The sequence below is a fragment of the Giraffa tippelskirchi genome, chromosome 6 (genome assembly GCF_054371585.1).
Source record: "Giraffa tippelskirchi isolate mGirTip1 chromosome 6, T2T-mGirTip1v1.2.pri, whole genome shotgun sequence".
Classification (NCBI taxonomy): domain Eukaryota; kingdom Metazoa; phylum Chordata; class Mammalia; order Artiodactyla; family Giraffidae; genus Giraffa; species Giraffa tippelskirchi.
Genome location: NC_137280.1, coordinates 87940289 through 88012377, shown reverse-complemented (window position 1 = coordinate 88012377; position 72089 = coordinate 87940289). Strand labels below are relative to the sequence as shown.

The 72089-nt window shown below is 42.3% G+C and overlaps 2 protein-coding genes across 5 annotated transcripts in view; one reads left to right on the top strand and one right to left on the bottom strand.

Moving 5' to 3' along the window:
- The window catches only part of CLEC17A (C-type lectin domain containing 17A), a 22833-nt gene extending 18571 nt beyond the window's left edge, over positions 1 to 4262 (top strand). For all 3 annotated transcript variants that reach the window (XM_081498884.1, XM_081498885.1, XM_081498883.1), the window contains one exon: positions 1912 to 4262. In XM_081498884.1, coding sequence (XP_081355010.1) covers positions 1912 to 2047 — 136 coding nt within the window. In that variant the 3' untranslated portion in view covers positions 2048 to 4262. The remainder of the gene's footprint in view (positions 1 to 1911) is intronic.
- Positions 4263 to 15162: 10900 nt separating this feature from the next.
- On the bottom strand, positions 15163 to 71578 carry ADGRE3 (adhesion G protein-coupled receptor E3). Of its 2 annotated transcripts, none has more exons than XM_081501297.1 (16): positions 71483 to 71578; positions 62658 to 62708; positions 60487 to 60594; positions 58004 to 58159; positions 54231 to 54268; positions 45949 to 46126; positions 40979 to 41095; positions 29012 to 29196; positions 26749 to 26916; positions 25151 to 25348; positions 24647 to 24882; positions 23854 to 23920; positions 23339 to 23430; positions 20624 to 20792; positions 18496 to 18591; positions 15163 to 15362 (listed from the first exon to the last, which is right to left on the bottom strand). In XM_081501297.1, the coding sequence occupies exons 1-16, from the start codon at positions 71505 to 71507 to the stop codon at positions 15354 to 15356; spliced, it is 1893 nt and encodes a 630-aa protein (XP_081357423.1). In that variant the 5' UTR covers positions 71508 to 71578; the 3' UTR covers positions 15163 to 15353. The 2 variants fall into 2 exon arrangements, with proteins under 2 accessions (XP_081357423.1, XP_081357421.1); XM_081501295.1 differs by lacking the exon at positions 71483 to 71578 and adding an exon at positions 71083 to 71225.
- Between the last annotated feature and the right edge of the window lie 511 nt (positions 71579 to 72089).

Below are 72089 nucleotides of genomic sequence, written 5' to 3'. Positions count from 1 at the left end.
TGCTCTGTGCTCTATGATGACCTGAATGAGTGGGATGGGGGATGGGGTGAGAGGAAGGTCCAAGAGGGAGGGGATGTATGTATACATATAACTGATTGACTTCATTGTACAGTAGAAACAACACAACACTGTAAAGCAATTATACTCCAATTAAAAAAAAAAAAAAGGAACAGGACCTAAAACACTAAATTACTTGGAAGGTTGAGAGGGATGTGGTTTAACAAAAATGTTCTTTGGAAGAGAACAGAAACTGACCAGATGCAGGAAACTGATTCAGGAACCTGGAGAATTCCTGGTGAACAGGGAGATGGGGCTGAGTCAGCACAGACAAGCTGCTGGGTGACAGGGACAACACAACATTTTTGTGTAATTCTGAAAGGCTGAAGAAATGATTCGGGTGGAAGAAAGACCCCTGAACCATGAAGGCTTTTCTTGTTCTTTTTTCTGGTATTCTTTTTTTTTTTTTTTTTTAAATAAATAGACTTTATTTTTCCTTTTATCATTATTTTTAAGTTGAAATATAGTTGGTAGACAGTATTATATATCACAGGTGTACAACATAGTGATTTGCAATTATTAAAGCTATACTCCATTTAAAGTTATAAAATATTGGCTATATTCCCTATGTTTTACAATATATCCTTATAGCTTATTTTTAAATTTTATTACTTTAAAAATTGTTTACTTTTAAAAAGTAATTTTTATTTAATTTTAAAGATTTTTTTGATGTGGACCATTTTTAAAGTCTTCATTGAATTTGTTACAATATTGCTTCTGTTTTATGTTTTGGCCACTGAGACACGTGGCATCTTAGCTTCCCGATCAGGGATCAAACCCACACTCCCTGAATTGGAAGATGAAGTCTTAACCACTGGAATGCCAGGGAAGTCCCCAATAACTTTTATTTTATATTGGAGTATAGCTGCTTTACATTTGCTTTCCAGGTGTATCACAAAGTGATTCAGTTATACATATACATATACCTATTCTTTTTCAAATTCTTTTCTCATTTAGATTATTACAGAATATTGAGTAGAAGTCCCTGTGCTACCAACAAGGACCTTGTACCTTATTTTATACCTAACACTTTGCACCGCTTTCTCCCCTAATCCTATATTGCCCCTCTCTCCTTTCCTCTCCCCACTGGTAACCACTAGTTTGTTCTCTACATCTGTGAGTCTGCTTTTTTGTTGTTGTATTCACTATTTTGTTGTATTTTTCAGATTCTACATGTAAGTGATATTGTATAGTATTTGTCTTTCTCTGTCTGACTTACTTTACTTAGCATAATATCCTCCAAGTCCATCCATGTTGTTGCAAATGGCAAAATTGCATTCTTTTTATGGCTCAGTAGTACGTTATTTTTTTAGAAAAATTGAGCAGAAGGTACAGAGCACTGTTTCCCACATCCCTTCTCTCCTGCACACATTTTTTCCCCATTATTAACATCTTGCATTAGTATAGGCATTTGTTACAATTGATGAGCCAATATAGGCACATTATTATCAACTAAGTCCATAGGTCAGATTAAGGTTCACTCTTAGTGCTGTGAAATTCTATGCTTGCTTAGTAGTGTCTGACTCTTTGGAACCCTTGGACTGTAGCCCACCAGTCTCCTCTGTCCATGGCATTTTTCAGGCAAGAATACTGGAGTGGGTTGCCCATACCTCCTCCAAGGGATTTTCCTGACCCAGGGATCGAACCCATGTCTCCTGCAGTTCCTGCACTGCAGGTGGATTCTTTACCTGCTGAGCCATTGGACTGTCCCAAAATTCTACAGGTTTTGACAAACTCATGATGTCATGTATCTACCATCACAGTATTGTATAGAATTGCAGTTTCACTGTCTTGAAAAATCCGCTGTGCTCCATTTATTCACCTCACTCTATATCCACTTTCTCCTTTATCCAGCTATTGGGACCCACAGGAACCCAACAACCTCTATAATAATGAGAACTGTGCCAGCATGAACAAAGGTGGCACCTGGAATGACCTCTCCTGCGACAAAACTACGTATTGGATTTGTGAGCGGAAATGTTCCTGTTGAACCCCAGAGTTGAGGCTGGGTGGAGGTCCATCCATACCCCATGCCCCTTGGGTCTTGGAGGTGAGAACCTCTTGCCCTTCTGGAACTGACGTGAACAGTGGGAACTGACAGCACCCAAGATTCAACCAGCAGCTCGGATGTAGCAAGTTCCCTGGGGTGCAAGTCAGATCATTTCTGGGGTGAGGACTTGGTTCAGTTGCATGATATGTTAGTCTGTTCAGGCTGCTATTACAAAATATTGTACACTGGATGGTTTATACATAACAGACATTTTTTTTTCTCAAAATTTTGGAAGCTGACAAACCCAGGATCAAGGCTCAGGGAGATATAGTGTTTAGTGATAACTTACTTCCTGGTTCACAGATGTCATCTTCTCACTGTGTCCTCACATGCTGGGAGGGGTGAGAACTCTCAGGGGTCCATTTTTATTTTTTAAGAACTTTTTATTTTGTATTGGAGTATAGCCCATTAACAATGTTGTGATAGTTTCAGGTGAACTGCAAAGGGACTCAGCCGTACATATACATGTATCCATTCTCCCCCAAACTCCCCTTCCCATTCAGGCTGCCATATAACATTGAGCAGAGTTCCCTGTGCTGTACAGTAGGTCCTTGTTGGTTATCCATTTTAAATAGGGCAGAGTGTACATGTCCATCCCAAACTCCCTAACTATCCCTTTCCTGCATCCTTCCCCCGGGCAGCCTTATGTTCATTCTCTAAGTCAGTGAGTCTCTTCCTGTTCTGTAAGTAAGTTCATTTGCATCATTTCTTCTTAGATTCCACATACAAGGGCTGTCATATGATATTGGGGTCCCTTTTATAAAGACACTAATCCCTTTCATGAAGGCTCCCACCCAAGACCTAATCACCCCTAAGGCCCTACCTCCTAATAGCATCGCATTGGGGTTTGAGATTTAACATAGAAGTTTTTTAGGGGGATGGGGTTGGTGGGACACAACTCAGTTCAGAGTAGATGAGCAGGAGGGACAACCAGGTCTTAGTAATGGTCTCGCAGTTCTGGGGTCTGGAGGGAACTCACCAGGTCCCTGATCATGGCTCTTAGGAAACCATATGGACTCCAGGAGCTCCAGGTCTGACATTATTTGAGCTGGAACTGAAAACACTATGGCTTCTTTGGACCATGATCATGACATGATGGGACTCGGACCCTTTACTGCCTACCTGATGTGAACCAACTTCTGGGAAACCATGCCATGCTCAGTGATCAGTCGTGTCTGACTCTGTGACCCCATGGACTGTAGCCCCCCAGAATCCCCTGTCCATGGGATTCTCCAGGCAAGAGTACTGGACTGGTTTACCATTTCCTTCTGGGAAGCAGGTGGGGCAATAATTCCTGACATGCAGCTGTTTCCATGTCCTGAGTGAGGTTTGTCCAACCTAGGTGGTGGAATCAGACCTCTGCCAAGACTTGAGCTGTGGAACTTCTAGAAAGGCAGACCAGCTAAAAGTCAAAATTCCTCACCCAGGCCAGGCCATGACTTTGTGAGATCCTCAGGATAATAATGGAGACATCTTCCTACCCATTTGTGCCTTTAGGTGGTTTGTGAAACTCTTTGATGAAGTAATTCATTTTACTATGGATGGATCTTCTTGGACTATTAGCTCTTTTTTTAATAAAAATATTTATTTTTAATTGAAGGATGATTGCTTTACAATATTGTGTTGGTTTCTGCCATATATCAGCATGTATCAGCCATAGGTATATATATGTCCCATCCCTCTTGGCCCTCCCTCCCACCTCCTACCTCATCCCATCCTTCTGTTGTCACAGAGCACCAGGTTTGAGTTTCCTGCATTATACAGCAAATTCCCACTGGCATATTTCATGTATGGTAATATGTATGTTTCCATGCTCCACTCTCCATTAGCTCTTGCAATGTTGTTGTTTAGTTGCTAAGTCATCTCTGACTCTTTGTGACCCCATGGACTGTGGCCTGCCAGGCTCCTCTGTCCATGGGATTTCCCAGGCAAGAATATTGGAGTGGGTTGCCATTTCCTTCTCCAGGGGGTCTTCCCAATCCAGGGATTGAACCTGAGTCTTCTGCATTGGCAGGTGGATTCTTTCCCACTGAGTCACCAGGGAAGTTCTCTTGCAATGTTAGATCTTTTCAAAATATCCGTTCATTGCGTGGTCCTTGCCTACTGTGTCAGTTTGCTGGGACTGTCATAATAAAGTGTCATAGACTGACTTAAACAACAGAAACATATTTTTATTTTTAAAAATCTTTGGCTGCACTGAGTCTTCGTTGCTGAATGTGGGCATCTCTCCTATTGCAATGTACCAGCTCTAGAATGTGCAGGCTCAGTGGTTGCAGTGAGACTTAGTAGCCCAGAGGCATGTGGGATCTTAGTTCCCTGACCAGGGATTGAACCTGAGTCTCTTGCATTGGAAGATGGATTCTTAACCACTGGACCACCAGGGAAGTTCCACAGTTCTGGAGGCTGGAAGTCTGAGATCAGGATGTTGGCATGGTTGATTTCTGGTGAGCCCTCTCTCCGTGGCTGGTTTGTGGCTGTCTCCAGGAGGTCTTCCCTTTATAAGTTCTGTGTCATAATCTCTCCTTCCTTTAAAGACCACAGTCATACTGGATTAGAACACACCCTGATGACTTCTTTTAATTTGATTATCTCTTTGAACGCTATCTCCAATGTCTTAACATTCTGAGATGTCGGGGGTTGGGACTTTAACAAGTGAATTTGGGGTGACCCAGTTCAGCCTGTGACACCCATTAAATTCCAGAGGTGCCCCTCATAGTCACTGTGCTAATCAACCCCCCTCTCCCAGAGAGCTGGTACTGCCCCCAGCTGAGCACAGCTCAATACATCAATCTCTTTAGATAGTCCCTGCATCAGGATGGGTATAAACCAATCAATGTATTGATCAACAAGTGCCCTGAGTTATTAGCACAATCATTCCTGTTATGACTCAGAGCAAGTGATTAAGGCAAGCATATTCTGAGCAGGGGAAGTAGTGGGAGTAGGGGACTGGCATTTACTTCACTTCCTGTTCCCTCTGTACTTGTCTCCTCCCATTTCCACACCTGCCCCTAGCTCATCAGTATCGAAATTAACCCTCTACACAGCCCTTAGAGTTGGACCATTAAAAAGGCTGAGCGCCAAAGAATTGATACTTTCAAACTGTGGTGCTGGAGAAGACTCTTGAGAGTCCCTTGGACAGCAAGGAGATCAAACCAGTCCATACTAAAGGAAATAAACCCTGAATATTCATTGGAAGGACTGTTGCTGAAGCTGAAGCTCCAATACTTTGGCCATCTGATATGAAAAGTGACTAATTGGAAAAGACCCTGATGTGGGGAAAGACTGAATACAAAAGGAAAAGAGGGCGGCAGAGGATGAGATGGTTAGATAGCATCACCGACTCAGTGGATGTGAAATGGAACTCCAGGAGACAGTGGAGGACAGGGAAGCCTGGCGTGCTGCAGTCCATGGGGTTGTAAAGAGTCGGACACACCTTAGCGACTGAACAACAACAGCAACAGCCCATAGACTTCAGGGTGGGTGGGCATCCTGTTCTAAGCTCTCCACTCAGGGGACCATTGGCCCAAGCAACTGTTTATCTGGGGTCAGGGGAAGTTCGCCCATCTCAGAAGAGGAAGCTCCAGTTTCTTCCAATATGTGGGTTGAGAAATGGGGAAGCAAGGGGGCTGTGGTCACTTTTCTGAGTCACACTGTGTGGGAGTGGTCCACAGTGGAACTATCTCCCTTCTGCATCTCTCACCATTGTTCAATTTCAGGTAGTGAGGAAAACGTGAAGGAGGTCTTCTTTAACACTTTGGGTCCAGGAGACTAAAGGTTGGGCATTCTTCGCGGTTAAAAAAAAGCCACAATGATAAACCTATATGCGAGGGTTATTCCCAGAATAAGAGACACAGATGCATAGAACAGTCTTATGGACTCTGAGGGAGAAGGTGAGGGTGGGACGTTCTGAGAGAATAGCATTGAAACATGTATATTATCATATGGGAAATAGAACACCATTCCAGTTTTGATGCATGAGGCAAATGCTCAGAGCTGGGGCAATGGGATGACCCAGAGGGATGGGATGGGGAGGGAGGGGGGAGGGGGGAGGATGGGGAACACATGTAAACCCATGGCTGATTCCTGTCAATGTGTGGCAAAAACCACTACAATATTGTAAAGTAATTAGCCCCCAACTAAAATAAATAAATTTATTTTAAAAAAAGCCACAATTAAAAAAAATTTTTTTATTTATTTTTTAATTGAAGGATAATTGCTTTACAGAATTTTGTTGTTTTCTGTCAAACATCAACATGAATAAGCCAGAGGTTTTAATTGTTGGAAAATTGCTTTATAGTGTTGTGTTGGTTTCTGCCACACACAAATGCAAACCAGCCATAAAAAAGCAATGATTTATCAAGCATATATTGTGCACTAGATAGATGGAGTAGCTTTCATTTAATCTTCATGATGACCCTTTGAGTTTGGAATAATTACCAACCCTATTTTATAGCTGGGAAAACTGAGGCTCAGAGGGGGCTCATGGCTTGTCAATTGTCATTTAGTGGATAAGTAGCAGAGCTGGTATTTGGGCTCTGTGTTTCTTGCTGTGGTTCAGTCACTCAGTCATGTCCAACTCTTTACAACCCCATATACTGCAGCATGCCAGGCTTCCTGTCCTTCAACTATCTCCCAGAGTTTGATCAAATTCATGTTCATTGAGTCTGCGATGCCATCTAACCATCTCATTCTCTATCACCCCCTTCTCCTCCTGCCCTCAATCTTTCCCAGCATCAGGGTCTTTTCCAACGAGTCAGAGCTTTGAATCAGGTGGCCAAAGTATTGGAGCTTCAGCTTCAGCATCAGTCCTTCCAATGAATATTCAGGATTGATTTCTTTTAGGATTGGCTGGTTTGATCTCCTTGCATTCCAAGGGACTCTCAAGAGTCTTCTCCAGAACCATAGTTCGAAAGCATCAGTTTTTCAGCGCTCAGCTTTCTTTATGGTCCAACTCTCACATCCATACATGACTACTGGAAAACCCATAGCTTTGACTATACAGACCTTTGTTGGCAAAGCGATGTGCCTTGCATGGTTGATTTTTTTCTATAGCATCTGCTGCCTTTCAAGGGGCTATCTACAAACCTGAATTTTCCCTGGAAACTCTAACCTTGTAGCTCTTGCTTCAGACTGCAGTTCTAGGAAAGGAGCAATGTGATGTGGTAGAACAGACATCCTGGGTTGAGGTAGGAGAGCAGGATCTGGGCTCTGGCTCTGCTGATGGTCCTCTATGGCTCTCCTGGGGCTGTTACAATAATGCGGGTGAGGGATGATGGGGAAGATACAGCTAGTGGGATTGGCTGATGAACTGGCTGCTCAGTGTGAGAGAAAGAGCAGGCTGAAGAATGACTCCAAGGTTTTCCGCTCAAATCATGGAAAAGAAGGAGTTATTGTTACTAGAGATGGGGGAAAAAATGCTCATGCAAACAACACATTTACATTGAGGTGGTTTGTGAACTCCTGCCAGATTCTAAGAACTTCTTTTGGGTCAAGGGTAGAATCTTAAAAAAATTTTTTATTTAGATATTTATTTATTTGGCTGTGCTGGATCTTTGTTGCTGTGAGGGCTCTCCTCTAGTTGCAGAGAGCGGGGGTTACTCTCTAACTGTTGTGTGCTTTTTTTCTCATGGTGGTTTTTCTTGCTGTGGAGCATGGACTTTAGGGGGCTCAGCCTTCAGTAGCTGTGCCACAAGGGCTCAGTAGTTTCAGCTCCCTGGATCTAGAGCACAGGCTTAGCTGCTCCAGGGCTTGTGGGATCTTTGAGGACCAGGGATGGAACCTGCATCTCCTGGATCAGTGGGGGATTCTTTACCACTGAGCCACCAGGGAAACCCCAAGGATGGAATCCTGTGTGTAGCAGATATGGTCACTCCCAGCTTACATCCTTGGTCCTCACATTTTCAGTGACTTCCGATGGTCAGCAGCTGCCACTGGAGTGCTTATTTGGCAGATGACAGGTGAGAAGTGTCAGGGGGAAAACGCTTCCTGGAACAACCCTCAACCAAAACCTTGAACTTGGTGTACACGTGTCCCAGCTCCCTCACCTCTCAGGTGAGATGACTCTGAGATGCTTGTCCCAGTTATTTCCCAGTGGCCCCTGCTGGGATTAAGCTCCCACCTTGTACCAGCTGTCTTTTTTCCCCCTGATTCACTTCTTTGCACCCCTGCTGGCATCTCCCAGGATCACCTCCAAAATAAACTACTTGCTCTCAAATCCTTGTCTCAGAGTTTTCTCTTGGGGGAGCCCAAACTAAGACACCATGGGAAAGGAGAAAGATGAGTTTGCAACATGATTCTGGTTTTCCTGGAACTGAGTGCTTCCTGGGATGCAGGACTTTCTGTGCCAGGTGTGGCAAAGTCCTGGGCAAGCTGGGGTAGTTTGACCACCGTTATAGGAAGATAGTGTCATGTTCAGGAAGCCAAGAGAAGAGAGTGCTTCCGGAAGGAAAGGGGGGACTTCCCTGGTGGTCCAGTGGTTGGGAATCTGCCTGCCAATGAAGGAGACATGGGTTTGATCCCTGGTCTGGGAACTAGGATCCCACAAGCTGTGGGGCAACTAAATCAGTGTCTCACAACTACTGAGTCCAAGATCTAGAGCCCAAGAGGCACAATTACCTAGAGCTTGTGCTCTGCAACAAGAGAAGCCACTGCAATGAGAAGCCCATGCACCACAACGACAGAGTAGCCCACACCTGTCGCAACTAGAGAAAGCCTGTGGGCAGCAACGATGATCCAGCACAGCCAAAAAGAAAAGAAAAACAAAAACAAAAACAAAAAAGAAGGAAAGGGGATAATGCATATATAGATAAATTATCATATTGTACGTCTTAAATATATACAAATTTTATTTGTTAGTTAAATCTCAATAAAGCTGGAAAAAAAAAACCCTAAAAATATTTGATTGTCAAAAAAAAAAGAAGAAATGAGGGTCAACAGAGTGAAATGTGACCCAAAAGTCAAGTTAGAAAAAATTCAGAAGCAGTCAGTGGACTTGGTACGGAGGGAGAATCTGGGACACTGAGTCATTCTTGGATGTATTGGAAACAGAAATCTGACTACAGTGGGCTGAGCAATGAGGAGGTAGGAGGAAGGGGGGACAGCAGTGTGTAAACAGTTTTTCTAGAATTTTGGCTATGAAGAGAAACAGAATGGTTATTGTAGCAGGGAAAACTTCTGGGGTAGAAGAGACTGAACCTGGGTGCTCCATACTCTTCCAGCTCCTACCCCCAATTATTCCCATAGCGGATCCCCTGGGTCTTCAAGGCTGATTTTTTTCCCTTCATGATTTTCATCTTTTGGCATTTTGCTCGGTTTTTTTTTTTTGAGATGCTTTTTCCACATTGTCTTTTAACTCATTAATTTGTGTCTTAACAGTGATCATCTTCTTTAATTCATCCAGTAAAGTTACTCTTTTTATTTAGTTCCATAGAACATGTGGTGCTGAACTTGAATCTCCTTGCATTCTTCTTTTTTTTTTAAATTAATTAATTAATTAATTTTTAAATAAATTTATTTATTTTAGTTGGGGGCTAATTACTTTACAATATTATAATAGTTTTTGCCATACATTGACATGAATCAGCCATGGGTTTACATGTGTTCCCCTTCCTGGACCCCCCACCAACCTCCCTCCCCATCCCATCCCTCTGGGTCATCCCATTGCCCCGGCCCTGAGCCCTTGTCTCATGCATTCTTCTTTTGTATTATTCTTTTTTTTTAAAAAAATTTATTCATTTATATATTTTATTTTTCACCTGTGCTGGGTCTTTGTTGCTGCTCAGACTTTTCTCTAGCTGTGGGGAGCGGGGGCTACTCTTTAGTTGTGGTGCATGGGCTTCTCATTGCAGAGGCTTCTCCCGTTGTGGAGTATGGGCCTAGGCTCCAGGGCACAGGCTCAGTACTTGTGGTGCATGGGCTTAGTTGCTCTGCAGCACGTGGGCCTCCTGGGTCAGGGATCAAACCTGTGTCTCCCTAATTGGCAGGTGGGTTCTTAACCAGTGAACTACCAGGGAAGCCCTATTATTCTTTTTTAAAGTTGTTGTCGGTCTACTCCAGTAGCTCAGTTTTGCTGGGTGACAATTATGTTGACCATACTCTTTTCACCTGTTGAGTCTTTTCAAGGGCTGTCATTTTCCTTAGGGACTCAGATTTGGGAATTGAGAACTCTGAGTGGTGACAGTTTCCCAAGTGATGAAAGAAGATGGATTCTTCACCCAAGGGGGTCCATGTGTGTACTAGGCAGGTGTGCAGAGGTGCCTCCATGCTCCCCAATCTCCTTGCTTTCTTCTAGATTCAGGAGTGGAGCTCCTCTTGAAGTTCTTGGGATCCAGATGGATCAGAGATGCACACACATGGAATGATCAGACACACACATATGCACACACACATACACGAATGATGCTGACCTTATCCAGGAGGTTCATGGACCCTGAGGAGTCAAACTCTTCATAGGATGAGCTATGTCTAATTTTCACCCAGAGCTGTCTTCAGTTTATCTTGAAACTTTCCACCTGGTGCATGGGGGAGACATTTCAACCCCCAGATTTCCCTTTGGGGCTTCCCCCGGAGATATCTCTCTCATGCCCACCCATCTGCTATGGGTGCCAGCAGATTTTGGGTTCAAAGAGGCAGATATATTAGGATAGAGAGTGAAGGGGAACTGAGACAAGTGCAGGTGGCCATTTTCCTACAATCTGCCATCTTTCTCTCTTTATCATGGGGTCCAGCAAGCCATAGCCTGGCAAAGTGTGAAAGTGAAAACATCAGTCACTCAGTCATGTCTGATTCTTTGTGACCGCATGGACTGTAGCCTCTGTCCATGGGATTCTCCAGGCAAGAATACTGGAATTGGTTGCCATTCCCTTCTCCAGGGATCTTTATGACTCAGGGATTGAACCCAGGTCTCCTGCATTTCAGGCAGATTCTTTACCGTCTGAGCCACCAGGGAAGCCCATAGCTTGGGATGCAGGTGTCAAATCCTTCCTGCAACCTGTTTTTATACGGCCAGTGAGCTAGAGAAAGTTTTTGCATTTCTAAAGTGATATACACATATAACCCTTTATACATATATCACACAGATGTGTTTATGTATTTCTATTCTATCATCTGGGCTCCCTCAGTGGCTCAGTGGTAAAGAATCCACCTGCAATGCAGGAGACACAAGAGACACAGGTCTCTTCCCTGGGTCGAGAAGATCCCTTGGAGGAGGGCATGGCAACCCACTCCAGTATTCATGCCTAGAAAATCCCATGGGCAGAGGAGCCTGGCGGGCTACAGTCCATGGGGATGCAAAGAGTCAGACACGACTGAAACAACAGAGCACAAGCACGTTTCTATCGTCTATCTATCACTGTATCCAGCCCGAAAAATCTAGAAAAAGCTTGCTCATCCATCTTTAGCATGAGCAAAGAGCATCTTTCCTCACCCGAGGGTGGTGAGGATGTGAGGAAGGTGAAAGACTCAGGAGAGAGGGGAGATTATTGGTGGAGAAAGGTCCCCAAAGAGGCATGAGGGGGACAAGGTCCAAAGCACAGAGCGGGAGGTTAGCTTTAAACAAGAGGAGGGACCCCTCTGCCATTGTGGAAGAAGAGAGGAGACGATGAGCATCAATGGGGGAAGGAATCAAAGATGAGTATGGATGTAGGTATATCTGTAAGAGATGTCAGGAGGCTGAGGGAGTTTCCATCAGCTGGTGTTTATTTTCTCTGAGAAGTAGGAAACGAGATCTTCTACCTTATATAGAGAAAGGGGATGCAGATTGAAGAAAGAACTGAAAAACTGGAACTCCCCACATGGGGAAGTTGACTAGGGATAGGAAGAGTGAGTTCCAGGTAGCCTGGGAGGTCTTGTTTAGGCCAGAAAGCACACATTTGTTATGGCTCCTAGATGAATGATTTTGGGATCTCACTGCTTTGATGGAGAGTGGAGAAGAAACATGGTTGGTTCATAAGGAAAAATGCTTTAGGCTACAAGTAACAGATTACCTGACCCAAAGTGACTTAACAAAAGAAGTTCATTTGTCTTACATCTGGAAAATTTCAAGGGTTGGTTACAGTCATAACCTAACAATATCATAAAGCCCAGCTTAATTCTGACTTTTCACTCTTCCATCCTTAGTATTTCCATGCTATCTCCTTTGTAAGCATCATATTATTATATGATAGCAGCTAAAACTAGGGAGTAATTGGCAAGCTCTCCTTGAATTTGTCTTTGTTTTTTTATCAAGGAGAAAAAGTATGTTCCAATAGGTGTCTCTTACATTTCAGTGGCTAGAACTGGTCCAAATGTCTATCCTAAACCAATTTCTAGCAAATGGGAAGAATATCACTATGGCTAGTTTATACCAGGGTTTCTCAACCTCATCACTACTGATATTTAGGGATGGATAACTCTGCTCTGTATGTGGGAGCTGTCTAGCAGCTGTTTAGCAGCATCCCTGACATCTATTGCTTAGACGCTGGTAGCATCCCCCCTTGCCCAAGTTACTGCAATCAAAATTGTCTCCAGACATTGCCATATGTCGCTAATGGTGGGGATAAATCACCTCCAGTTGAGAATCACTGGGCTGAGATCAATTTCTACTGACCCCTGGGACCAGGTATGTTGCTGTCCTAAATATTAAAACAGTTAAGGTTCTATTAAAAAGGAACATGCAATGGTGACAACGACTGCTGAGTAGACAATCCACAGTGCCTCCTATGATTGGATCAGTCCTGGATGCAGATGATACCACCCTTATGGCAGAAAGTGAAGAGAAAATAGTCTCTTGATGAGGGTGAAAGAGGAGAGTGAAAAAGCTGTCTTGAAACTCAACATTAAAAAAACTAAGATCATAGCATCTGGTCCCATTACTTCATGGCAAATAGAAGGGGAAAAAGTGGCAGTAGTGACAGATTTTATTTTCTTGGACTCCAAAATCACTGCAGATGGTGACTGCACCCATGAAATTAAAAGATGCTTGCTCCTTGGAAGGAAAGCTATGACAAAACTAGTTGCTGTTTAGTTGCCAAGCCGTATCCAACTCTTTGTGACCCCATGGACTGCAGCACAGGCCTCCTTGTCCCTCACTATCTCCCAGAGTTTGCCCAAGTTCACGTCCATTGAATCGGTGATACCATCCAACCATCTCATCCTCTGTTGCTCTCTTCTCCTTCTGCCTTCAATCTTTCCCAGCACCAGGGTCTTTTATAATGAGTTGACTGTTCACATCAGGTGGCCAAAGTATTGGAACTTCAGCTTCAGCAACAGTCCTTCCAATTCAGGGTTGACTTCCTTTTAGATTGACAGGTTTGATCTTGCTGTCCAAGGAGCTCTCAATAGTTTTCTCCAGCACCACAGTTTGAAAACATCAATTCTTCAGTACTCTGCCTTCTTTATGGTCCAAGTCTCATATCCATACATGACTACTGGAAAGACCATAGCCTTGACTAGGTGGACCTTTGTCAGTAAAATGAAGTCTTTGCTTTTTAGCACAGACTGGATTTGTCATAGCTTTCCTTCCGAGAAGCAATTGTCTTCTAATTTCATGGCTGCAGTCACTATCTGCAGTGATTTTAGAGCTCAAAAGAGGAAATCTGTCACTGCTTCTACCTTTTCCCCTTCTGTTTGCCAAGAAGCGATGGGACAGGATGCCATGATCTAAGGTGTTAATATTGAGTTTTAAGTCGGCTTTCTCACTCTCCTTTTTCATCCTCATCAAGAGGCTCTTTAGTTCCTCTTTGCTTTCTGCCATTAGTGTGGTATCATCTGCCTATCTAAGGTTGTTGATATTTCTCCTGGCAATCTTGATTCCAGTTTGTAGCTCATCCAGCCCAGCATTTTGCATGATGTGTTCCTTGTATAAGTTTAAATAAACAAGATGACAGCATACAGCCTTGTCATATTCCTTTCTCAATTTTGAACCAGTTAGTTGTCCCATATAGGATTCTAACTGTTGCTTCTTGACCAGCATACAGGTTTCTCAGGAGACAGGTAAGATGGTCTGGTGTTCCCATCTCTTTAAGAGTTTTCCACAGTTTGTTATGATCCACACAGTCAAAGGCTTTTGTGTAGTCAATGACACAGAGGTAGATGTTTTTCTGGAATTTCCTTGCTTTTTCTATGATCCAGCAAATGTTGGTAATTTGGTTACTCTGCCTTTTCTAAACCAAGCTTGTACATCTGGAAGTTCTTGGTTCATCTACTGCTGAGGCCTAGCTTGAAGGATTTTGACCATAACTTTACTATCATGGGAAGTGAGTGCAATTGTCTGGTAGTTTGAACATTCTTTAGACAGTGTATTAAAAAGCAGAGACATCACTTTACCGACAAAGGTCCATATAGTCAAAGCTATGGTTTTTTCAGTGGTCATGTATGGATGTGAGAGTTGGACCATGAAGAAGGCTGAGCACTGAAGAACTGATGCTTTTGAATTGTGAGGCTGGACAAGTTTCTTGATAGTCCCTTGGGCAGCAAGGAGATCAAACCAGTCAAGCCTAAAGGAAATTAACCCTGAATATTCATTGGAAGGACTGATGCTGAAGCTCCAATATTTTGGCCACTTGATGTGAAGAGCTGACTCATTGGAAAAGACCCTGGTGCTGGGAAAGGTTGAAGCCAGATGGAGAAGGGGGTGACAGAGAATGAGATGGTTCATTAGCATCACCAACTCAATGGACATGAATTTGAGCAAACTCCAGGAGACAGTGAAGGACAGAGGAGCCTGGAGTGCTACAGTCATGGGGTTGCAAAGAGTCAGACACGGCTTGGGGAACTGAACAACAACACTAAGTATGGAATCAGAATGAGGAAGCAAAGGTGTTGAAAGTATGAGGGAGAATCATTTGACTTGGGTGATCACGAGATTTAGCCTGGATAAGAAAGGAGGTAAAGGTGATGGTTCGGAAGAAGCTGATGGTTTGAGTTTAAAAAGCACATTTAGGATGAGAGAAAGAACTTGAGAAAAAGGCCTTGACAAGGGCTCCCTCATTCACAAAAAGTCCATGGAGTATTTGCAATGGTCATTATTTGGGTATCCAGGAATAAGCATTGATTGAAAACATAATAGTGAAGAGAAATCCAGTTGAATGCACATTTATTGAGATCCCATTATGCAGAACAAACACTTCAGGAAGTAAAGGTTAAACTTTTCCTCTCCAGGAATGACATGTATAATGATTCTCCTGTCTGCACCTTCGTTCTTCATGATGCCACCAGATCCACGTGCATGACATGTAGAGCTGAATGTTCTAGTTTTAGTATTTTCTTTTCACTTGACCTAGAAAACATCCCACCCCAAAGATGTTTAGATTAAAGCTAGATGTCAGGATAAAAAAACAAAGAAATGAACAACAAAACAGACAGGAACAGTTGGAGTTGGTTAAAGCCAGAAAGCCCCATTCAGCAGGCAAGGATGGCTTGAAATACTAGCATTTTGGGCTTCTTTAGATTATAGTGGGAGGACTTCTCAAAAATCCAGGATGAAGAATTCTTTTTTAAAATCTTTTACCCAAATTCACTTACTGCTTTTTTTTTTTTAATTTAAACTTTTCATTTTGTATTGGGGTATAGCCGATGAACAATGTTGTGATAGTTTCCAGAGAACAGTGAAGAGACTTAGTATATACATGGATATACATGTATCCATTCTCCCCCAAACTCCCCTTCTACAGGATGAAGAATTCTTTTTTTGGAAAAAAGTGTGGATATAGTATCCCACTCTAGAATTTCAGCCCCTAGGATGCTGGGTTTTGTCCATAAAGAAAGGCTAGACTCTTAAGTTCCTTGAAGGCAGCTACTGTGTTGGTATTGTTGCATTTTGTATGTTCCCTGCTTACCATAATGTTGGACATATTATAGAACTCAATAAATATTCTCTTTGCCCCCTACAAGCTGTAGCTTGGTTTAGAAGTTTCAGGCTCCACAGAGGAACAAATATCTCCCTACAGCTGCCCATGAGGATAGGAGTTCCTGACTCAGTTTTTATAGGAAGTCCAAAGCTATGCCTTCCCTCCTGGTATTTATTGTTCATTTGCAGAATTTCTTGTCCTCAAGCAAGACTTTTCCCATAAGCAGTATTCCCTGGTTATACAACCGACCTTTCAATGTTACCAAGTTTGTGGGGAGCAGAGCTAGAAAGTTAACCCAAGATCAAGTTTCTCCATAAAGGACAAAGTGTTTTGTTAGCTTTTTACTCATACTCTGTGCATAAAAAAAGGAAAAACTTCAGAAATTCTTCTAATTAAAGCAATTGTATTTCTTAGATGTAGCTACATATAAAATATATCATAAATATACAATATATATCATGTATTCTTTCCTTTTTTTTTTTTGTATTCTTTCCTTTTTAAAGTAACACTCGTTCAATTTCCATAGTGTTAAGCAATAATAATAATAACGTTTCCTTATTCATCATGGGAAACTAGTAGTTGGAGTGCTGGCAGCTTTGGGAATTCTTTTGGGTTATCTGGGAAACGTTTCAAAGGTCACAGCCAGTGGTTAGCACCTATAACAATTTTACTCTTATTGAGAATATTAAGCTTAATATTTTTTCTTATGACTTGATTAGCTCTATTCTCTATAAGCTTAATATTTATAAAAATTTTTCCAAAAAGAAATTTTCCAATCAGTTGACATGCCTGCCCTAACACTTTTTCCTGGTTCCATTTTCTTCTTGGTCCTTTTGGAGAGATTTAGAATGAATTCTCCTTCCCTTCCTCCAAGAAGGAATTTGGAGGTCACTGTTTCTTCAGTGACCTCGATATTTCCACTGCTGAAGAAAATTCCATATTTTCTCAAGAAATGTAGAAACAGTGTTTCAGAAATTTCTCAATTTTGTTTAGCTTAAAAGTAACATATTCTAAGGCTTTTTAGCTAGCAGATGTGGTAGGCATGTACATGGAAGACATAAAGCCAAATGAGATTGGGAGAATTTTTATGGATTAGAATCTTTGGAGCCTGTCTAGTGACATACCTTCTTACAAGTATGTGCTCTCATTTCTATAAAAGATCAATTAGGGGTCAACTGTGGAGAGAAGTCTCAGGTAGTACTGGGAGCGCATTCCTTGGTGCTGTCAATCCTGAGTTAACTCAATGGAAGAACAGAAAAAACCAACAAGCAAGTTCTAGAGAGGTTCTGTTTCTAACAAGACCGTTTCCTCTCCCAGGAAGGTCCCATTGTTACATGCACTCCTCCTCTATAATTATGTAGAACATCTGGGGTGGGCTTCCTCTTCTGGATCCCTTTCGGTAGTATCCACTACCTCCACGGGGCTCAAGTCCACCTCTTTTTGAAACAGCCATATTTTGGGGGACGATGACCACTCTGCTATGTCTGTGATTGTAAGTCTCCCCCTAAAGGATTCTCCTTTAGATGGTAGTGGTGCTGGTGATATGTTTTACCCATACTTTAAAAAAAATTAATTTTTATTGGACTATAGTTCATGTACAATGTTGTGTTTATTTCTCCTGTTCAGCAAAATGCATCAGTTATACATGTATCCACTTAAAAAAAAATTTGGCTATGCCACGCGGCATTCATATCTTAGTTCTCTGACCAGGGATCGAATCTGTGGCCCCTGCATTGGAAACACGGAGTCTTAACCACTGGACCGCCAGGGAAGTCCCTGTATCCATGTTTTAGATTCTATTCCCATAAATCATTACAGTATTGAGTAGAGTTCCTTGTGCTATACAGCAGGTTCTTATTAGTTTTCTATTTTATTTTTTAAAAAGCTTTGAATTTTATATTGGGGCTTCCCAGGTAGCTCAGTGGTAAAGAATTCACCTGCCAAGCAGGAGATGTGGGTTCAGTCCTTGGATTGGGAACATCACCTGGAGAAGGAAATGGCAACCCACTCCAGTATTCTTGCCTGGGAAATCCCATGGACTGGGGAGCCTGGCAGGCTAGAGTTCAAGGGGTCACAAAGAGTTGGACATGACTTAGCCCCTAAACCACCATTACTACCATAGTTGATTGGCAATGCTGTGTTAGTTTCAGGTGTACAGCAAAGTGATTCAGTTATATATATATGAATGTATCTATTCTTTTTCAAATCATTTTCCCATTTAGCTTATTACATAACATCAATCAGAGTTCCCTGTGGTATAATAAGTAGATCCTTATTAGTTATCCATTTTAAATATAGCAGTGTGTACATGTCAATCTCAAATTCCCTAACTATTCCATACTTCAAATGATGAGAATATATATTAATACAATAGCCAGATTAGGCACTATTAGTGAGCAAGAAAGACACAGTGAGAAACAACATGATGGGAATGAGGAATGCAAAGTCATCAGGAAAAGAACTCTTCCCCACACTCGGCATGAAAGGGAGCTTGTTCTAAGACAAGGAGAGGAAGTTTGGGGTGTCAAGGGGTGACACAGTAGAATAAGTCACAAGTCTTACCTCACTGGGTTTTGAGTCAGGACCAAACCTGCTGGAAAGTGTGTAAGTCTCAGACTCAGATTTAGATTTGATGATCTCGCCAAACCACTTTTGGACCTGGAACATCAAAGAAAATATCAGGATTATTTTTGTTAATGTTGGAGAAGAGAAATGTCAGTGAGTTAGGAAGAGGATGGGAACATTATGAAAAAACCTTTTCCTACAAAATGTGGTATATGCATACAATGGAATGTAATTTAGCCTTAAAAAGGAATAAAATTCTGAAACAGGCTATAACATGGATAAACCTTGGAGACATTACACTGAGTGAAATATATGTGTTAAAAAAAACTGTTAGTCACTCAGTTGTGTCTGACTCTTTGAGACCCCACGGACTGTAGCTCGCCAGCCTCCTCTGTCCACGGGATTTTCCAGGCAAGAATACTGGAGTAGGTAGCCATTTCCTTCTCCAGGGGATCTTCCCAACTCACAGGTTGAACCCGGGTCTTCTGCACTGAAGGCAGATTCTTTACCATTTGAGCCACCAGGAAATATATAAGCAAGACACCAAAGGACAACTATTGTATGATTCAACATGTTGAGAACCTGTAATAGTCAAATTAACTGGGACAGAAAGTAGAGTAGTGATTACCAGGAGCTTGGCAGGGCAGAATACAACATTATTGTTTAAGGGATACGGGGTTTCAGTTTGGGATGATCAAAAAGTTCTAGAATGGTTGGTGGTGATGGTTGCATGACAATGTGAATGTACCTAATGCTACCGATCTGTACAATTAACAAGGTTAAAATGATAAATTTTGTTATGTATAATTTACCACAATAATTTTTTTCATATTACAGAATATACATTTGTCATAGAAAATTGACAAAATATGCATATACAAAGGAATAGGATAGAAGAAAATTGAGGAAGAAAATTCCTCAATCTAGCTCTCAGGGCTTCCCAGATGGCTCTAGTGGTAAAGGATCTACCTGCCGATGCAGGAGACACAAGAGTCACGGGTTTGATTCCTGGATTGGGAAGATCCCCTGGAGTAGGAAATGGCAACCTGGTCTAGTATTCTTGCCTGGAAAATTCTATGGACAGAAGAGCCTGGTAGGCTACAGTCCATAGGGTCCCAAAGAGTCAGACACAACTGAATGACTGAACATGAACACAAACACGAACACTCAGAGGAGCTTCCCAGGTGGCTAAGTGGTAAAGAATCCGCTTGTCAATGCAGGTTTGATACCTGGGTTGGGAGATCTGCTGGAGGATTAAGTAGCAACCCACTCCAGTATTCTTGCTGGGATAATCCCATGGACAGAGGAACTTGGTGGGCTACTGTCCATGGGGTTGCAAAGAGTCAGACACAACTGAACAACTGAGCAACAGGTACGCCCAAGAAACACCAGTAGATCCGTGCAAAAGTGAGACAGGGAAAGAAAGACAGCTAATAAAAGATGTATGATCCTTCATTCTGTGTTTCCACTGTAGACAGCTAGGGTTCAGTGTCACTGAGGGGTTCTGGAGAGAGCATAGGACATACTTCAGGGTTATTCACCTCAGAGACAAGGGAGCTGGGGCATCTGTCTACTAGCACCCATCAGGCATTGGTTGAGGCTGCTTTCAAGGGTCACTATTCTCTGGAAATACTAGCTTGCCCTGTGCATGAACCAGGCATGTCTTGTGGGCAGTAAGAAGCCCAGGGGCACAGAGTCACAGGTGTTTATAATAAACAACCATGGGCTTGTAGAATAGAATGCCAAAGGGATATGAGCGGGCCATCAACAGCATCTGCTGGACTTCCCTGGTGGTACAGTGGATGGGAATCCACCTGCCAATACAGGGGACATCAGTTCAATCCCTGGTCTGGGAAGATTCCACATGCCATGGAGCAACTGAGCCTGCGTGCTGCAACTACTGAAGCCCGAGCATCCTAGAGCCTGTGCTTCACAATGAGAGAAGCCACGGTGATGAGAAACTCCTCCAGTGTAGAGTAGGCCCAGCTCTCTGCAACTAGAGAAAGCCCGCACACACACACACACAAAGCGGTGAAGACCCAGTGCAGCCAAAAATAAATAAACTTAAAAAAATGAATAGACAGAACTAATTTGTATATATAAAAAGAAAGAGGTCACTGTTTACCTGCTGGCTGAGGAGGCAGTACACCAGGAAGATGAAGACACCCTGCAGGCTGTTGATGATGGTGAAGAGGTAGGCCATGACGTGGGCCCCCGGTCCCACCTGCAGGATTCCCAGACACCACGTGCATCCCAAGATGAAGAGCTGAGCTGTGGCTTTGAGTGTCAGCATCCTGGGTAGTAATAATTGATAATGTAAAGAAACCTGATAATGATCGTGACCATCCCTACAGCATAGTTGTTAATGGTGAGCACTCTGGAGCTAGAATGCCTACGTTTTAAAACCAAGCCAGCACTAACTAACTTTGTGATCTTGGGCAAGTTACTTAATGGCTTTCTTTCCACCACCACCCCACCTTTTTTTTGGCCATATCATGCAGCTTGGGAGATCTTAGTTTCCTGACCAGGGGTCAAAGCTGGGCCATAGCAGTGAGAGCGATGAGTCCTAACCCCTGCACTGTCAGGGAATTTTCCTACTTTCCTATAACTCAGTTCCCTAATATTTGTAATAGTCCTATTTCATAGAGTTGCTGCAAATATTGAGACAACATATGGGAAATATTTAGGATAGTATGTAGAACAAAATTGTGCGTGCAAAGTTGCTTGAGTCATGTCTGACTCTTTGTAACCCCATGGACTGTAGCCCATCAGGCTCCTCTGTCCATGGGATTCTCTAGGCAAGAATATTGGAGTGGGTTACCATTTCCTATTCCAGGGGATCTTCCTAACACAGGGATTGAATCTGCATCACCTGTGTTTCCTGCATTAGCAGGTGGGTTCTTTAACCACTAGCACCACCTGGGAAGCCCAAAATTAGTACCATACATATGTAGAACATTCTAAAACTATAAAGTTCTTTGTCTCATTCTGTCTTATCACTTACAGATGGGGGAGGTCTTATAATTTGTTATTCAAGCAGGAAGGCTTTTGAGATCAAAAGAGGTGCAATTCAGGGGAACTATATTCATTATCTTGTAATAATCTATAATAGAAAAGAATCTGAAAAAGAATATACATATATGTGTGGGTAACCAAATCACTTTGTGGTATACATGAAAGTAACAGAACATTTTAAATTAACTATGCTTCAATAAAAAAGCGATGCTATTAATAAACCTAATGCATCAGCAAACATAAACTGGGACCATCCCAGGAAAACTGAGATGTAAGGTCACCTTATTTATATATCTATATATCTTTAATTTTAAAATATAATATGTAACTGAGAAAAGCTAGTTGAGGAACAATTTGTGTAGTGTGATACTATTGTATGTATGCTTGTCTGTTCTATACAAAATGCACAGAAAAAGGCCTGGGAAAATATCAGACACATCATATCATACAGTTTCTTACCTCTGGATTTCCTGGTTGGTAAAGTAGTAGGAAAATTGGGAGCAAGCAGCTGTCATTTTTAACTATATATTTTGAAAACTTTTGACAAATAATAAAAAAGTAACAAATGTGCTACTTTTGTGATTATAGTGAAAACCTCAGCAAACTACATGTTCAAATTAAGATGGATGGTGCACACTATTTACAATATCCAGGACATGGAAGCGACCTAGATGTCCGTTGACAGATGAATAGATAACAAATTTGTGGAACATACAAAACAAAGGTACAATGAAATATTACTCAGCAAGAAAAAGGAACAAATGAGAGTCAGCTGAACTGAAGTGGATGAACCTAGAGCCTGTTATACAGAGTGAAGTAAGTCAGAAAGAGAAAAACAAATATCATATATTAACGCATATATATGGAATCTAGAAAAGTGGTGCTGATGAACTTATTTGCTGGGCAGGAATAGAGACACAGATGTAGAGAACAGATTTGTGGACACAGCAGGGAGGAAGGAGAGGGTGGGACAAATGAGAGAGTAGCATTGAAACATATACATTACCATGTGTAAGATAGTTAATGGGAAGTTGTTGTATAGCACAGGGAGATCAGCTCAATGTGATGACCTAGAGGAGTAGGATGAAGGGGATTGAGGGAGGTTCAAGAGAGAGGGGATATATGTATACTCATGGCTGATTCACATTGTTGTGCAGCAGAAAGCAACACAACACTGTAGAGCAATTGTCTCCACTTAAAAATAAATTTTAAAAAAGATGGATGCTGCAAAATAAAAAAAAATATTCATAGTCCCCGATTTTTTGAAACAGTATTACACAAAATACATTTTAACCTAAATCCTTCCTGAACTATTTCCTCTTGTGTTTTGCAGCGGGGAAGTCCCTCCTCTTCTTCCTTTTAGTGTTAGATCTCTTTCCTTTCTGAGATTCATCAAGGACACATGCCTGCCCAGTTGGAAACTGCATTTCCCAGCCTCCTTTGCAGCTAGGTGTCACCACATGACCAAAGTCTAACCAATGGGATATGATTAAATATGGAACTTGCAAATTCCATGTCACTTCCTTCCCATGGATGGGATACAACATCCTAGGGGCTGGTGGGGCAACAAAATAGAAAGAGCTTGAGTCCTGGATCACTCAGTGGAGCTCTGTTCTGTGGCATGAGAATGAAATAAACTTCTATCCCACTTTCTTTTTTTTGAGTCCCAGCCATTGAATATAGCTTCTCATTGTGGCAGTGGAAGATGGCAGTGACCTTGCTAGTTCCTAGAGGCTGACTGTGCATATATGTCTCTGTGGATATGTAGGAGGGACCAGTAAGAAGTGAGTAGAAGAAAACGAGGTTAGAAAATACCATAACTTACTTTATGTTCCGGATGGTTGATACTTCACTGTTGAGAGAGGAAAGTTTTCTTTTCAAAATCCAAAGAACCATGAGAAAAAATACAGAATTCACCTGCAAGAGTGACACAGACCATGGAGAATGCAAGTTAAAATGTACTGTGTCTGCTTAATTTATGGTAACATACTGTAGAGTGCAATGTGGTCTTCTAAATGGGAGGGAAACCCAAAATGGAAGGGATATATATATATATATATATATATAGCTGATTCATTTTGCTGTGCAGGAGAAGCTAAGAAAACATTGTAAAGCAACTATACTGAAAAAAAGAAATTGAAAAGCCATTAAACAAAATGTACCATGCCTTCTGTAAATTGCACACAACCCCTACCTCCCTGCACATGGGTTTGAATCGGTAGCAAGTGGAAAAATCAAACCGTATAACTGAGAAAATGTGTGTCCCGTGTGCTATCCTGCACCCAGCATGTCTGGCGCTTCTCCTTAGGTCAGGAACACTGGAGCCACATATTCACTCACACAGATAATGGCACAGACAGGTCCAAGGAAAGCCCAGATGAATTTCTGGTCCAGGTGGAGCCAGCATCTGGAAACAATGGGAAAAGGGACATGAAAGGAGATCAGAGAAAGCACATGAAATGGACATGAAATGACATCTTTTTCTAACAGAGACCTTTTCCAATGTTTCTTGAAAATGTCAGCTGATGACAATGCAGGCCTTGATTGTTCGCTTCCATGTGTTGCTGCTACATGAAACAGTTTACAAGCACAGACCTGCTGAATTTTCATACCAGTATTTCGAGGTTGGGAACCATGGAGATGACTATTATCCCCATTTCACTAATGAGGGCACTGAGATTTGAGGGGGCTTTCCAGGTGGCCCAGTGGTAAAGAATCCACCTGTAATGCAGGATACACGGCAGAAGCCATGGGTTTGATCCCTGGGTCGGGAAGATACCCTCAAGGAGGAAATGCCAACCCACTCCAGTATTGTTGCTTGGGAAATCCCATGGACAGAGGAGCCTGGCAGACTACAGTTCATGGGATCACAGAGTTGGACATGACTTAGCAACTGAGCATGAGACTTGAGGACTTAAGGTCACAAATTATGGGAAGGATAAAGCTGGGACCTAACTGCAAAATTTCCTCCTTCCAGAACTTTCCACATCATCTTTCCCTGTCTCACTGGGAAAGAAGTTAGATCCCTTACACTCAAAGGGAAAGTAGAGTGCATTTGTTGTGTTTATGTGAATCACTGCCAATAGCACTGCCCTCACATCTGTCCATGGCACAGGGTGAGAATCAATCTTACCGATCAGGTGTTCCATAAAGATGAGGCCTGGAGGCTGCAGAAATGGCCACGATCACAGCCGGGACTCCGTAGCCCACAGGGAACATAAGCCACTTCATGAGCCTGTTGACACTGGAGTAGTTGACCACCGTCAGGTTGCGTGCAGTGAGGAAGAGGTGCAGGCCCTCCAGCAGCATCCAGGTGAAGGAGGCCAGGTAGAGATAGTGTAAGGCACCTGCGATGATGGCGCACAGCACCTGTGGGTGGATGAAGGTGTCACCAGGAGGGTCTGTTAGGGTGGAGCATGACCCCAGGACCTCTCCTTTATACTGGCATTGAGTTCAGAAGCACTGCTATTAGATCACGGTCATTGAAAGTAAAGGTGGTTGATAATGCCAGCCTGCTCACCTCGCCACGCATCCTCCCTCTAGGACACAAGGCTATTTCATTGAGGGGTCCAAGGCAGCATAGCCCCATGAATTCAGCATCCCCTGAGGCAAGCACATTCTGGAATAGAATAAGTACCTTGTTCTCAGTTCTGTCGATGGCTGTCAGGAAGAGCAGGTGGGCCAGGAAGAGGCAGAGCGAGAGCTGCAGGTGGAGCGAGGTGCTGGTGTTCTGGATGGCTTTGCACAGCAGGAAGGTGAGGGCCGCCAGGAGGAGGCAGAGCAGAGAGAGGCTCAGCCCCACGTAGGTGATCACAGTCAGTGCGGGATCCTCCTCCTGGGACCCAGCAGAGAGGAGACCACAGTCACACTTTCCTGCCCTGGGATTATATTCTCCCACCCCTTGGAATGTGGCATCCCAAAATAGGCAGACCACCTGTATCTCTGCAATGAGGGGAGGGATGCAGACTTCCTGTGTGCTGTCACCCAGCCTATGTCATCCATAAGTCCTCTGAACCCACCTTTAGGATATGTGTCAAGTCTGACCTTTCCCCACCAACTCTGCAGCTGCCATCCAAATCCTGACCACCATCATCTCTCTGCTGGGCTACTTCTGCTGCACCACTGACCATTCTTGACTCAGGGGCCAGAGATACTTTCTAATAACATAAATATGTAGAATCCCTGATGCACATCCTCTATTGTCTCTCCATTGCAATTTGAATGAAATCTTAACTCCTGACTTTGGCATTTGTGGTCTGACACATTTCCCCTGCTCCCTTCTCTCCAAACCTGACTTTTCCCACTTCCCTCTCATTCATTCTATTCTTTCTAGAACACACTGGGTTTGTTTGCTCTGTCTCACGGATTTGCCTATTGTAAATATTTATTGTTTAATTTTATTTTATATTTGGCTGTGCTGGGTCTTCATTGCTGCTTGTGGGCTTTCTCTAGTTGTGGCGGGTGGGGGAGACTCTCTCGTTGCTGTGTGAGGGCTTCTTATAGGGGTGGCTTCCCTTGTTGCAGAGCACAGGATCTAGGGTGAGTCAGCTTTAGTACTTGTGGTGTGTGGGCTCAGTAGTTGCGGCTTGTAGGCTCCAGAGCACAGGCTCATTTGGTGTGGTGCACAAGCTCAGTTGCTCCTCAGCGTGTGGGATCCTCCCAGGCCAGGGATCAAACCCGTGTCCCTTGTATAAGGCAGATTCTTAACCACTGACCACCAGGGAAGGCCAGATTTGCCTATCCTAGACATTTCACATAAGTGGAATCCTACAGTATATGGTCCTTTGTGTCTAACACCCAGTGTGATATTTTTGAGATTCATCCACATTGTGACACTGCTGACTTAATACTCAGATTTCAGCTTGAATAGCTCATTCTCCTCTGATCACTGTATCTAAAGCTGTACACTTCTCCTATCACCCCAGACTTGGTCTGTTAAACTTTTCTTTCTAGCACTTATGCCCATCTAGTAGTGTAGTAGTGTTAGTCGCTCAGTTGTGTCTGACTCTTTGCGATCCTATGGACTGTAGCCCGCCAGGCTCCTCGGTCCATAGGATTTTCCAGGCAAGAATTGGGGTGAGTTGCCACTTCCTCCTCTAGGGGATTTTCCCAACCCAGGGGTCGAACCCACGTCTGTTACATCTCCTGCATTGGCAGGCAGGTTCTTTACCACTAGGGCCACCTAGCAGAGTCTCAAAAGGGGTTATCTGGAGGAATTCAATAGTTACATCCTACCTGGCCATGGAAGGCCATGAGAACAGCGAAACTGGACAGGTGAGTGGAACTGCATATCGTGTGAGTCTTGTTTGCTTGTATCAGAGCACAGCCATCCTTGGACCAGCGGCCGCCCTCCTTTGTGCCTTTCCAGTAGACGCAGAAGATCTTCTTGACCCTGGGCTTCACCTGAAAATAGAACAGGCTCATCATGTTGTTCCTTGGCAGGGACAACTCTGAGCGTCAGCCTTGGCTGGTGACACCATGGCTTAAGAAGGATCAGGTGATTTCTATCTTAAGTGAAGAGCATGACCACCAGTATACCTGCCCCTAGAGTCACATAACAGAAAACAAGCTCATCTCTCTCTGGGAGTCAGAATTTTACAAGATGTTACTGGTTTCAGGACTTTGTCCTCCACCATGGGAGTCAAATAGAAAAAGAGTATAAGACCAACTTAAAGTTTTCTTCCAAGTACTCTCTAAGTCAAATTTCCCTGATTTCTACATCAATTCTGCCCTGACCTCTTACAGCACAATAATTGCTCATGTGATGACAGGGCTAGTGTAGGGAAGGAACATCACCAGGAGAGAGAAGAAAGTCAGCCTTCAGTCTCTCTCTCTGTTTTTTTTGGTCTCAAGGATGTCCAGAGCATCATTTGATTGGGCCAAAGAGATGAGTTGGATGCTCTCCTGTTTGGGGGCTCTATCTCCTTTGATAATCCACTGGACCATCCCTAGATATCTCACTCCATTCCTGCTGTCCCATGCCCTACATCAAAAATTTCATTCCTAGATTTCATGCATCAGATGGAGAAAATCTATGTTTCTTCATCTTCCCTGACTTCATTCTTGTTTTCTTAAAATTTAAAAAATATTAATTTTTCTAGTTTTATTGAGATTTGGTATATAGCATTGTGTAAGTTTAAGGTATACAATGTAATGATTGATATATGTATCTATTACAAAATGATTACTGCAACAAGGTTAGTTAATATCCATCACTTCACATAATTACAATTTGCATTTTGTGGTGAGAACTTTTAAAAGCTACTCTCTCAGCAACTTTCAAATATACAATACAGTATTGTTAAACTAGAGTCATCATTCTCTCCATTACATCCCCAGAGCTCATTCATCCTATAACTGGAAGCTTGTAACCTTTGATCATGATTACCTGTTTCCCTGACCTTCCGTCCCTGGCAACCAGCAATCTGTCCTTCGTTTCTGTGAGCTTGGTTTTCTCAGAGTCCACGTATAGATGAGATCATTCGGTATTTGTCTTTCTCTGTCTGACTTACTTCACTTAGCCATAATGCCCTCAAGGTTCATCTATGTTGTGAAACAATGGCAGGATTTCTTTCAACTCTTACTTTCTAAACAGAGTTGGCTATGTCTGGCTATTAACCCTCCTGCCTTTAAGAGTTTGGGCAGAGAATGAGAGAAGGCAATGGATTATATACAAATTTTCCTTCTAATTGAATTATGTAGTCTTAGTAATTAATTCCACGTGTCTATGCAAGAATAAATACTTTGTCTCAATTCAGATTTCACAGATGTGGGAGGTACCTGCAACTAAAATAATTCCATGTACTAGAATGACACTGCCCAAGAGAATTATCATGTAAATCACTTATGTATTAATAATTTGAAATTTTCTACTACCACATTAAAAAAAGGAAAAGAAACAGATCAAATCAATTTTAGGAACCTATTTTATTTAGCTCTCTATATTCAAAATAGGGCTTCCCAGGTGTCACTGGTGGTAAAGAACCTGCCTGCCAACGCAGGAGACAAAAGAGACGCAGGTTCGATCCTTGGTCGGGAAGATCCCCTGGAGGAGGGCATGGCAACCCACTCCAGTATTCTTGCCTGGAGAATCCCATGGACAGAGGAGCCTGGCGGGCTATAGCCCAGAGTGTCACAAACAGTCAGAAATGACTGAAGTGACTTAGCATGCATGCATGCATATTCAAAATAATATCATTTAATGTGTCAATATAAATCAATATATGTAATTACTATAAAATTATTGAGATGCTTAACACATTGTTTTTTTTTACAAAGTCTTCAAAGTCTGGAAATACTAATTCTAAATCTGGAAACGCTAACCCTTCAAAAATCTCAATTCAGACTCACATACTTCAAATGCTCAATAACTCCAGTTGGCTCCTGGTTATGACACTGGACAGTGCAGGTCCAGAACCACTGACAGGGAGTATTATGCAAATTGTTTGGTCTAACATCCATGAAACTCAAGCAAGTACAAACTGCAGCTTTGACCCACCTTCATGTGCTGAAAATTTAGAATCACAGGCTGGGAGAGAGGTGTGTTCTTTTTGGGTCCAATAGCAGCACTTACTACCTGTGAGTTCAGGTAGACTTGATCTTTCTCATTCATCTCTTCAAAAAAAGTTGCATTTATGATGTTTCCAAGGGAAGAGTATGAAACAAAGGCAACTGCACTAGGACCTGAGGAAACAGAATAATGGAGATTGGGATTGACATATATACACTCGTGGTGCAGGCTCAGTCACTCATTTGTGTCTGACTCTTTGCGACCCATGGACTGTAGCCCACCAGGCTCCTCTGTCCATGGGATTCCCCAGGCAAGAATATTGGAGTGGGCTGCCATTCCCTTCTCCAGGGGATCTTCCTGACCCAGGGATTGAACCTGTGTCTCCTGCATTATAGGCGGGTTCTTTACCACTGAGCCACCAGGGAAGCCCTTAGTCATATTAATACATATATATTTAGTTTGTTGAATTCAATTAATGTGATGTAGAGCATCACATTATATGTTATGCTGAAGAGGAAAAGTTAAATTTTTACGCAACTTCCTTCTCCTTGTGCCTCTGTAACTCAGCTTGCCCCTTGCAAAGTCTCGGTCACGTGGGTCACGTAGTCTCAGAAAGTGGGGACTGGTAATACTAGGAACTGGAGTCAATCTCACTCACCCTTGTCCTGCTCTTTGCAATCGCCCAGCCCCTGCAAACCTGCTTAATCATGCCTGTCCGGGTCAGGCATCCCCCTCCCCATCGTGACCACTTTTCCTGAGCACACGAAACCCCTTAGTTTAAACCAGCCTATTAAGAGCTAGTGTTGCCCACTACAGTCTGTCTATAAAAACTCTGTAATCTCTTTGTTCCGGGCTCAGAGCTTGGAGTGTTAACTCCTCTGGGCCCACCGGTGTAATAAACCTGAGTTCTCCAACTCTGCGAGTGCGGTGCTTGGTTTCTTGAGTACTGGTTTCTGCAACAATGCCACAATTTATTTCTTGTAAACATAAGTGATGCAATTTTGAGAAGAAAAGGACAAAAAAGAAAGTGAAATTTTTATAAAAATACACACCTAGAGATAACTGCTGTTTAAGTTCTGGGGTTTTTTTCTAGGTATATATATATCTGTATCCAAATACACCTCATGTCCAAGATTTGTTAATGGACAAAAGATATTGTTGCAAGAAGAGACAATTCTGACTCCAGATTGGATCTGTTACTTTAACCTTTGCTTCCTGTTGCTTTTGTTCACTGCTTGTACATAATGGCCTGCCTCATGGAACCCTGCCCTACTGCCTGAGTATTAAACTAAAGTGGTTTTGTTCAAGACCCTGTCCACCTGCTGATGACTACAGGAAGGAAGAAATTAACACATCCTCCATGAGATATTTGCAAGGTTAATGGACTTTTTAGGGCTTCCCTGATGGCTCAGTGGTAAAAGACTGCGCCTGCAACGCAGGAGGCAGGAGTCGTTGCTTCCATCCCTGGGCTGGGAAGATCCCCTGAAGGAGGAAATGGCAACCAGCTCCGGTATTCTTGCCTGGGAAATCCCATGGATAGAGGAGCCTGGCTGGTTATAGTTACTCGACTGAGCGCACACACACACAATGGGCTTTTTACTTTGCTTCCTTACCACCCCCTCCACCTCTCTATTCTATAAAGGAATCTGGCATCTAGACCCCAATAAGATTGTTATTTTGAGACATTAGTGGGCCATTTTTTCAATAAACCAGCTTTCAAATAAAGTCATTCTCCTTGCCTCAATGCCTCATCTCTCAAATTTATTGGCTGGTTGTGTGGTAAGCAGAGCGAGCCTGGACTCAGTAACAATGTGACCAAGTTTCCTTCTATGGAGAGCTGAGTATCAAGGATTATCTGATTCTATGGGGCGTTGGATTCACCTTTTATGGACTTTCTATTGCCAAGCAATTTCACAACTCAGTAGGCATAGAAGATAACATGTAGAAACTTGATAGTAGTGGAAATGGTTCCTTCCCTAGACAAAGATGCATTTTGTCTGGTAGATACGTAGTTTTCTGTTATAGAAAATATAATTCTGAACATTGCACTGTAGTATTGCCCTATAGAATATTAACCAGCTTTTGCATCAGTTAGCATATCATTTCAGAATTTGTGACTGATTTATATAGAAATATGTTTGTGTACAGATGTAACTGCTCTTTGAATTGCCTCTGAGCATGTCTTAACATTTCATAGATTACCTCATCAATTAACGAGCTGATGTAATCTTTTTCATGACTTTGAAAAAGTCTTTATTGAGTTTGTTACAATATTGCTTCTGTTTTTTATGTTTTGGTCTTTTGGCCATCCCAAGGCATGTGGGATCTCAGCTCCCAGACCAGAGATCCAATCTGCACCCCCTGCACTGGAAGGCGAAGTCTTAACTACTGGACCACCAGGGACGTCCCATGAGTTCATATGGTCTTTGATGTACTTTCATTTATGTTTGAAAATGGTATTTACCTTTTCATTATTTATCTCTTTGAAAATGGTATATAGGTGTAAATACACACACAAAAACACATACGTAGATACACGCACATATGCACACTTACTCACATATATGAGGGTAAAAATAAAAGATTTTCACAGTGTCTCTTCTCACGTTCTGAGGCATACTTTGTATTTCTGGCCCTGAATCCTTTGTTGTATTGAATAGGGTAAAACTGGAGGGACAAGAGAAACTGGAAAAACTAAGAGAGGCTAAGCTGATTTACATAACAAAGGACATGAATCTACCCTTAGGAGAAAAAGATATAAAAGTTGGGTTGTTTATGGCTGATTTCTGTTGATATTTGGTAGAAACCAATGCAATACTGTAAAGCAATTATACTTCAATTAAAAGAAAAAGTTGTGTTGTTGTCCGACTCTTTGCGACCCCATGGACTGCAGCATGCCAGGCTCCTCTGTCCTCCACTATCTCCACTATCTGGAAGAGGAAATGGCAATCCACTCCAGTATTCTTGCCTGTAGAACTCCATGAACAGTCTAAAAATTGGGAGGGGGGGCAGAGAAGAGGCAGGTGGAATTTTGAAGGAGAAAGAGAGGAAAGAGACTGGGTGAGCCATAAAGAGGAAAAGGAAAGGAAAGTTAACCCTCTGTATCTACAGGTTCTGTATCCACAGATTCTATGAACCTTGGATTGAAAATATTTTTAAAAATCTCAGGGACTTCCTTGGTGATTTAGTAGCTAAGACTCTGTGCTCCTAAAGCAGGGGGCCCAGGTTCAATCCCTGGTCAGGGAACTAGATCCCACATGCCACAACTAAGACCCGGTGCAGCCAAATAAATAAATAAACATTAAAAAATTCAAGAAAGTCTCAGAAAGCAAAACTTGAATTTGTTTTGCATCTGCAACTATTGTCTTAGCTTTTGCATTGTATTATGTATTATAAGTAATCTAGAGATGATTTAAAGTATAAAGGAGCATGTGCATAAGGTTATATGCACATCTATATTAAATACTATTGATACACCATTTTATATAGGGACTTGAGCTTTCGTGGATTTTCATGTCTGAAGGGTCCAGGAACCAATCCCTCTTGGAGACTAAAGGACAGCTATAAAAGGAAATTGGGTAAGTCATGTGTGATATCATTCCACTTCCTCTGCTGTCTCTTGAAGACTTCAGCAATGACTAACTTGTTTTGCAAGACCTTTAGAACTGGTTTTGTGTTTCTTTTGCATGAAACAAAATGTTGAAGCTGGACCCAAGGAAATCCATTTGTAGTTGGTACAAGTATTTCTGTTTCTTTAGATAGAGATCTAATTATTTCTTTTCCATATATATTATATATATATGTAATAAAGATATAGGAGGAAAAGGGGATGACAGAGGATGAGATGGTTGGATGGCATCGCTGACTCAATGAACATGAATTTGAGCAAGCTCTGGGAGTTGGTGATGGACAGGGAAGCCTGGCGTGCTGTGTAGTCCACGGGGTCGCAAAGAATTGGACACAACTGAGCGACTGAACTGAACTGGTATATATTATATAGTATAAACCAGATATAGATAACATATGGAAATCATTATCTATGTGCTTAGTCGCTCTGTTGTTCTCGGCTCTTTGCGACCCTATGAACTGTAACCTGCCAGGCTCCTCTGTCCATGGGATTTCCCAGGCAAGAATACTGGAGTGGGTTGCCATTTCCTCCTCCAGGGGCTCTTCCCCACCCTGGGATTGAACCTGCCTCTCCTGCATTGCAGGCAGATTCTTTACCTGCTGAGCCATCAGGGAAGGCCTCTATTTATCTATCTATTTATCTACCTATCCATTTTTTTTTTTTTAGTGCCTACTGTGTCCAGACATTATTCTGGGGATACAGTGGGGGACAAAATAGCCTGAATTTCTCCTCTTATGCATCTTACTTTCTGGTGCAGGAAACAGACATAAACAAGCAAATAAACGTGTTAGATAATCGTTGACTGAAGCCGCCCACCTTGGCCAGGCATGATGATAACCACTTGCGTGAGTTGTCTTACAACAGGAGGTCCCAGTGAGGAACTTGGTACTGCCACCCGAAAACTCACCGGGAGAATTTGGGAGGGTCCAAAAGAGGGAGGAGACAACCATCCTCCCAGAATCCTTTGCACTGGAATCCGTCTTGGCTGAGAGATGCTCGGGCCACCAGGAAGGACCCTGACTCAGATTATGGGCCAAGGATGATGACTGACCAGAGATAACCTAGAAACTAATTGCATTACCATAAAACCTGAGACTGTGAGCCATTTGGCAAAGCAGTTTTCCTGCTGCTCTTGCCTGGGGACCACTTTCCAATAAAGTCTCTTGCTGTCCAAGCACAGGTCTCCTTGGACAATTCATTTCCAAGTGTTAGGAGCCCACTCAACAAAGGTATATATCAGATACACCTTGCTCTGTTATAGGGTTGGTGCTCCTTCTATGGAGAAAATTAAGTGAAGTAGGGGCCAGTGGGGCTTCCCAGGTGGCCCTAGTGGTAAAGAAGCTGCCTGCCAGTGCAGGAGATGTGGGTTTGATCCCTGGGTCAGAAAGATCCCCTGGAGGAGGACATGGCAATCCACTCAGGTATTCTTGCCTGGAAAATCCTATGGACAGAGGAGCCTGGTGGGCTACAGTCTATGGGGTTGCAAAGAGTCAGACATGATTGAAGTGACTTAGCACTCACACCAGGGGACAGAGAGAGGTGGAGGATGCTATTTTAGACAGTTTTCAGACAGCACGGTGAAAGCAGGGAGGATATTTGAGAGGAGAGCGCTCTAGGAGGAGAAAATAGCGGAGGAAAACCCCCCAGAGACATGACTGTGCCCACCTGTTCAGGAAACAGCAAGGAGGCAAGTGAGGGCATGGTGGGGGCTGATCTTGTAGGGCCTTGGGGAGAATTTTGCTTATATTTTAAGCCAGTGCAAAAACTACTGGAGGGTTTTCAGCAAGGGAATGGCATAATTTAACACACTTTGATAGGCTAAAAATATACATGCACATGATATGCTTATATTATAGATTTATAATTTTATTATATATTAAGGCATGCACGTGACTTACAGTAAGTCCTTCTGTTCTGAGAGCATGTTTGCAAGTCCGATTTGTTCCTGAGTCCAACAAGATTAGCCTAGGTACCCAACTAACACGATCAGCTGCATCATACTGTAATAAGTTTCTAATACTTTTCACATGAGTAATACATAAAAAACAAACACAGAGAATAAAGGAAACATTTGAAATCTTACAGTACCTTGAAAAGAAGAGCAGCACAGTACAGTAGCTGACATGCAGGGGCTGGCATCGAGTGAGCAGGCAAGAAGAGTTACTGGCTGGAGAAGGGAGAGGAAGTTGAGATGATGGAGCTGAAGGATTGTCAGGAATAGGAGTCGGAAGGCAAGCTGCACTTTCACTCATGCCTGATGTTGATGGACTGCAGGTTCCCACCTTGAAGATTTGTATGTAGTGGACATATTGTATGTCAATAGTGTTATGGGCTGAATTGTGTTCCTCCCCAAAATTCATATGTTGAAGTTGTAATGGTACTTCCCAGTGTGACTGTATTCGAAGATAGGGCTTTCAAAGAGGTGATGAAGTTAAAATGTTAGGTTAAAATGTTAGAGACTGTTAGGGTGGGCCTTATCCAGTCAGCCTGGTGTCCTTATAAGAGGAAATTTGGACACATGAAGAGAGACTAGGGACACATGCACACACAGGAAAGACCGTATGAGGACACAGTGTGAAGATGGCCGTGTTCAAGCCAAGGAGAGAGGCCTCCGGAGAAACCAATCTTGCCAACATCTTCATCTTGTATCTCCAGTCTCTAGAACTGTGGGAAAGTAAATTTCTCTTGTTTAAGCCACCAGTCTGATATTTTATGACAGCCTAGCGTATAACATGGGCTTCTCTGGTAGCTTAGCTGGTAAAGAATCCACCTGTAATGCAGGAGACCTGGGTTCGATCCCTGGGTTGGGAAGATACCCTGGAGGAGGGCATGGCAACCTATTCCAGTATTCTTGCCTGGAGAATTCCCGTGGACAGAAGAATCTGGAGGGCTACAGCTCATGGGGTCTCAGAGTCAGACATGACTGAGCAACTAAGCACACAGCACAGCATATAATGTATATTCACACACATAAAATATATAATGTATACACACACATATACTATATATCAATTGTATGTATGTATATGTATACACACATATGTGATAAGATGTTAACAAACTTGTCAATATTCCCATGTCAATAAGAATTCACTATTGTAGCTGCTGAGAAGTCCACATGACAAACAGGTCATATATAATGAGTAGTTAAGAACCTAGAGATAAGAACCATGTTTCTGGATTCAAACTCCATCTTTGCCACATACTAGCTGTGTGGTTCCCAGGTGGCTCAGAGGCAAAGAATTCACCTGCCAATGCAGAGACGCGGGTTCGATCCCTGGCCCAGGAAGATCTTTTGGAGGAGGAGATGACAACCCACTCCAGTATACTTGCCTGGGAAATCCCACGGACAGAGGAGCCTGGCGGGCTACAGTCCATGGGGTCCCAAAGAGCACAACTTAGCGACTGAACAACAATAAGAAACAAGCTGGGTGGTTCATCCTACTGGAATAAATCCCTTAGCAGGTGTCTCTAACCAGGTTTTTCTGGCTTCTCTTGAGGGATGAGAAGTAGGAGATTCACTTCTGCTTCTCTGAGTTGATGGCAGTTTCTGTTCATCAGAAAGAAACAGCTGTGGGTGGTTGGAAGGCATCAGCAGGTGATCAGTCTACCTGATCTGATGCTCGGAAATTGCTTACTTTTGAGCTGAAATATTCTGGTGTAAGAGCAAATCACAAGTAGAAAAGAAAAGAACAGCTATTGAGGTTTCCAAGGTTGACCTCTGTGGCTAGGGTTTGTTCTCTGAGATAGTTTATAGGGAGAGGAATCATGTGATTGTACATCTTGGGTTACCTGTGATAGTCCCAATTCACACCTGGTGTCATGGTGTAATTTGATAGGATCCCTTCTGGTATTAAAATTATCCACCTTTTGGAGATAAATTACAAGGTTGCTTTAGACCGGAGGTTCTCAGCTGCAGGCTATCCTGCCCTCTCACCTCAGCAGACACTGGGTGGTGTCTGGAGGAATTTTTGGTTGTCACAACTGGGGAACTGCTATAGGCGTCTAGTGGATAAAGGCCAGGGATGTTATTCAACATCATACAGGGCACAGGATGACTCCCTACAATGAAGAATAATCCAGTCTATGACAGAACCTGAGGGGCAGAAAAATGTCCGTTTATGAGTTCGTCATGAACCCATCAATGTGTTCTTTTCTCTCTTTAGGAATGTTCAGTCCTCAACCTAGATGTGGATTTAATTCGATGAACATTTCTGTTCTCCGATTCTCTGCTGGTAAAGGACTGCACAGAGAAAGAATTCATTGTTTTCACCCTGAAGGTATAGTGGCAGGGAGGGGTGTGGGTGGGGGGCGAGGGGGGTGGGGAGTGGCGGGAGGCAGGTGGGGCAGGGGAGGGGACATGTCGATGAACAGATGTTAGCACATTAGATGCCGGGATAAGGTAGGTTCAAAGTGCTGGAGGAGCACAGGAGAGGGAAAGCCTGACTCTAGTGCTGTGATGGAAATAGGCAGTCCCGGGAGGCTTCATGGAGGAGGAAAAAGTTGAGCTGTGTTGAAAGAATAAAAGTCCACCCAGTGGAGTGTTGGAGTGTTGGTTAACATTACTGGCAGAGGGACAGCCAGTGCAATGCTCTGAGATGAGACCACAAGGGTCATTAGGGAAAGATAAATAGTCTGCTGCTGGGCATGTCTATGGTGCTTCCCTGGTGGCTCAGTGGTAAAGAATCTGCCTGCCAATGCAGGAGACGCAGATTTTAACCCTGGGCCGGGAAGATCCCCTGGAAGAGGAAATGGAAACCCACTCCAGTATTCTTGCCTAGGAAATTCCATGGACAGAGGAGACTTGTGGGCTACAGTCTAAAGGGTCACAGAGTCAGACACCACTGAACATGCACGAATGCATGGGCATGTCTATGCCAGGTGCTCCCTGAGGCACATGCATTCACATTATGAGGTCTGCAGCTCATGTAAACAATTCAGCCTAGACAGTTGTTATGGACTGAGTTCTGTTCTCCTCAAATTCATATGTTCAGTTATGGTTTTCTCAGTGTATATGTCCAGTCATGGAATTGCTGGGACATATGGCAGTTCTATGTTTAGTTTTTTAAGGAACCTCCGTACTGTTCTCCAGAGTGTCTGTACCAATTTACATTCCCACCAACAGTGTAAGAGGGTTCCCTTTTCTCCACACCCTCTCCAGCATCTGTTGTTTGTAGATTTTTTGATCATGGCCATTCTGGCCCGTGTGAGGTGATACCCCTTTGTAGATGAAACTTAAGCCTGTCATACAGAGGGAGGTAAGTCAGAAAGAGAAAAACAAATATTGCATATTAAAGCATATATATGAAGTCTAGAAAAATGGTACAGATGAACCGTTTTGCAGGGCAGGAATAGAGGCACGGACATAGAGAATGGACATGTGAACACAGAGAGTGAAGGTGAGGATGGGATAAATTGAGAGAATAGCAATGAAACGTATATGTCACCATATGTATAACTAGTGGGAAGCTGCTGTGTAGCACAGGGAGCTCAGCTCAGTGCTCTGTGATGACTGAGAGGGGTGAGATGAGGGGTGGTGGGAGGGAGGCTCCAGAGGAAGGGGATACATGTGTACAGCTGGTTCATGATGTTGTACAGCAGAGACTAATACAACATTGTAAAGCAATCATATTATGATAAAAGAAATTGTTGACATCCTAACCCCTAGTACCTCAGAATGTGACCAAGGAGCAAACTGGATTGCACATAGGTTTGGTTTGACCTGCACCGTGAGGCTTTCATGCTCCCTCTCCACACTGTGAGTAATGGGGGAACCTGGTGAGCACGCAAGCATGAAATCACGTGGTTGGAATTTGGCTTCCATCCTCCTCCTGGCCCATCCTCCAATAAAGGCAGATTCAAGTTCTTATCTTCTTGGGGAGGAGAGGAAGTGAGAAACTAATTGCCACGTGAGACTTTCTCAGTTCGGCATGTGCTTAGTTGTCTACGTTTTATCATCTTTACTTTGGAACTTTGGGTGATAGCACAGACCAGCTGTCTATACAGACCCCACATTCATGTAATTGGATTTTAAGACCCTCATTTATTGTGCTACAGCAATTGTAACATATGGCAGTTATAACAGAAGTCTTCCTGCCAAATTAAAAAAATATTGGAGGTGTTCATGCAGACAACCCAAATTTTGGTTTCTCTTGAAAAGTCAGACAGTCTGGCAATGCTGAAACAGTTAATAGTAACAATTTCTCTTTCTACACAGGCTGTAGCAGATGCTGCAGGCACCCTGGCTTTATTCCTTTGGCACTCCTGTTTTTTTTTTTTCTTTTTTTTTTAACATACTGATGGATTCTACTGCAAGCAGCTGCGACTCTGTCTGGGAGCTTTCCCTGGAGTGTACATGTTTGATCTGTACACAGGGAAGGCTGGAAGAGCCTAGAAGTTCACTTCTGCCTGCAACCCCCAGAAGGGCTCTTAACCAGTGATGGATCAGAGCAGGTGGATAAAGAGCTCAGCTCAGCTCCCTCTCCCTAACTGTTATTGTTATTTTAGTTTTGGAATTCAGGATCTTCACTGAAGCATGTGAGATCTAGTTCCCTGACTAGGTATCGAACCCAGGTTCCCTGCATTAGGAGTGCAGAGTCTTAGCCACTGGGCCACAAGGGAAGTCCCCTTTATTATTAAAAAAAAAATTTTTGTTTGACCATGTCGAGTGGCATGTGGGATCTTAGTTCCCTGACTAGGGACTGAACCCCTGCCCCCTCCATTGAAAGGGCAGAATCTTAACCACTGGACCACCAGGGAAGTCCTCTAGCTATTTCTCTTTGAATGGGGTAACTCAGTGGGATTGAACCGCAGTCACCACCAGCTGTAACCTGCTCGCTAACATAATAATCCCTGTATGGGCTGCCCTCTCTTCCTTGTCTCACTTCCTGTTTTCCCTGTTGGGATGATTAATTTTAAGTGTCAGCTTGGATAGGCCTTAGGACCCAGATATTTGGTCAAAGACCAGTCTGGATATTGCTGTGAGGGTATTTTTAGATGAGATTAACATTTAAATCAGTAGATTTTGAATAAAGCAGATTACAGTTCCTAATGTTGGTGGGCCTCATCTAATCACTGGAAGGTGTTAAGAAAAAGACTGACCTCCCCCTGAGGAAGAGACTGCCTTTGGACTCAGGCAGCAACAACTTTTCCCTGGGTCTTTCAGCCTGCTGGCTAGATTTTAGATTTGCTGCCCTCTGAAATCACATGAGCTAAATTCTTCTTAAATCTCTCTCTGTCCCTGCCCATCTCTCTCTATCTCTGTTTCTCTTTCTCTACATATCCACAGCCTATTGGTTCTGTTTCTCTGGAGAATCCTGACTAATACACTTACTGATTCTTTCTGGGATCATCTTCCATATAAAATCACCACATTTGTTCCCCTTACACTTGTCCATGCACTGCTTCTAAGGGAACCCAAACTGAGAACCAGATAGAACAGCCCCTAAATTGCAAAGAAGTCTCTTTCATGCTGAAGAACAAAAAGCCTCCATTTTAGGTAGGAAGATGCCTTTTTTGTAATTTAAAAATATTTTTTTTTAAGGAAAAGACTCAAATGGCACAGACTGAGTGAAATGAAGCAGAACCTTATAGTCCTTATTCCCTAAGTCCTCAGCCCACCTTTTGTCTGTGGAAAAACTTTAGCCAAAAAATTAGTTTAATCAGAGAACTGAGAACAATAAAGAAACAAAGGAAAACAGTCAAAGGAGATCAAATGAGAATAGTTTAGCCAGTAAGCAAAGTCAGGGACCTCTAGTTCTTTCTCAAGGGCTAATAGGTGATATTCTGAGCCATATCCTTTGAGGTGTCTTATAGATAGAGACCCCCACCAGATGGAGAAATTAGATACATGATGACCAGACTGTAGCCATGACATAAGCTGCCGCAGTTCCAAGACTTGGCCTCAAAGAAATGGGAACAAACCAACCCTGGAACCAAGACTAACTGTGCTTAGAACTGACCACCAGTGACCAATTTCAAGATGACTGTCTGAGCTACTGCGCTGTTTCTGCACGTAGCCCTGTCTCTCTGTCTATAAAAGTGCTAACCTCCTGGTTATTGAGGTGGGGGCTGTTGGCATGTGGACAGGTTTGGGTGCTAGTGACCCTCCTCCCTTGTCACTGGCATCCAAAATAAAGGAAACTTTCCTTGCCACTCACCTAGTGTCTTTAATGACTTTTGAGCAGCAAGTAGCCAGACCTGGGTTCAGTAACATCAGGGTAACAGACCCATTAGAGAGGAGCCTATTGGGGACATTTTCCTCACTACTCACACAGTGATGTTGCTCTGCATGTCTTAGGGATTCTGAAAGCAGCCACCCCACGTACCTTGTATGTTTCCCTGGATGACATCATTGCAGTTGATTTTCATGGAGTTCACTTGGGCGTTCAAGTTGAAGATGACTTCATTGGAGCAGTTGTCTGTAACGACTCGAGTTTCAACAGCTGGTAAGAAAAACAAAGGGAAAACTTACCATTATTATAAGTTTTAAAAATGTGCGTAGTTACACTAATAGCTTAACTTTACTGAGTGTCTAGAATGTGCCAGGTACTGGGCTAAGCGCCTTACATTGATACATTGCCATCTTATAGCAGCCTCATGTAATACAATGAAAGACCTTTCAGAAGAGCAAACTGAAATTCAGAATTTAAGTAGGACTCTAACTCCTGTATACTCGCTGAGAAAAATCTCATGACAGAGGAGCCTGGCAGGCTCCGTGGGGTGGCAGAGTAGGAACTGACTGAGCCCTGTGTTCCTTTTTTAAAGATTGCTTTTTTACTGTGGACCATTTCTAAAGTCTTTATTGAGTTTGTTACAATATTGATTCTGTTTTATATGTTTTTCTTTTTTGACTGAGAGGCATGTGGTATCTTAGTTTCCTGACCAGGGATTGAACCCTGCATTGGAAGGTGAAGTCTTAACCACTGGACTGCCAGGAAAGTCCCCTGAAACCTTATTCTTAACTAACATTCTTCAGCACATTGTCTTTGAAGCAACGATTCTATTTCTAGGAATTTATTTTCAGAAAACAGTAATGACTAAGAGGGCAGAATTAGCTACGAGAAAGTCCATAGCAGTAAAGATGACAAAGGTGAAAATGAGAAATGACCTAAAGTTTAAGAAGGAATTGGTTAAATAACTGTGGCTTATCTGTATAATGGGGACCACGCTTCCAGTAAAAATGAAGTCACAGAATAACAAACAATAAGTTCATGAAAATATTTATCTTGAAAATCAGAAGGTATGAGACTGGTCATGAGTTGGAAATTATTGAAGCTAGGTGAGGGGTGCAGTAGTCTTATTATATCTCCTTTTGAGTGTGTTAAAAAAGTTAAAAAAAACAATTATAAAGAGCAGAAAGTTATGGCAATTACCAGCCTTGGTTCTAAGTGCATTGAAGGCAGCATTACTATCTCATTTTACAGGTGAGGTGATGAAAGCTCACTGAGGTAAGGGTATTTTACATCATCGATTAAACAATGAGGGGGACTGGTAGTCCAGTGGTTAAGACTGTGCCCTTCCAATCCAGGGGCTGCAGATTTGATCCCTGGTCAGGGAACTAACATCCCACATAACTCATGGCTTGGCCAAAAACAAAACAAAACCAAAAAATCAATTAGGAATTGGCAAAATCAGAAAATATAAGAATTGCTTGTAATGTGGTTTAATTTTAAATAAAAGTGTCCAGATTCTGGTTTCCTCAGAAGTTTAGGCACTGGATTTTATTTTGTTAAAAACTATAAATAATGATTATTTTTATGAAATATTTTATCATGAAAGTTGGTAAAACAAAATGAGTAGTTAGGCATACACAAATACATTAGCATCTCTGAGCTGAATATTAATAAAAAGCACAATAAACAGCATTTCTGGAGGCCAATGTAGTGATATGTATCAAAAGTTCATAGAATGCTTTCTTCCTTTTGATCTAACAATTCCTCTTCTATGAATTTATCCTAAGAAAACATTTAACGAATAGATACAGATAAAACTTTAATGGTCTTTGTCACAGGGTTGTTTTGTAACAACCCACATTTCTCAGAATAGGGAAATAAATTATAGTGTAAATAAATTATATGTACAATGCAACTATATAAACCATTGAAGACAATAACATAGGTAATGATATATATGACATACATGGAAAGATGTTAGTCATGTAATGAGTGAGAAAGCAAGTTTGGCAAGCGTATGTAAGTGTAACATATACAACAAATATGTGTCTCTTCATCAGACATGTACCTACATGGGTATTGGATTGGAGCACTGAACTGTGGGCAGACTTGGCTGGTCTCAGTTTAGTTTTGTGTCTGTGTTTTTTCCTGATTAAAAATTTAATACTTGGCTTTGCTATGGTATTTTATTTTTTATTTTCAAAAACAAAAATTATATATATTTAAGGTGCACAATATGAAGACTTGACACATGTGTGCATCTGTGTGTGTGCTCATAGTTAAATGATTATTGCAGTCAAGCTAACTGACATATCTCCATCACATGGATATATAATGAATATGTATGATAGGTATAATAAAATTTTTTCTGGGGGGTGGCTATGCCACGTGGATTGTGGGATCTTAGTTCCCCAACCAGGAATTGAACCCAGGCCCAAGGCAGTGAAAGTGCTGAGCATTAACCACTGGACAGCCAGGGGATTCCTTAATAAAAGAATTTCTATATTAGAAAGAATTCAGCACGTTTGTTTCACTGTTGCCAGAGCTCTGCTAGCAAAAGTGAAAGCCACTCGGTCGTGTCCAACTTTTTGTGACCCCATGACCTATAGTTCTCCAGGGTCCTCTGTCCATGGAATTCTCCAGGCAAGAATGTTGAAGTGGGTTGCCATTCCCTTCTCCATGGGGTCTTCTCGACCTAGGAATTGAACCTGAGTCTTGGGCAGACAGATTCTGTACTATCTGAGTCACCAGATAGTTGAGCAGCAAATTGAGGCCATGAGTCCAAATGACCATGACCCGAAGAGGTCTTTAAATAAGTTTGCTTTCAGTTCCTTAAAAAAAGTATTTCTATTTAAAAAATATGAGGTAAGATGTTCCTTCTGGGGGTGGTTTAAGTCACATCACTGTGACATGTGCTATTAGGTTCTGTGAGCACTGAATCATTAAAAAAAAAAACAACAAAGTTACCTTTAAGCCAGAATCCCAGACTCAAGATTAGAAACCATTGACAATTTTTGTTTATTCATGTATTTATTTGGGCTTCCCAGGTGGCACTAGCAGTAAAGAACTTGCCTGCCATGAGAGATGTGGATTCGATCCCTGGGTTGGGAAATTCCCCTGGAGGAGGGCATGGCAACCCACCCCAGTATTCTTGCCTGGAGACTCCCATGGACAGAGAAGCCTGGAGGGCTATAGTCCACAGGGTGACAAAGAGTCGGACATGACTGAAGTGACTTAGCATGCAGGTATTTATTTAATTCTAAATATTATCACAACAAACTGTGGAAAATTCTTAAAGAGTTTGGAATACCAGACCACCTTACCTGCCTCCTGAGAAACCTGTATGCAGGTCAAGGACCTGTATTCCAGGTCCAGTTAGAACTGGACATGGAACAACTGACTGGTTCCAAATAGAAAAAGGAGTACATCAAGGCTGTATATTGTCACCCTGCTTATTTAACTTACATGCAGAGTACATCGTGAGAAACGCTGGGCTGGAGGAAGCACAAGCTGGAATCAAGATTGCCAGGAGAAATATCAATAACCTCAGATATGCAGATGACACCACCCTTATGGCGGAAAGTGAAGAGGAGCTAAAGAGCCTCTTGATGAAAGTGAAAGAGGAGAGTGAAAAAAATTGGCTTTTAAACTCAATATTCAAAGATCAAAGATTATGGCATCTGGTCCCATCACTTTAGTTCAGTTCAGTCACTCAGTTGTGTCCGACTCTTTGCGACCCCATGAACTGCAGCATGCCAGTTCCATCACTTCATGGCAAATAGATGGGGAAAACAATAGAAACAGTGACAGACTTAATTTTCTTGGGCTCCAAAATCACTGCAGATGGTGACTGCACCCATGAAATTAGAAGACGCTTGCTCCTTGGAAGAAAAACTACGACAAATCTAGACAGCATATTAAAAAGCAGAGACATTATTTTGCCAACAAAGGTCCATCTAGTCAAAACTATGGCTTTTCCAGTAGTCATGTATAGATGTGAGCGTGGACCTTAAAGAAAGTTGAGCGCTGAAGAATTGATGCTTTTGAACTGTGGTGTTGGAGAAGACTCTTGAGAGTCCCTTGGACTGCAAGGAGATCAAACCAATCAGTCCTAAAGGAAATCAATCCTGAATATTCATTGGAAGGACTAATGCTGAAGCTCCAATATTTTGGTCACCTGATGCAAAGAGCTGACTCATAAGAAAAGACCCAGAGGCTGGGAAAGATTTGAAGGCAGGAGGAGAAGGGGACGGCAGAGGATGAGATGGTTCAATGGATTTCATTACTGAGTCAATGGACATGAGTTTGAGCAAGCTCTGGTAGATGGTGAAGGACAGGGAAGCCTGGCATGCTACTGTCCATGGGGTTTCAAAGAGTGGGACATGACTGAGTGACTGAACAACAACAAAACATTATTTTTATTAAAATAATTTTTGGTTACACCACGAGGCTTATGGAATATTAGTTCCTGGACCTGCTCAGATCTCAGCAGTGAAAGTGCCAAGTCCTAACCACTGGACCACCAAGGGATTCCCCCATTGGCAATTTTTAAAAACAGCTCTATGCAGGTGTAATTGATGTACAGCAAATCTCACATATTAAGGTGTACAACTGGATGGGTTTTATTGAGTGTGTACCTCTATAAAACCACCATCACAATCAAGGTAGACAACATTTCTGTTACCGCCAACAGTTTCTCCAAATTTTCTCACATCCCTTCTTCATCCCTTCACTGACTGCCCTCTGTCACTAGAGATTAGTTTGCATTTTCTTGAATTTTATATAAATAGATGTGTTCATGTGTGTTCAGTCATTTCAGTCATGTCCAACTCTTGGTGACCCTAAGGACTGTAGCCCCCAGGCTCCTCTATCCATGGGGATTCTCCAGGCAAGAATATTGGAGTGGGTTGCCATACCCCCCTCCAGGGGATCTTCTTGACCCAGGGATTGAACCCATGTCTCTTTTGTCTCAGGCATTGGCAGGCGGGTTCTTTACCACTAGTGCCACCTGGGATGCCCCATAAATGGATGAACGCAGTCCTTATTTACTTCTCTCATCGCTTAATGCGGACCCCAGTTAGTAATCACGCCCCTGTGTGTCTCAGGTCATACTGTCTTCTTACCCACAGTGCTGTCTTGGACTTTCTGGGTTTTCTGGTCTGGGGCTTTCAAGGCAGTTTCTAGAACTTCTGATTCCATTCTCCGGAGAATGGCTGTGACCGTGGATGTGATGTTTCTCCTCTCTTCCAATACAGTCTTATTGGTGAGAAGAGACTCGATATTCTCAACAACCCGTTGCAGCTTTGAAGAGAGAAAGAATTAAAAAAAAATCCAACTGATAGGTCCCACATCCCAAGGGACAGAAGAAAACACAAGAAAGAAGGCGGTGGGGTCAGACAACTGGTTCAAATACTGACTCCACCTCTCGGTGGCTGTGCAATCTTGGGAAAGTCACTCAGTCACTCTGTGCTTCAGGTTTTCCATTTAGGAGGAGGATGGTACTAAGACCCTATAAAGTTTGGGGGAAGATTAAACGAGTGAAGAGACATTTTATTTTTAGAACAGTGTTAGCCTGGTAAACACCATAGAAGCGTTAGTCGCTCAGTTGTGTCTGACTCTTTGTGACCCATGAACTGTAGCCCACCAGGCTCCTCTGTCCATGGGATTCTCCAAGCAAGAATACTGGAGTGGGTTGCCATTTCCTTCTCCAGGGGATCTTCCTGACCCAGGGGTTGAACCCGGGTCTCTTGCATTGCAGGCAGATTCTTTACTGCTGAGCCACCAGGGAAGCTCAAACATCATATAAATGTTAGTTATTATGAGCATCTTTTACCAACAAGGAAGTGGTAAGATTTCTATAAATAGGCCAGTGGTTCTCAACTGGGGGCGATTTTGATTCCCCGGATGGGAAGACATTTGTATTGCCACTGCTTCGGAGTGCTAGTTCTACTGATAATTAGGCCAGAGACGATACTCAACATCCTATAATGCATGTGACAGCCCCCACAGCAAAGAATGACCCAGTCTCAAATGTCAATAGGGCCAAAGTTGAGAAATCATTTAGTAGTATCATAGCTTAGAAGGAACTCTAACTGGCCTTTTTATATAAAAAAATATATTGTTTTTTAAAAGCTATATTAAACTCATTTTATCTATCTATCATACTGATTTACTGAAGTATAGTTGATTTACAACATTACATTAGTTTCAGCCATACATTATAGTGGTTCTATGAAGAATAGCAAAAAAGATGGGCCAGTGGCTGAAGAAGACTGAAGGGTCAATGTGAAGTTTTAAAACTGTTGTTATAGAAAACAAATTTATGGTTACCATAGAGAAAAAGGGCAGGGAGGGATTAATTAGGAATTTGGGACTAACAGATACACAGTACTAGATATAAAATAGATAAACAACAAAGACCTACTGTATAGCACAGGACTCTATATTCCCATATCTTGTAATAAGTTATAATGGAAAAAATCTTAACTTATAAAATAACTTAAAATAACTTCTAATGGTAAAAGATTATACGTAACTGAATCACTTTGCTGTACACCTGAAACAGTAAAACAACTGTACGTCAAATTGAGAGTAGCATGGACATATATAGACTACCCTGTATAAAATAGATGGCTAGTAGGAAGTTGCCATGTAGCACAGGGAGCTCAGCTTGGTGCCCTGTGATGACCTAGAGTGGTTGGATGGGGGCGGTGTGAGGGAAGCTCAAGAGGGAGGGGATATATGTATACTTATAGCTGATTCACACTGTTGTACAGCAGAAACTAACACAGCATTGTAAAGCTGCTGCTGCTGCTGCTAAGTCACTTCAATCGTGTCCGACTCTGTGTGACCCCAGAGATGGCCGCCCACCAGGGTCCCCCGTCCCTGGGATTCTCCAGGCAAGAGTACTGGAGTGGGTTGCCATTTCCTTCTCCAAGGCATGAAAGTGAAAAGTGAAAGTGAAGTCGCTCAGTCGTGTCCGACTCCTAGCGACCCCATGGACTGCAGCCTACCAGGCTCCTCCGTCCATGGGATTTTCTAGGCAAGAGGACTGGAGTGGGTTGCCATTACACTCTAATTAAAAAAAAAATCTACTTCAATAAAAATTGTAGCATATGTGATTTGAAAAATTATTTTTATGTTGATCTCTACATGTTTTTACTCAAAGTATAGTCCTCAGACAAGCAGTATCAGCATGACATGGGAGCTTATTAGGAATTCAGACTGTTAGGTCCCAGTCCGCATATTCTGAACCCAAACCTGCACTTTAACAAGCTTCTAAGGGATTTGTGGTATGTTAAAGTACTAGAGGGCTTTCTTGGTAGCTTGTCTGGTAAAGAATCTGCCTGCAATGCAGGAGACCCCAATTTGATTCCTGGGTGGGGAAGATCCCCTTGAGAAGGGATTGACTACCCTCTCCTGTATTCATAGGCTTCCCTAGTGGTTCAGATGGTAAAGAATCCGCCTGGAATGTGGGAGACCTGGGTTTGATCCCTGGGTTGGGAAGATCCCCTGGAGGAGGGCGTGGCAACCCATTCCAGTATTCTTGCCTGGAGGATCCCCATGGACTGAGGAGCCTGGCAGGTTACACAGTCCATGGGGTTGCAAAGAGTCAGACACGACTGAACGACTAAGCACAGCACACAAAGTACTAGACAGTAAGTCCCATTGGGATGGAAATTTTGTCTTCACGGCTATTTCCTAGTACCTAGAACAGTCCTTGATGGATAGTGCTATGTGGCTTCAGTCGTTCTGACTCTCTGCTACCCTGTGGACTATAGCCCACCAGGCTCCTCTGTCCGTGGGATTCTCCAGGCAAGAATATTACAATGGGTTGCCGTGCCCTCCTCCAGGGGATTTTCCTGACCCAGGGATTGAACCAGCATCTCCTGTCTCTCCTGCATTGCAGGCAGATTCTTTACCACTGTGCCACCTGGGAAGCCCCTTTGGTAAATAGCAGGGGCTCAGTAAGTGTTCACGGGTTAAAAGGATGTTTTTAATAGGAAAATATCATGCCGAAGAGTTATAAGCAGAGTAATATGTAAAGAAGGATTGGAGGGACTTTCAGAATCAGGTTCAAGTAAGCCTTTTTAATGGTCTACTCTTTCAGTCTAACCAGTGTTGGTGGAAATTCTGAGCCAAGTTTTCTAGTGTAAGGGCAGCCCCCTCCTCAGCTACACGTGATATAAAACCCCTCTCTCTCTTCTAAATGGCAGCAGAAGTCTTTTTGGTTTAAACTCTTTTGTACAGAGTAGGTGCCAGAGTATTGGGTCATCAGAATTGCTGTCTTAGTGTCTGATCTAACGTGATGACTTTAGACCTGTCTTTCTTTGGCAATGCATTTTGTTTTTTTGGAAGAGAAATTCACATAACATAAAATATATCCTTTTTTTAAAGTAGTTTTTTTTTTTTGCCACATGGCATGTGGGATCTTAGTTCTCCAACCAGGGATCAAACCCACACCCTCTGCAGTTGGAAGCATGGAGTCCTAACCACTGGACCACCAGGGAAGTTCCTCACCCTTTTAAAGTATACAAGTGAGTAATAATTTAGAATGTCCATGATGTTGTGTAACCATTACCTCTGTGTAGTTCTAAAACATTTCCATTATTTCCAAATAAAACCCATTAAACAGTTACTTCCGATTCTCCCCTCCCTCAGCCTCTGGAAAGCACAAATCTGCTTTCTGTTTCCCTGGATTTGCCTATTTTGGACATTTTATGTAAGTGGAATCATATACTGTGTAATCTTTTGTGTCTGACTTCTTTCACTGAGCATAATGTTTTTGAGGTTCATCCATATTGTACTGGGAATCAGAAGTTCATTTTTTATGACTGAATAATATTCCGCTATACAGGTATACCACATTTTATTCGTCTTGTCATCAATTAGTGGACATTTGGGCTGTTTCTGTCTTTTGGCTATTGTGAATAGGACTGCCAAGAGCATAGTTGTGCAAGTATATATTTGGGTCCTTGCTCTCTTTTTTTTAAAAAATTTATTTTATTGAAGTAGAGTTGATTTACAGTGTTGTATTAATTTCTGCTGTACAGAAAAGTGATTCAGTTTAATATACACATTTTCATATTTTTTTTGTCATGGTTTATCACAGGATATTGAATATAGCTCCCTGTGCTATAAGTAGGACCTTGTTGTTTATCTATTCTATATATAATAGTTCACATCTGCTAATCCCAGCCTCCCAAACCATTCCTCCCTTACCCCCTCCATCCTTGGCAATTACAAGTCTGTTCTCTGTGTCTGTGAGCCTGTTTCTGTTTTGTAACTAAGTTCATTTGTGTCATATTTTAGATTTCACACACACAACATCATATGATATTTGTCTTTCACTTTCTGACTTACTTCACTTAGTATGATAATCTCGAGGTTCATCCATGTTGCTGCAAATGACATTACTTCAGCCTTTTTTATGCCTGAGTAATATCCCACTGGGCTTCCCAGGTGGTGCTAGTGGTAAAGAACCTGCTTACTAATACAGGAGACATAAAAGACGTGGGTTCAGTCCCTGGGTTGGGAAGATCCCCTGGAGGAAGGCATGGCAACCCACTCCAGTATTCTTGCCTGGAGAATCTCATGGACAGAGGAGCCTGGCGGGCTACAGTCCACTGAGTCACAGAGTTGGACACGATTAAGTGACTTAGTAATATTCCATTATAAACACGTACCACATCTTCTTTATCTATTCATCTGTCAACGGACATTTAGGTTGTTTCCATGTCTTAGCTATTGTGAATAGTTCTGCTATGACTATAGGGATGCACGTATCTTTCTGAACTCTACTTTTGTCCAGGTATATGTTTGGGTCCCTGCTTTCAATTCCCTTGGGTATATTCCTAGAAGTAGAATTGTAGAAAGTGAAAGAAAGTGAAGTCGCTCAGTCGTGTCCGACTCTATGCGACCCCATGGACTGTAGCTTACCAGGCTCCTCTGCCCATGGGATTTTCCAGGCAAGACTACTGGAGTAGGCTGCCGTTTCCTTCTCCATAGGCTCTTCCCGACCCAGGGATTGAACCCGGGTCTCCTGGATTGCAGATAGACGCTTTACCGTCTGAGCCACCAGGGAAGCTCAGATAATTGTAGAGTCACCTGATAATTTTATGTTTAATTTTTTGAGAAACCTGACAATGACTTTTATAATGAAATGCTCCTTTTGCTCCTGTTCATTACTGCAATGAACAGATGTTGAACTCCCAAGGCTGGCTTGGTCTGATTCCTCTCCTCAAGAAGCTCGCTGTCTAGTGAGTGACAGCATACCACTTAAATGTCATCAGTTTGGAGGAGATAACAATAGATAACATGGATGGAATGTGTACTCTGGACCCGGCACTGTGCTGAATACTATACTTGTATTATTTCATTTAACCTGCTCATTATCCAAGGGTGCCATCACCACCTTTATCTTAAAGATGAGTAAATTCTTCTTAAAAAGTGTGATGGTTAATTTTATGTGTCAGCTAGACTGAGTCATGGGTTACTTAGATGTTTGGCCAAGTGTCATTCTGGGTCTGACATGAAATTAACATCTGAATGGATAGAAGAAGTAAAGCTGACTGACCTTCCTGATGTTGTTGGGGCTCATCCAGTCAGTTGGGGGTCTGATTAGAACAAGAAGTCTGACTAAGAGGGAATTTCCTCCTGCCTGACTGCCTGTGTCAGCCTTGAGCTGGGACATTGCTTTTTAGCTTTATTTTTTTTTTTTAATTTATTTTAATTGGGCATTGTTTTTAAATTTTATTGGAGTGTGATTGCTTTACAGTGTTGTTAGTTGCTGCTGTACAATGAAGTGAATCAGCTATATCTAACATATATCCTCTCCCTCTTGAATCTCCCTCCCGCCATCCAACCTACCTCTAGGTCATCACAGAGCACCAAGCTGAGCTCCCTGTGCTATACAGCAACTTCCCGCTAGCTATCTATTTTACACATGGTAGTGTATTTATGTCAAACCTAATCTCCCAATTCATCCCACCCTCCCCTTACCCCACTATGTCCGAACATCTGTTCTCTACATTTGTGTCTCTATTCCTGCCCTGCAAATAGATTCATCAGTACCATTTTATTTTTTTTAAAGATTCCACATATAATACATGAATATTTGTTTTGCTCTTTCTGACTTACTTCACTCTGTATGACAGACTCCCAAAGCCCATCCACATCTCTACAAACGACCCAATTTCGGGACATTGTTGTTTTCCTTCAAACTCACACTGAAACATCAGCTCTTCCTGGGTTGGTCTCAGACCTCTGGATTCAAACTGGAACTATGTCATCAACTCTTCTGGGTCTCCAGCTTGTTGACAGCAGATTTTGGGACCTGTCAGCCAGTTCCTTGTAACAGTCCTCTTTATAGCATATCTCCTATTGGTTCTGTTTCTCTGGAGAACCCTAATGCTGTGAGGTCATCATTTTGCCCAAGTCGCTTGCCACTGTAGTATTAGGATTTGAAACCCCCACCATAAGAGCATAGTCTGGTGGGGACTTCGCCGGTGGTCCAGTGGCTAAGACTCTGCTCACCCAGTGCAGGGGGCCTCGGTTCGATCCTTGATTAGGGAACTAGACCCCACACACTGCAACTAAGAGTTCTCTCAACTAAGACTTCACACACTGCCACTAAAGATCCCAGCGGCCGCAACTAAGACCCAGCGTGTGTGTGCTCAGCTGCTCAGTCATGTCTGGCTCTTTGCGACCCCACGAGCTGTGGCCTTTTAGCCTCCTCTGTCCATGGAATTTTCCAGGCAAGAATACTGGAGTGGGTTGCCATTTCCTGCCAGTGCAGCCAAATAAATAAATAAATAAGAACATACTGGGGGGATATTAACTCAGATGGAGGGAGTGACGGAAGCCATCCAGAAGGAGGTGACACCTGGGTTGGGTCTTGAGTAAAGAAGAGTGGAAGGAGCAGCCAGGTGAGGAACTGGAAAAAGGAGTTTTAGGTAGAGAGAATGTATATCTGAGACCTGGAGCTTGGGAGGGCAAGGCATGAAGAGTCCCTTGGGGGTAAAGAAGGGTGAAGTTGAGGAGTGGCGAGAGGGAGGGATGAGCTCTTTCTGTTAGACAATAGATGCTCAGAGACATGCATCATTCTCTTTGTTAAAGTTCAGAGTCAGTTTATAGACACTAATGATTACTACCTATAATCATTTTCTCGGTCTCTCTTAATTGTCCTACAATATCCATTTCCCCTTTCTGCGTTTTTCTTTTTTTTGGCTGTACTAGGTCTTCATTGCTGACCTGGGCTTTCTCAAGTTGTAGCAAGTGGGGGGCTACACTCTAGTTTTGGTGTGTGGGCTTCTCATTGGGGTCACTTCTCTTGCTGTGGAGAATGGGCTCTAAGGCATGCAAGCTTAGTTGTCCCACAGCATGTGGAATCTTCCCAGACCAAGGATAGAACCCATGCTTCCTACATTGGCAGGTGGACTCTTAATCACTGGATCACCGAGGAAGTTCCATCTTCTTATTTTTAATAATTGAATAAATTTCTCAAATTTTATCTGGGCTCTGCCACCCAGTTATAGATAGTATCGTCCCAGCTTCCTTTGCAGGTAGGTTTCACTGTGATACATGCAACTTCTGGATTGTCACCTTAAGACATGTCTCCAAAGAAGTTCTCTTGACCTTATTAGCACTTTATATAGTGAGTAGATGAGGAGAGAGGCCCTCTCTCCACTCTCCTCCTTCACCTTGTACAACAGACAGCTTGACCTGGATTCCCCCTCCCTTCTGCCCACCAGTATGAATGCAGCATTGCAGCCACTCAGCTTTGACTATGCAGTTGAGGACAAGATGCCAGGGGATGGTGGAGCAACAGTATGGAAAGAACGTGGGTACCCGAATGACCTCATGGAGCAGAATTCCTTCACCAGCCTGGACTGCTCACCTCTGGACTAATAACTCAGAAAGTAATAAAGATCCATGTTTTTAAAGCCATTGGATGTTTGGGTCTCTTTGTTGCAGCAGCTCAGCGAATCCTAATACAGTCTTACTTAGTCTCTTTCTTGGTCTGGGATAGATCCTCTCTTCCGGGGTTAGTACACACACACACACTCACACACACACCCACACTCATACACACACAGCCATATATACATACACACTGTATTGATCTATCATCTATCTCTATAGTGAGATATATAGTGATAAACATAGTGATATATATGTATATATCACAGTTATACAATGCATATTATATATTAAAATATAATATTTTAATAAACATATATTATAATTAGCATATATTACAATATTTGTCATAATCATATCATGTATTTTAGATTATCATGCATATGATATATATTACATATATAGTATTCACCTCCATTTGCTAACTTTGAGATTTGTAAATATTTGTTACCTGTCTCGGTTCCAGGACTCAGCTTCCACTCACCTCTTTTGTGCTGTTGGTTGTCTTTGAGGGGGTGATTTCTGAAAAAGACATCAAGAGAAGTTACTGTTGGAACCAAGAGTGAAAGTGTGGAAAAGTCGGCAGGTGAGATGGGTAACTTTGCATCTAGGAGGTCTGAAATCATACACTTATGTTCTCTGATGAGTTCATTTGCTATTTAGGGGATCAGAGTCCAAATTCCTTGTTGTCGTGGAGAGCAGTGTTTATCGACTTAGTGTGGTTTTGCCTCCTGGGGACATTGGCAATGGCTAGAGACATTTTTGGAGGTCACTCATGACCTTGAGTGGGGATGCTACTGGGATCTAGTGGGTGGATGCTGCTCAATGCCTTTTAATGCAGAGGACAGCTTCTGACTACAAATAATTATGGGACCCCAAGTGTCAATATTGCTGTGATAGAGATACCATGGCGTAGAAGAAGCAGAAAATTGTAAGCTCCAAACTCTTTCATTCAGATCTGGCTCTGGCTGACCATTATAACTGAAATGGCTGAGCAAACAGAAGACTAGATGCTTTAGGTTTTAAAATTCAGTCTGCCTGGGAATTATAACTGAGACAGGAATGTCAGTTTATAACCATCAGCTGTTGTTTAAAATAAGTATTTATTTATTTATTTGGCTGCACTAGGTCTTAGCTGTGGCATGCAGGATCTTCGAAATTCTTTGCAGCATGTGGGATCTTTTTAGTTGCAGCATGAGAACTTGTGGTTGTTGCGGGATCTTAGTTCCCCAACCAGCGATTGAACCCATGTCCCCTGCATTGGCAGGAAGATTCTTAACCACTGGATTACCACGGAAGTCCACCTGGAAAGTATTCTTAACCATTCTGCTCTATTGTCTCTTGAAGATGTGGATGCATCTGGCGGAAAAATGCACCATGCACAAAAATCACAGTTACCACTTGCTGAATGCCTCCTCACATGCATCATTTCATTTAATCCTTGAAACAGTTCCATGAGTCAGGTTCTGTTATTTAAGCAGATGAGGAAGTAGGCACAGGTTGTTAAGGAAATATCTGTAGTCATGTGAGGGTAAGCAGTAGAGCCCAGATTTAAATCCATATTTGTCTAAGTGCAAAGCTCATTGTGGTGGTTGTTTTTTAGTTGCTAAGTTGTGTCCAGCTCTTTGTGGCCCCATGGACTATAGTCCGCCAGGTTCCTCTGTCCATGGAATTCTCCAGGGTAAGAATATGGAGTGGGTTGCCATTTCCTTCTCCAGGGGATCTTCCTGATCCCGGGATCAAATCCGCGTTTCTTTCATTGCAGGTGGATTGTTTACTGCTGAGGCATGAGGGAAGCAAAGCTCGTGCCACTTCACATGTGCAGAGACTGCACACACAAGAATCAGAAGGAGGTGTAAGCAAGTTCAGTCATTCACAGGCATCCTTGATGAAGACTGCCTGTGGCCCCTTCACTACCTAAGAACCCTGACGTGGAATAGCCGAGCCTCTGTAATTCAGTGTGGGTCTCTGGAAAAGGCATCTCTGTACCTGTGGGGGCCTTTGTACCACCGTTCTTTTCCAGTTTGATCTTGGAATCCTGTTTTAATCTTTTTAAAGGGAGTTTGGGTCTTAGGTCCCTGAATAGTCCTGTTTCCCTTTTTAAAAAATTATTTAATTTATTTATTAGTGTTTGTCTGTGCTGGGTCTTTGTTGTTGCACGGGGCTTTCTCTAGTTACGGCAGTGCACAGGCTTCTTGTGGTGTTTCTCTTGTTGCGGAGCACAGGCTCTAGGGCGAGTGGGCTTCAGGAGTTGTGGCTCGCTTCCCTTTGGCGTAATTGCTCCTCTTTGTTCTGAGACTCAGTTTTGTGGAAGGATCGTGGAGTCCTGGACCCTCCCATTGGAAGGAATCTCAGAACTGACGTGGTATTAATCCTATTGGTATAAAGATGGCCTGATAATTCTGATACAAGATTTCCTGATATCAAAGCTGAAGGCTTGTGCTGCTCATGACCCCGAGCTCCTTAGGGGATCTTGCGGGGTGAGTGGGATACAATGAACCTTGTTAGTCTTCCTCTAAGCTCTTTCTACTGTAGAGTCTCCAACCACATGGCTTTAATGCTGGATGGGCAGGAGCACAAGTTACTTAAATCTTGGGTGCTTCGGTTTCTTTATCTGTAATAACAGTGCTTACCTCATGCAATTATTGTAAATGAAATAAAGAATGTAAAGTACTTAGTGCAGTACCTGGTACATGTGTGTTTGTGCTCAGTTGTGTCTGACCCTTTGTGACCCCAGGGACTGTAGCCTGTCAGGCTCCTCTGTTCTGGCACATAGTACAGTTGAAATAAATATTGTCCATCAGTATTATTGCTTGGTGGCTCAGTGGTAAAGAATCTGCCTGCAATGCAGGAGACAAAAGAGAGGCGGGTTTGATCCCCGGGTCAGAAAGATGCCCTGGAGTAGGAAATGGCAACCCACTCCAGTATTATTGGCTAGAAAATTCCATGTACAGAGGAGCATGGTGGGCTATTGTCTATGGGGTTGCAAAGAGTCAGACATGCCTGAGCACCCATGTATGAGTGTATATATATATACATACATGCCAGTCAGCATTATTGTTTCTCCATGAATCAGTTTCCTAGCATTCAGATTTAGAGCCTCTCTCACCTCATGGATAGTCTGCCAGGTCCTGTATTTCTTATGTATAGACTTTCTCTACCTATATGATTTCTATGACAGTTGCCACGCTTATCCAGGATCGCAGATCCAAGGGTAGGCATATGATTCAAACTGTGTTAATTTTTACATTTCCAAAGAATATGCAATTATGTTCAAGAGAGAGAATCAGTTACCATTCTTTTGGTGGTTGGATCAGTAGCAATGGTAAGGTTTGGAGCTGTTGTTGGCCATATTTCCTATCCTGTGGACTAGGAAGCAGAGAAACCAGTTTGCAAGGGGAAGAGAAGAAGTGGATTCAGAGTATGAGAGACTGCGGTGCAGTGACAGTGTTGGGTCCCCAACTTCAGTTCATTCCACTACCCAGCTGTATTCTTACCCAAGACATATCCACATGTCTCATCACACATGTGTGTGTGTGCTCAGTGGTCTGTCACGTCCAACTTTTTTGTGACCCCATGGACTGTAGCCCACCAGGCTTCTCTGTCCATGGAATTCTCCAGGCAAGAATACTGGAGTGGGTTGCCATTTCCTTCTCCAGGGGATCTTCCCGACCCAGGGATTGAACCCATGTTTCCTGCATTGGCAGACAGATTCTTTACCACTGAGCCACCAGGAAAGCCCCTGAATCTTATTGTAAACTCATATGTTTCCTTAAGTTAACCTGAGTGGGTTTCTCTACTTTGCAACTCAAAGAATCCTGTCTCAACCATCATCCTGTGACCTGTGACATCATCTCCAAAGTTCACTTGCATTCTTAACCCCATCATTTATCTAAATTTCCTTCTTTCCTTTTCACCTCCTCTTTACATCACCCATTTCCTTCCAGAGAATAGATATTCACTGGCCTTACCACAAATATATATTTTCTGACTTCCCAGGTGGTACAGTGGTAAAAAAAAATCTGGCTGCCAATGCAGGAGATGCAAAAGACCAGGGTTCAATCCCTGGGTTGGGAAGATCCCCTGGAGGAAGAAATGGCAACTCACTCCAGTATTCTTGCCTGGAAAATTCCATGGACAGAGGAGCCTATTATCCATGGGGTCACAAAAAATTGGAAATGACTGAGCACACACATGCTGGTGTTAGACTCATTTAAAAATTAGGGGGGGAGATAAGAAAATAAAAATTTTACTTACTCTGACAAGTGTTCTCATTGGAATCGTTGAATTGTGCTTTCCCAGAGAGGAGTTTATATCCAGCAATACAGTGACAGTAGAAACCTCCATTGATATTCTGACACTTAGCATTCACTCCACAATATATACTATTGGGTGGTTTACATTCATCAATATCTGGAACACATAGGAGAAAATCAGTATTTTTTGTTTGACAAAGATTTATTGAGCATCTAATATGTGTCAGAAGCTGTATCCTTTCCACCAGTCTATCCTGGCTTTTCAAAACAACTTGGTTAAGGTAATGGTTGTCTTTGTTCTTTCCTTTCTTTGCTGACTTTGGTTGAGTTCTCCAAGAAGTGGACTTTGAGATAAAGATTCTAGTGCAAATATTTTATTTAGGAAATGATCCCAGAAAGCACTGGAAGGGAAATGGTGAAATGAAACAGAGAGAGGAAGGCAGAAAATAAAGGGGGTATTATCTAGGAAATTTCTACTGTGGACAACTGAGGTTCAAGTCCTCTGGAAACCTCTGGGAGGCAGCGTAGAGCAGGTACTTCAAGTGACACTATCTGAGAGGTGAGGGAACCGGGGTATTTATCCACTAAATCTTATCACTTATTGGTGGAGGAAGGTTTACAGGTGGTATAAACTTGCCATTACTTCTATTTGTCCTGAGTGTGGACTGAGTGGTCTCCAGGAGCCAGAGAAAGCCTCAGACTTCGTATACAAAGGAATGGAAAATGCCAAGGACATTAAATGGGATACTGACTGTGTTTGCATCACCCACCAACCTGCCCCGGCCAGTTCATATGTTGAAGCCCTAACTTCAGTTGTGGCTGTATTTGGACATGGGGCCTCTTGGGAGGACATGGAAGCACAGAGGAATGGATAAAAAAATGTGGCACATACATACAATGGAATATTAGTCATAAAAAAGAACAAAATAATGCCACTTGCAGAAACATGGATGGACCTAGAGATTGTCACACTGAGTTGAAGTAAATCAGACACAGAAAGACAAATACCATATGATATTGCTTATATGTGGAATCTAAAAAATGGTAGTTAAAATCTAAAAAAAATCTATTCTTATCTACAAAACAGAAGTAGAGTCATGAATGTAGAAAACAAGCTTATGGTTACCAGAGGATAGGGAGGAGAGGGGTAAATTGGGAAACTTGGATTGACATATACTCATTACTAGATATAAAGTAGATAACTAATAAAAACCTCCTGTGTAGCACAGGGAATTCTACTCAGTACTCTGTAATGACCTATATGGAAAAAGAATATAAAAAAGAGTGGCTATATGTATATGCGTGACTGATTCACCTTGCTGTACAACAGAAAGTAACACAACATTGTATCTTTTTGTGACACAACATTGTAAGTCAATAAAAATAAAAATTTAAAAATTAAGAATATATAATTAAAACATGTACAAAAAGTCTTAACTGTTTGGAAATTAGGAAGCACCCTCCCATATAATTCTTGGAGTGACAAAATATCGAAAGGAAATTACAAACCATTCACAGATTAATAAAAATAATATTTCCTCCTGTAGAATATATCTGAACCTGTACCACAGGAAAATTTACGGCCTTAAATGTCTTTATTTTGAAGAAAGATGAAAAATAAAGCACCTAGGTATTTATTTTAAGAACTTGGAAAAAAGAAACTAGGGAGATAATAGAGCTGAAATCAATAAAATAGAAAACAAAGGCTTTCCTGATAGCTCAGTGGTAAAAAAGCTAGGGTGCAGGTTTGCTCTCTGGTGGGGGAACTAATATCCCACATGCTGTGCTGTACAGCCAAGAAAATGTTTTAAAAATTGCACAAAAATTGCATTGTGCTTTGTAATTAATGAAGTATGGTCACATTAAGTACCTTATTCAATTCCCCTTCCACCCTCATGAGGTCAGCATTATTATCCCCACAGTATGGAGGAGAAAAGTAAGACCTAGTTAAGTTCTGGAAGGGGGCTTCTCTGGTGGTTCAACAGTAAAGAATCCGCTTACAATGCCGGAGCTACAGGAGATGCAGTTTCGATCACTGGGTCAAGAATATCCCCTGGAGGAAGAAACGGCAACTCACTCCAGTATTCTTGCTGGAAAATCCCATGGACAAAGGAGCCTGGCAGGCTGTAGTCCTTGGGGTCACAAAGAGTCGGACACATGCAAGTTCTGGAAAAGCCCACTTTTCTGACACCATGAAAGCATTTTTCTTGGTGAAGGTTGAGTTGGCAGAGTTTTCAACGTTGCATATTATGGTTACTTCCTCATAGCCTTTATGCTGCCTTCCTTCCACATCCACTTCTGGGTGATTTGAAAATTACTCCTGGGATTCCCTGGTAGTCCAGTGACTAAGACTCTGAGCTCCCAATGCAGGAGGCCTGGGTTCAACCCCTGGTCAGAGTTTGCATTCTGCAACTAAAAGGTCCTGCCTGTTGCAACTAAGGCTCAGCACAGCCAAAAAACAAAGAAAAGAAAATTACTCTTTACCTTCACATGTCTCTAAGCGGTAGCTGAAGTATTTCTGCCTGGATTCAGATTTGTATCCATGGTTGCAGGTACAGTGAGTAGTATTGACACAGAAAGCATTTTGGGACCCTGCAAGGAGAAGAGAGTTAGGTCAGATGTCATTCGAGTCAAACCTGATGCTGGAAAGATTGAAGGCAGGAGGAGAAGGGGGTGACAGAGGATGAGATGGTTGGATGGCATCACCAACTTGATGGACATGAGTTTGAGCAAGCTCCAGGAGTTGGTGATGGACAGGGAGGCCTGGAGTGCTACTGTCCATGGGGTCACAAAAGAGTTAGACACAACTGAGTGACTGAACTACATTTGAGTCAAAAACTCTCCTGTTATTTGGTTTTGTCTTTGATCCAGGGCCTCTCAAGGCTGAGGAAGCTGCACCCTTTTCCTTTTGTGAAATGCTAGTACATTAAAGAATGAAAGACACCAAACCCAAGCTATGCACATGTGATTCTTGTGCATGATAGAGGACAGGGGTTAGCATTAAACCAGTTAATTTTTAACACAAACGTTTCAGTGCAATATAACTATGCTATTCTCAAGATCATTGCAGAATATAGAAAAGGGGATGAGTTGGTTAAGAGCTTGGACAATGGATTTGATCCTGGCTCCACCTCTTCCTACCTGTGTATCTTTGCACAAGTGTCCTAACCTCTCTGTGCCTCAATTTCCTCGTTTGTAAAATGGGTTATTGTGAAGGGTAAGTGGATTAATCCACATAAAATGCTTTGGGCAGTGCCTAGCACATAACCAATGTCAGCTGTGATTACAAAAATTTGAATTTGTAGGGTACCACAGAAGGTATATTCTGATAAGGGTGCATGTTACCTTTGTAACCTTATGTATAACTTCATTTAGATGGAGATCACTAAGGATCTTATTTGTGATCCATTGAAAATAAGTGAAGGGGGCTTTCCTAGTGGCTCAGTGGTAAAGAATCTACCTGCCAATGCAGGAGATATGGGTTCAATCCCTGGTCTGGGAAGATCCCATATGCTGAGGAGCAACTAAGCCCTGTGCCACAACTACTGAGCCTGGGCCCTGGAGCCTGTGAGCCACAACTGCTGAAGGAGTTTGAGCCCATGCTCTGCAACAAGAGAAGCCACTGCAATGAGAAGCCCACGTACCTACAACTAGACAGTAGTCCCCACTGGCTGTAACTAGAGAAAAGCATGTGCAGCAACAAAGACCCAGCACAGCCAAAAATAAATACAATAATTATTTTTAAAAAAGAAAAAGATCTTAAAAGAAGAAAATTAATGGGAATAATGGAGCTGAGGAAGTATCTCAAGCTTTAGGTCTAGTGGAGAAATCTGGGAGCTTGCCAGGGTTTATGGGGAGTGGAGGCTGGGAATATGACGGAGGACAATGTGCAGAGCCTTTACTCAGAATGCATCCTCTGGCTTTTGGCTAGAAATGCAGAATCTCAGGCCCCACCCTAGACTTGGTGACTCAGAATCTAGTGAGTTGGCCTAGGGATTCAAGTTAACCTGAAATGACCTTCCTCATTTTTTGTTGACTTGCTTATGAATGGGATGGAATGATTATTATCATGCTCTGTCTTTCCCCATCAGAATGTTCACTTCATGAGACTTGGTGTGTTTGATTCACTGTCCTACTTCTACCTTGGGGACATAGTAGTAAAATAAAAAAGATAACTGAGGACTTCCCTGGTGGCTTAGTGGTTAAGAATCCACTTGTCAATGCAGGGGACATGGGTTTGATCCCTGGTCTGGGAAGATCCCACATGCTGCAGAGCAAAAAAGCCCACACCCTACAACTACTGAGCCTGTGCTCTAGAGCCCAGGAACCACATCTGCTGAAGCTCATGCTCTGCAACAAGAGAAGCCACTGAAATGAGAAGCCCATGCATCACAACTAGAGAACAGCTCCTGCTCACCACAACTTGAGAAAGTTCTCGGGCAGCAACAAAGACCCAGTGCAGCCAAAAAAAGATATCTAAATTTGATGAAGTGTTGAATTAAAAAGAGTTACAGGAGTGAGGCTGCCCCAGTTCTGTTCCCAGAAGCAGCCCCCTTTCCCTATCCTGATGGAAGATGTGAGTGGCCTCAGGTGCATCATTGGTCTACACACTCACTGGTCTCTGGCTATGGAAAAGTAAGGCTTCGAGAACTCACCTTTGGTTTTCTGAGCCACAACTCCTGAAAGGCTTAGCAGAAAGCAGAGTCCTGGAACAGCAAAACATAAGGGAGACACGTGAAATGGTTGAGGAAAGATTCCAGGATATTCCCCAAGGGCTGGGTATCAGTTATCGATTGCTGAATAATGATAATTATTGCTTTAAAAAACAACATTCCCGTCACCAAAAAACTACAAACATTAAATACTGGAGAGGATGTGGAGAAAAGGAACACTTTTGCACTGTTGGTGGGAATGTAAATGGATATAGTCAGTATGGAGAACAGTAGGGAGATTCCTTAAAACACTAGGAATGAATCTACTATATGACCCAGAAATCCCACCCTGAGAAAAACCATAATTCAAAAAGACACATATGCACCAATGTTCATTGTAGCACTGTTTACAGAAGCTAGGGCATGGAGGTAACCTAGATGTCCATCAAAAGACAAATGGATAAAGAAGTAATGGTACATATATACAATGGAATATTACTCATCCATAAAAAGGAATGAAATTGGGTCTTTTGTAGTGATATGGATGAACCTAGAGTCTGTCATACAGAGTGAAGTAAGGCAAAAAGAGAAAAATAATGTATATTAACACATATATATGGAATCTGAAAAAATGGTACTTATGAACCTATTTGCAGAGTAGAAATAGAGATGCTGACATAGAGAATGGACTTGTGGACACAGCAGGGGAAAGAGAAGGCAGGATAAATTGAGAAAGTAGCTTTGACATATATACACTACCATGTGTAAAATAGATAGCTAGTGGGAAGATGCTGTGTAGCACAGGGAGTTCAGCTTGGTGCTCTTTGATGACCTAGAGGGGTCAAATGCAGGGAGTGAGAGGGAGGCTCAAGAGGGAATGGATATATATATATACATATAGCTGATTCAGGACTTCCCCGATGACTTAGTAGTAAAGAATCTGCCTGCAAAGCAGGAGCCACGGGTTCCATCTCTGGTCAGGAAGATCCCCTTAAGGAGGGCATTGCAACCCCCTCCAGTATTCTTGCCTGGAGAATCTTATGGACATAGGAACCTGGCAGGCTACAGTCCACAGGGTCGCAAAGAATCGGACATGACTGAAGCAACTTAGCATGCTTGCATAGCTGATTCACATTATTGTATGGCAGAAACTAACACAATACTGTAAAGCAACTGTCCTCCAATTTAAAAAAAATATCCTATGATAAACCATAATGGCAAAGAATATTAAGCAAAGAATGTATGTAAAAAGCAACATTTATTCTATTATCTCTCATGATTTCTGTGATTTGGGAATCTGGGAAAGACTCAGCTGAGCGTTTGTGGATTGAGGTTTCTTAGGCAGTTGCTGCTAGACTGTGAATGGGCTGAAGTAGCTGGGAACTGGCAGAGCACGGCTGTCCCTTCATGTAATCTCAGGGCCTGGGATAGTTGGGCTTCCTCCCATCATGGCAGTATTGGTCGGGCAGCTCCCATGGTGCTTTAGAGCTCTAAGCATGAGTTTTCAGGCCAACCAGGCTACATATCCTTTCAAGATCCAGTCTAGAAAGTCATGCAGCTCAATTCCACCATATTCTCTTGGTTACAAGCAAGCCATATGCTCACCCAGATTCAAATGGACCAGAACCAGAGTCTTCCTCTTGATGGAGGATTGGCAAGATTCCAGAAATGTATCTTGGAAGGGAAGTGTTGTTTCTGCCTCTTTGGAAAATAAAGGCTGCCTCTATGTGAAGTCTGCTTCTACTGTGGCTGCTAAAATGCAATTTTTTCTTCCTCAAACCTTCCTAACATCTGGTGGTGTCATCAGCCATGTTCCTACTTCTGCAAAGACCTGAAGGTACTGGATTGCTAGGTGGGTTTTTTCTTCCTTTCTTAATAAATCTTACACCATTCTTGTTGTTTAGTTCTCTCCTTACCTCCTTTTCATTCTCTTATCATATACTAATGTCTAGAATAATTTTCCATTTGCAAGTACAATATATTTAACAACTGGTATGACTGGAAAAGGTAAGTTTTCATTCCAATACCAAACAAAGGCAATGCCAAAGAATGTTCAAACTACCGTTCAATTGCTCTCATTTCATATGCTAGCAAAGCAATACTCAAAATCCTTCAAGCTAGGCTTCAGCAGTACGTGAACCAAGAACTTCCAGATGTACAAGCTGGATATAGAAAAGGTGGAGGTACCAGAGATCAAATTTTAAACATTTGTTAGATTATAGAAAAAGCAAGGGAATTCCAGAAAAGCATCTACTTCTGCTTCATTGACTATGCAAAAACCCTGGACTGTGTGGATCACAAAGAACTGTAGAAAATTCTTAAAGAAATGGGAATACCAGACCACCTTACCTGTCTCCTGAGAAACCTGTGTGCAGATCAAGAAGCAATAGTTAGAAATGGACATGGAAAAACTTACTGGTTCAAAACTGGGAAGGGAATACATCAAGGCTTTATATTGTCACCCTGCTTATTTAACTTATATGCAGAGTACATCATGCAAAATGCCAGGCTGGATGAATCACAAGTTGGAATCAAGATTTCCAGGAGAAGTATCAACAACCTCAGATATGCAGATGGTACCACTCTAATGGCAGAAATTAAAGAAGAACTAAAAACGCTTTTGATAAAGGTAAAAGAGAAGAGTGAAAAAACTGGCTTAAAACTCAGCATTCAAAAAACTAAGATCATGGCATCCAGTCCCATCACTTTGTGGCAAATAGAAGGGGGAAAAGTGGAAACAGTGATATATTTTATTTTCTTAGTCTCCAAAATCACTGTGGACAGTGACTGCAGGCGTGAAATTAAAAGACGCTTGCTCCTTGGAAGAAAAGCTGTGGCAAACCTAGACAGCATATTAAAAAGCAGAGACATCACGTTGCTGACAAAGGTCCGTGTAGTCAAAGCTATGATTTTCCCCCTAGTCATATATGGATGTGAGAATTGGATCATAAAGAAGGCTGAGCACCGAAGAATTGATGCTTTTGAATTGTGGTGTTGGAGAAGACTCTTGAGAGTCCCTTGAACTGCAAGGAGATCAAACCAGTCAATCCTAAAATAAATCAACCCTGAATTGGAAGGACCGATGCTGAAGCTGAAGCTCCCATAGTTTGGCTACCTGATGGGAAGAGGTGACTCATTGGGAAAGACCCTCATGTTGAGAAAGATTGAGGGAAGGAGGAGAAGGGGACGACAGAGGATGAGATGGCTGGATGGTATTACCGACACAATGGACATGAGTTTGAGCAAACTCCGGGAGATAGTGATGGACAGGGAAGCCTGATGTACTGCAGTCCATGGGGTCGCAAAGACTTAGTGACTAAACAAAAATGACAATGGTTCAGAAACCAGCCAAGTAGAATGGACATTGGAGACCCTCTCTGAGACGGCAGGTGTCAATCTTTCAGCTGCTGAACTATGAGGCATTTGATGGCTTCCCAGGGCATCTTCTGGGCTGATAAGAGTGTCCTGGGGACATGGTTATTTATAAATGATGTGGAGACATTTCAATACGAACAACCAGTGTGGCTCTTCTAGTGTGCACTTGTTGAAGTTCAAGTCCCAGGACTTCCCTGGTGGTCTAATAGTTAAGACTTCACCTTCCGATGCAGGAGGTGTAGGTTTGATCCCTGGTTGTGGAGCTAGGATCCCATACACCTCGTGACCAAGAAAACAAAAAAATAAAGCAGCAGCAATATTGTAACAAATTCAATAAAGACTTTAAAAATGGTTCACTTAAAAAAAATTTTAAATACTACTAATAAAAAAAATCAGGTCCAGTGACTAGTAACTTTATTAGCAACTTTGGTTATCCCCTAAGAAAATAGGTCCTGCAGATTAATGGATAAAAGATGTGTCTGTGTGTGTATATGTATACATATACACACACAGACACACACACACATATGTATATACACATACATGATATGCACACACACTGGAATGTTATTCATCCTTAAAAATAAGGCAATCCTGCCATTTGCAGCAACACAGATGAACCTAGAGGATAGTATGCTAAGTGAAATTAAGCCAAATACATACTGTGTGATTTTACTTATATGAAGTATCTGAAGTAGTCAAATTCACAGAAGCAGAGAATATAAAGGTGGTTATCAGGGAATCGTTTTTCTATAGGTATACTGCTTTTGCTATACAAGATAAATACATTCTAGAGATATGCTGTAAAACATAATATTCTCAGTTTTGTACACTTTAAAATTCGGTGTTGCACACTGAATAACATTTAAAATATGCTGAAAAGATGGATCTCATGTTAATTATTATTAAAAAAAAGAAAGAAGAAAAGAAAAACATTTCCACCAAAGAACATAATGAACATTTTAGGACTTCCCTGGTGGTTCGGTGGTTAAGAATCCGCCTGCCAATGCTGGGGACACAGGTTCGATCCCTGGTCTGGGACGACCCCACATGCTGCGGAGCAACGAAGCCCGTGCACTGCAGCTAGGAACTCCTGCTCTGGAGCCTGTGAGCTGCAGCTGCTGAAGCCCATGCGCCTAGAGCCTATGCTCTGCCACAAGAGAAGCCACCGCAGTGAGAAGTCTGTGCGCTGCAACTAGAGAGTAGCCCCCACTCACTGCAACTACAACAACAACAACAACAACATCACATCTGCCCCAACAACAACACTAAGATCACATCTGCCCCAGTGGTGACTGTAGCTGCAGAGGCAGCTCGTCAAACACATGGCTGGACAGTATTGCCTGGTTCCTAAAACGCAGGCAGTCTGGGCACCATCAAGTTTCCTCAAGGCTAGTCTTCAAGGGTCTCCTTTCAGCCCAGCCAGCAATCCTGTGCTCAATAATATGCACGTGAGACTTAACTTCGAGTTCTCCAAGAGTCATTAGCATGTCAGAATCCCAGAATTCTAGGAGACTTTAGAAATCTTCAGCTGACTCTTTCTGTTCATGAAGAAACAGGTCCCCTAGGGGTCAAGTACTTCTGACACCAGTTGTGCAAATTTGAGCAAGTTGTTTGACTTCTCTAAGATTCCATATACGGAACAGGGTGACAGTGTTGCCTATTTCCTGGGTTTGGGGTGATGACATAAATGAGGGAATGTATAAAGCACAATGTTTGGCTGAAATCACTCCATAAAGGCTAGCTGCCTCTATTATCATTTTATTTGCAATAGATTTCTATTTCTTTTTATTTTATATAGGAGCACAGTTGATTAGCAACATTGTGACAGTTTCAGGTGGACAGGAAAGGGACTCAGCCAAACATATACATGTATACATTCTTTCCCAAACTCCCCTCCCATCCAGGGTACAACATAACACTGAGCAGAGTTCCCTGAGCTATACAGTAGGATCCTGTTGGTTATCTATTTTAAATATAGCAGTGTGTACCTGTCCATTCCAAACTCCCTAACTCGCCAATTCCCTGCATCATTTCTGCTGGTAACCATAAGTTTAGAATTCTATTTTAATTCTTCACTTGCTGCTCATTCTATTACCCTGCCTGTTCCGTCTAGGGACGTGGGCAGAGTTCATGGATAACTTTCATTCACAAATGATCCATCTCAGGGGTTTCCAGAACTCTGCCTGCAGTTGCCGCAAAGCAGGAAACACCTTGTTTGAACTTCTCTCATTAAAATAACTTTTAAACTTTTCTAGGCATAATTGATCAGCTTCCCAGGTGGTGCTAGCAGTAAAGGATCCTTCTGAAATGCAAGAGCCTTAGGAGACTCGGGTTTGATAGTGGATCGGGATGAGCCCCTGGAGGAGGAAATGGCAACCCACTCTCATATTCTTGTCTGAAGAATGGCATGGACAGAGGAGACTCACGGGCTACAGTCCATGGGGTCGCCAAGAATTGGACATGACTGAAACAACTTAGCAAGCATGCACGCAGGCATAATTGATATATAAAAAATTGCACACTCTCTCACTTAAATTTGACTCCACGGATATATACCAGCTACCTCTTACATGGAAGATGTTGAAGAAGGGGGTGCGATGGTAAGGGGACCTGGCATTTTCCTTCAAGTAGCTTATATTAACATTACACTATTTTGATAGACTTTATGGTCTATTACCTGCCTCTGCAACTAAATAACTGTGAGATTTTGAGCAACCTCTCTGTGGTGCCATTTTGTATCTGTAATGTGGAGGTGCTGTGTGATAATGAATACAGAATGATATTAGCCTGATACCAGCCTAAAGTAGGTGCTCAATATGTTAGTTTGGGCTGATATTGCAGCTATTGATATTGTTATTCGATCTGGAGCCAGAGAATGGAAGGGATTTCAAAGTTGGAGAACCATCTGCAGAGGTGGTGGTTGAAGTCAAGGAGTCTTGAGATACCTCTAGAGAGAAAGAGTAGAAAAAGAGAGAGAAAAAAACAACCAAAGGCATATTAACAAAAATCTGGAGTGAGGTAGCTTGGGTTCAAATCCTAGTTCTGCCATTTGCAAGCTGTGTGACCTTGGACAATTACCATAACCTTTCTGTGCTCCAGTTTTCTTATCCACAAGATGGAAATAATATTAATATTCACCTAATAAGCCCATCAGGGGGATTAATGGGTTAATATACAAGGTGCCTAGTGAGTATTTGAAAATGTTGGTTATTATTGTTAATATTCAGGAAAAGGGAAAAGGAGGAGGGAAAAATAATACCAGGTGAGGCAGAGGAAAAGTCAGGGCAGTGCTGGGTCACATAAATTATCAGGGAGGTGGTTGTTGTTGTTGTTCTTTAGTTGCTAAGTCACATCCAACTCTTTTGCAACCCCATGGACTATAGCCTGCCAGGCTCCTCTGTCCATGGGATTTCCCAGACAAGAATACTGGAGGGGTTGTCATTTCCTGCTCCAGGGGATCTTCCCAACCCAGGGATTGAACTTGGGTCTCCTGCATTGGCCAGAGGATTCTTTCCAATGAACCACCTGGATTGCCCTATCAAGGAGGCTATTGTTGTTCAGTCGCTCAGTTGCATCCAACTCTTTGTGACCCCATGGACTGCAGCGTGCCAGGCTTTTTTGTCCTTCACCATCTTCCAGAGTTCTCCAAAAGTAGGAAGTCAAGAGATACCTGGAGTAACAGGCAAGTTTGACCTTGGAGTACAAAATGAAGCAGGGCAAAGGCTAATAGAGTTTTGCAAAGAAAATGCACTGGTCATAGCAAACACCACTTTCCAGCAACACAAGAGAAGACTCTACACATGAACATCACCAGAGTCAACACCAAAATCAGATTGATTATATTCTTTGCAGCCAAAGGTGGAGAAGCTCTGTACAATCAGCAAAAACAAGATTGGGAGCTGACTATGCCTCAGATCATGAACTCCTTGTTGCCAAATTCAGACTTAAATTGACGAATGTAGGGAAAACCACTAGGCCTTTCAGGTATGACATAAATCAAATCCCACGATTATACAGTGGAAGTGATAAATAGATTCAAGGGATTAGATCTGATAGACAGAGTGTCTGATGAACTATGGACGGAGGTTCGTGACATTGTACAGGGGGTGATGATCAAAACCTTTCCCAAGAAAAAGAAATGCAAAAAGGCAAAATGGCTGTCTGAGGAGGCCTTACAAATAGCTGAGAAAAGAAGAGAAGCAAAAGGGAAAGGAGAAAAGGAAAGATATACCCATGTGAATGCAGAGTTCCAAAGAATAGCAGGGAGAGATAAGAAAGCCTTCCCAAGTGAACAGCACAAAGAAATAGAAGAAAACAATAGAATGGGAAAGACTAGAGATCTCTTCAAGAAAATTAGAGATACCAAGGGAACATTTCATGCAAATATCGACACAAAAAGGACAGAAATGGTATGGACCTAATAGAAGCAGAAGATATTAAGAGGTGGCAAGAATACACAGAAGAACTATACAAAAAAGATTCTTAATGACCAGGATAATCACAATGGTGTGATCACTCATCTAGAGCCAGACATCCTGGAGTGTGAAGTCAAGTGGACCTTAGAATGCATTACTACGAACAAAGCTAGTGGAGGTGATGGAATTCCAATTGAACTATTTCAAATCCTGAAAGATGATGCTGTTAAAGTGCTGCACTCAATATGCCAGCAAATTTGGAAAACTCAGCAGTGGCCACAGGACTGGAAAAGGTCAGTTTTCCTTTCAATCCCAAAGAAAGGCAAAGCCAAAGAATCCTCAAACTACTGCACAATTGCGCTCATTGCACATGCTAGCAAGGTCACGTTCAAAATCCTTCAAACTAGATTTCAATAGTATGGGAACAGAGAACTTCCAGATGTACAAGCTGGATTTAGAAAAAGCAGAGGAACCAAGGATCAAATTGCCAACATTCACTGGATCATAGAGAAAGCAAGAGAATTCCAGAAAAGCATCTACTTCTGCTTCATTGACTACACTAAAGTCTTTGACTGTGTGGATCACAACAAATTGTGGAAAATTCTTAAAGAGATGGGAATACCAGACCACCTTACCTGTTTCCTGAGAAACCTCTGTGCAGGTCAAGAAGCAACAGTTAGAACCGGACGTGGAACAAGGGACTGGTTCCAAATTGGGAAAGCAGTACATCGAGGCTGTACATTGTCACCCTGTTTATTTAACTGATCAAGGAGTGGAGGATATCAATTAGAAAATAAGACCCATGAAGAGGAAGATGAGCAATTCATTGGACTGGACCATAAGGAAAATTTTAGGGATATTTGAGACTACAGTTTGAATAGGGTGGTGAAGAAGAAAACCATAATCTAAGGGGGAAAGAAGAGTGTTCAAAGAGAACAGAAGATAAAGGAGAAGGAAAAGACAACTAACTATTCAACTAAGTAGCCCCTGATATGGGGTAGGTTAAGGTACAGTCATTGTCAAGGTCACACATACCTGGAAGAAGCAATGACCCTCGCATTCCTGTGTGCTGGTAACCCTCACCACGGCTCTCAAAGCTCCCTGTTGGGCTCTTGACACTTTTCCTATTTCAAGGGAATTTCATGAGTCTTGACACATATCTTATGTCAGCTGACTTAGGAAACCACTATCAGAAAAGTGAACTTCTTCTGTCTTTCACCATCAGACTCATGGTTCTGCTTTTCATCTGTTTATTTTATATACCTTTTCTTCACCTTTATATACATTTTCATATGCTCGCTGTGTAGTAGATTTTCCTAGCTATTGTTAATCGTCTTTGGGATTACAGAATCAACTGACCCCAGGAAAGGAATGCCCTTTAGTTACAGAACATTATCTGAAGAGCAGGAAGTGACTTTGGTGTCAAAATAAACTTTAAATAACCCTGTGGTTTTGAGCTGGATAAACCAGAATTTAGAGTGTCTCTATTGTTACCTAAAGTTTCTGAAGAGTCGTTTTTTCCTAGCTTAATGCAGCTAAAGTGTGTTTCTTTTTTAAAAAAATTTATTTTAAGTTGGAGGATAATTGCTTGGTTTCTGCTGTATAACAGTGTGAATCAGCCATAAGTATACATATATCTCCT

What these genes read in the sequence shown, in the direction of transcription:
- ADGRE3 (XM_081501295.1), bottom strand. Translation starts at nt 71,176, where the DNA reads ATGTACTGCTTTCCCAATTTGGAACCAGTCCCTTGTTCCACGTCCGGT. An exon ending in CATCCAGGGAAACATACAAG is followed by an intron (nt 29,197 to 40,978) that starts GTACGTGGGGTG and finishes CTGTTTCCTCAG; the next exon opens with GTCCTAGTGCAGTTGCCTTT. An exon ending in ACTGCCTCCTCAGCCAGCAG is followed by an intron (nt 18,592 to 20,623) that starts GTAAACAGTGAC and finishes TTGATGTTCCAG; the next exon opens with GTCCAAAAGTGGTTTGGCGA.